The sequence below is a fragment of the Lepidochelys kempii genome, chromosome 8, assembly GCF_965140285.1.
Source record: "Lepidochelys kempii isolate rLepKem1 chromosome 8, rLepKem1.hap1, whole genome shotgun sequence".
NCBI classification, from domain to species: domain Eukaryota; kingdom Metazoa; phylum Chordata; order Testudines; family Cheloniidae; genus Lepidochelys; species Lepidochelys kempii.
This window is the reverse complement of record NC_136387.1, coordinates 102,742,803-102,813,430: the sequence shown is the minus strand read 5'-3', so window position 1 is coordinate 102,813,430 and position 70,628 is coordinate 102,742,803. Positions and strand designations below refer to the sequence as shown.

The window sequence follows — 70,628 nt, the reverse complement described above, 5'->3', positions numbered from 1 at the left end:
CATCTGAGAAACATGCTAGAAATCCTGCAGCAGGCAAAGATGGGATAATCTGTCCCAGGGGAATGTTTCCTCCTGACCCCAAAATCAGAGGCAGATTTATGCCCTGAAGCATGAGGGTTGATATCTCTGCCAGAACTCTTTCCCACTCCCTCAATTCTTACTATAACAATTCTGGATGTTCTCATTCGCCATGTAAATATAGAAGGCGTCCAGGTATCTCTGATGCTTATTTATTTCATTCATTTCTAATCAAAAAAATTGCCAAACTGTGTTGAGTTTTGTTGTTGGGTTTCTTTTAAGGCTTAACAAGAACCCCCACAGCTCTGTCACAAGTGGAGACGGCCTGAGCTGGAAAAGAGGCAGGGAACTCTGAAGAATTCCAGGAAAAGTTGGTCCAAGCTCCGGCCTGCCGCCAAATCTCTTGCTATGCCTCCGCACTCCAGTGAGAGAGGCAACACTTCACAGTTCAGACCTGGAACAGGACATGTGAATCAGTGCCCAGTAAGATAGCAAAGGGATTTGGGAAAGGGAAGTGCCAGCAATCCCAGGAAACCTTCAGATGTTTTTATGGCTGGTCCTTGTGAATAGACTAGTAATCAGGTTCTGTCCTTCAGTAAGAACGGACACCAGGTACCATAGAATATCAGGGTGAAGGGACCTCAGGAGGTATCTAGTCCAACCCCCTGCTCAAAGCAGGACCAATCCCCAGCTAAATCATCCCAGCCAGGGCTTTGTCAAGCCTGACCTTAAAAATATCTAAGGAAGGAGATTCCACCACCTCCCTAGGTAACGCATTCCAGTGTTTCACCACCCTCCTAGTGAAACAGTTTTTCCTAATATCCAACCTAAATCTCCCCCACTGCAACTTGAGACCATTACTCCTTGTTCTGTCATCAGCTACCACTGAGAACAGTCTAGATCCATCCTCTTTGGAACCCCTTTTCAGGTAGTTGAAAGCAGCTATCAAATCCCCCCTCGTTCTTCTCTTCCGCAGTCTAAACAATCCCAGTTCCCTCAGCCTCTCCTCATAACTCATGTGTTCCAGTCCCCTAATCATTTTTGTTGCCCTCCGCTGGACGTTTTCCAATTTTTCCACATCCTTCTTGTAGTGTGGGGCCCAAAACTGGACACAGTACTCCAGATGAGGCCTCACCAATGTTGAATAGAGGGGAATGATCACGTCCCTCAATCTGCTGGCAATGCCCCTACATATACATCCCAAAATACCATTGACCTTCTTGTCAACAAGGGCACACTGTTAACTCATATCCAGCTTCTCATCCACTGTAACCCCTAGGTCCTTTTCTGCAGGCTGTGGCTGAAAACACAGGGTTTTCATATTTGGCCCTTACCAGAACAAGCCATGAAAAAAACCCAGTAGCAAAGCACCCTTTATCCAGAATCATGGGCCAGGTGCTCCCTTCAGCACAGAAGTGCCGAATGCAAAATAGAAGAGTCCAAGCAGAGGTACATCTTCACCAGCCACTTGTCCTGCACGGAAGACTCTCGATCTAGGCACTTATATATTCCCCATAACCACACTTTACCAGGGTCTATAGTTTTCTAGTGTGATCTTCCACACCCCACCTCCCATGCAAGAGCAGCAAACAGGCTACCAAGTTCACATGTCTAGCAAACCCAACCTCTTGACCTGAATACAACCCAGCTCATCTCCAGAGAATATCTCAGGGTGGGGTTCTCTCACTCTGGCTAGGTTCTTCTCTCGAGCCCCTAAGGGACACTACGGCCCTTCGCAGATCCCCAACCATGTGGATCTCATTTAAGAGGAGCAAAAACCAAAGAAAGAAAGATTCCCCAATAATCAAAAGACAAAGTCCTACCTGATTTCTGCCCAGCAATACTGGCGACCACTCCTTTCTTGCTGTGGGGAGAATATAAAGACAGACAACAGAGATTTATTTTAAGATCATGGGCAATATTAAGTAAAGTGGAGAACCAGCCGAGATTCTCAGCCACCTTCCTGTGAATTGCTGTTCCTTGATCTGAGCTGGACCCCAACAGCACTTGAAAACAACTAGGAGTTCCTGAGATAAAAGGAATCAGGTCTATTCCTGAAGGCTCTGCTTTCTTTCTTCCCGCTTTCACTTGGTCATGAATGCTGGAGCCAAGTGTATGGAGGATTCCATTAGCCCACGACCACCGTCACACCCTTCCAAAGCATTCACACTTTGGGCTGAAGTTTCGCGGAGTTAAGTCTCTGCCCAAAGGAGAATTTGCATGTGGACAGACCTGGACACAGAAAACCTGGGTTTTAGTTCCAGCACTGCCACTGGTCTGCTGGGTGACCTGGGGCAAGTCGCTCCCCTCTCTGTGCCTCAGTTTCCCCATCTGTAAAATGGGGATCGAGATCTACTGATGATAGAGAGTTAGGTAGTGTTAATTAGGTAGCCATCTCCCACTGAAATGAGTGTTGAGCACCTAATGCCTTTCACTGTCTTTTTAATCCCAGCCTCTCTCTCTTTACGGGAAGGCTACATGTGGTGGGGAAGGAACGACACTGTAAGAGTGCTTCTCGGGGGTTTTGCTTTTGGGAATGAAAGGAGGAATTTGCTGAGTTGTGATAAACTTGTCTGTCAAATGCCAGCATAGAATCATAGAAAAGTAGGGCTGGAAGGGACCTCGAGAGGCCATCAAGCCCAACCCCCTGCACCAAGGCAGGGCTAAGTAAACCTAGCCCAACCCTGACAGGTGTTTGTCCAATCTGCTCTTAAAAACCGCCACTGATGGAGATTCCACAACCTCCCTTGGTTGCCTGTTCCAGAGCTTAATTGCCCTGGTCATTAGAAAGCTTTTCCTAATACAGCTTCTTTGCTGCAGATGAAGCCTGTTACTTCTTGTCCTGCCTTCAGTGGACATGGAGAACAACTGATCCCCGTCCTTGTTACAACCACCCTGAAAGTATTTGAAGTGTCCCCCGCACAGTCATCTCGTCTCAAGACCCAACATGTCCCCTTTTTTTAACCTTTCCATGTAGGTCAGGTTTCTAAACCTTTTCTCAGATTTGCATGATCATTGTGCATGGTGGAAGAGGTGCCCACTCAGTATGCTGCCATAGTGAAGTTACGCAGTGTCATACTTTAGACACACAGGCAAAATCCTGGTCCCACTGAAGTCAATGGCAAAACACCCCACTGACGTCAGTGGGTCAGGGTTTCCACCCCGGAATGGTTTTCACTGAAGCATGAGTTACTACGAGGCAGCAAGACCCAGCGATACACAGTACCTCAGTCTTCCCCCAGTGGCTTTGAGCGCACAAATCCCACAGAAGGCAGCTGGGAAACGGAGGCTTCCTCCTACATCCGTCCCAATGCCCAGGATGGATCCACCACTGCTAATCAGCGCCCCTTCTCCTCCGGAGGAGCCGCCAGGTGTCCTGGTGTGGTCCAGAGGGTTCACTGTCTGGCCAAAGATTAAATTACTGCAGTCGAAGCTGAAAGGGATGGGAAGAGAAAGAACATCAGGTACACACAAGGCTCACTTAAAACCTGATCCAACGTCCATTGACCTCAATGACAGTCTTTCCGTGGACTTCAATAGGCTTTGCGTCAGGCCATTATAGTGTAATAGAGTCATCACTTACAGTAGATTTCCCTTCCCCCATTTAGCTAATTACACTGTAATTAACATGATCTTTTCCAGTTAAGTTTTTTAGATAAGTGTGGGGGGACGGGAAGAGGGGAAATAATATTAAATTTTTAAAAAGTCCACTTATTTGTAGAAATTTAAATTAATTCTATTTTGAACAGCTCTAAAACTGGCTGAAAATGTAGGGGGAAATTGGGGGAGGGAATCATTTTGCCCCCCCCCCTCCATTTTTCATTCAAATTAGAAATACCATCAACATTTTTTTCACTGAAATTTCAACCAACTCTAGTTACGTATAAACACGCTAAAGAAACAAAAATGGGTCAGATCCAATCCAAGGATTCCAGTTACTTTAACAGGGACTGGGGAACGTTGGTCTTCACAAACGGAAGCGCCCCCCGTCTCTTTAACACTTGCACCAACACGCAGTCCTCAGCAGCAGGCTGATTGAGACGCTTCGCAAACCCCAGGGTGGAATCGTGGCCCTGAAAAAAATCAAAGGAAAAGAGACGGTCGATTCAAACTTCCAAATGGAGGATTGCAATTTTCTCACGATTAAGCAGCAGTGTTTAGCACAGTCTACTTTATGAAGCGACGTACGCGTGCGTGTGTATGTCTGCATGCACAACAGTGTGCGTATTCATGTGTACACACACACACTTTAGAAGAACATTTCAAACTGGCTTGGGGAGACCCATTGCCATGCAGAATGATGCCTGACTGAAGCCCCCGGACAAAAATAAAGAGGGGGAGAAGTGGTCAACAGGAGAGTATCAGGTCACAAGGTCACATTGTAAGGAGAGTGATCACTTTAGATAAACTATTACCAACAGGAGAGTGGGTTTGTTTGGGGAGGGGGGCGTGGGGGGGGGAAGAAAACCTGGATTTGTGCTGGAAATGGCCCACCTTGATTATCATACACATTGTAAGGAGAGATTTCAGAGTAACAGCCGTGTTAGTCTGTATTCGCAAAAAGAAAAGGAGTACTTGTGGCACCTTAGAGACTAACCAATTTATTAGAGCATAAGCTTTCGTGAGCTACAGCTCACTTCCTCAGATGCATATCGTGGAAACTGCAGCAGGCTTTATATATACACAGAGAATATGAAACAATACCTACTCCCACCCCACTGTCCTGCTGGTAATAGCTTATCTAAAGTGATCATCAGGTGGGCCATTTCCAGCACAAATCCAGGTTTTCTCACCCTCCACCCCCCCCACACAAATTCACTCTCCTGCTGGTGATAGCCCATCCAAAGTGACAACTCTTTACACAATGTGCATGACAATCAAGCTGGGCTATTTCCTGCACAAATCCAGGTTCTCTCACATCCCCCCACCCCCATACACACACAAATTCACTCTCCTGCTGGTAATAGCTCATCCAAACTGACCACTCTTCAAGTTTAAATCCAAGTTAAACCAGAACATCTGGGGGGGGGGGGGGTAGGAAAAAACAAGAGGAAACAGGCTACCTTGCATAATGACTTAGCCACTCCCAGTCTCTATTTAAGCCTAAATTAATAGTATCCAATTCGCAAATGAATTGGATACTATTAATTTAGGCTTAAATAGAGACTGGGAGTGGCTAAGTCATTATGCAAGGTAGCCTGTTTCCTCTTGTTTTTTCCTACCCCCCCCCCCCCAGATGTTCTGGTTTAACTTGGATTTAAACTTGAAGAGTGGTCAGTTTGGATGAGCTATTACCAGCAGGAGAGTGAATTTGTGTGTGTATGGGGGTGGGGGGATGTGAGAAAACCTGGATTTGTGCAGGAAATAGCCCAGCTTGATTGTCATGCACATTGTGTAAAGAGTTGTCACTTTGGATGGGCTATCACCAGCAGGAGAGTGAATTTGTGTGGGGGGGGTGGAGGGTGAGAAAACCTGGATTTGTGCTGGAAATGGCCCACCTGATGATCACTTTAGATAAGCTATTACCAGCAGGACAGTGGGGTGGGAGTAGGTATTGTTTCATATTCTCTGTGTATATATAAAGCCTGCTGCAGTTTCCACGATATGCATCTGAGGAAGTGAGCTGTAGCTCACGAAAGCTTATGCTCTAATAAATTGGTTAATCTCTAAGGTGCCACAAGTCCTCCTTTTCTTATTGTAAGGAGAGTGATCACTTTACATAAGCTATTACCAGCAGGAGAGTGGGGTGGGGGGAGAGAAAACCTTTTGTAGTGATAAACACCCATTTTTTCATGATTTGTGTGTATAAAAACAAACATCTTCTGTATTTTCCACAGTATGCATCCGATGAAGTGAGCTGTAGCTCACGAAAGCTTATGCTCAAATAAATTGGTTAGTCTCTAAGGTGCCACAAGTCCTCCTTTTCTTTTTAGGTCACAAGGAACGATTCTAGCATCTGCTCATAGCTAAACTTGGAAGGATTCGATTTTTAAACTGGTAGATTTCAGTCATGTTGCTTGCACTGTACAAGCACAAAACTAGGAAAAAATATTTCCAAAAAAATTGAAATGTACAGATAGGCAAAGTAAAAAACAAACAAACAAAAGCAACGCTGCTTGAGAACCTAGAGTTTGATTTAAGGCTATTTGCTTTGTATATTTTGACACACAATGTTGACAATTTGTGTTTTAAGGGTTATAAAAGCTTTAACTTTTTGAATCTCAACAGCTGCTATCATTAATGACTGTCTGACCCCTGCATTGTCTGATCCCCCCATAATTTTCTGCAACCGTGAAAACTGTATTTGATAAAAATAAAAAAAATGCTTAAAAAAAATCAAACACGGATATTATCCATCAAAATGATAAAAAAAAAACCCACGGCATTCTGCCAACCCTACTCGCAGCTAAATACTTTCCTAATATTGCTTTCCCATGCAAGCAATTCACAGGGTGGGTTGCAATTGTTACTGAGAGGGAGGTGTCCTGTGAGATGATTTCTCTATGAAGAGGTTGCATACATTATGGAAATGTTTGTGAACACCTGTCTTAACCCATCCAGACATTAACTGACAGAATATGCCTGACCCAGAGGCTGCTACCAACATTACAAATCATGAAGATATAGACAGCTGAAGATAAGTGAATAAGAAAGCGTTTTGCTCACAACATTCCATTGGGCTTATGATCCTGCAGCTCTCAGGCAACTAGCTGATGTGTGCTGTACCTTGCAGTTAATGGAATCCTTTATACTGACTGGGATCCCATACAGCAAGTCCTTCTTCTCCTGCCTTTTCACTTGCTGAAGCTGGGATTCAGACTCCTGGAGGTAATCAGTCACACAGTTGACTTCCTTGGTCACTTGAAGGGCCTTCGGAAAGCACACAAAGCCAGTGAGGGAGACAGTCATTCCAGAGATAATCCCACAACCAGGCCATGTTCTGAAGCTGCCTACATCAGAGCAGAAAGTAGCTCTGTCAATTCTTTGCCCCACTCAGGCAGCTTTATCTGAGGACAATTATTTCTGGATGTGTGCGAAATGATCATTAGGGAAAGACACCGAGACACAATCTCAGATGGTATGTCTACAATGTTTACAATTAGATGGGATTCTCCCACCAGTTCAGATGGACAAAATTCTTCTGTCGACCTACTGCTGTCTACATGGGGACTCAGGTCGGCTTAACTAAATTGCTCCAGGGTGTTGATTTTTCACACCTCTGAGCCATGTAGATGGGTCACTCTGATTTTCTAGTGCAGACCAGCCTTTACACTGATGTATTCCAGAAGGGTTATCCTCATTGACACCAGCTGAGGATCTGGTACAGAGAGTGCTTCAATTTATTTGGAGAAGTGTCTGTGATTATATTTTTAAAATAATGGGTTGGACATTAACTATTTGGTTGTTTTTTTTTTTAAATAAAGTCAATTCTAAGTACATGTCAAAGTTTACTAGCCATGATTAAGGATATGATTTTGTCACAGAGGTCACGGATTCCATGATTTTAGCAGACCTCAGTGACTTCTGGCTCCGGCTGCCAGCCTCCCACCGGGGCTTGGCTTCCATGGTTCATTATTTATTGTCCACATCCTGCCCACAAATTTTAATAAAAAATCCCCATGCCAAAATCTTAACCTTAGACATGGTGATGGAGGACAATGAAAAGTTTGATGTTTTATTTGCCCATAAAAATAAGTTGGTCAAATGGATGTATTGATTTTTGGAAGGCAGAAACCACCATGCCCGAATCCACGTAGGCAGATGGCGTGACAGCGTGGGGCCTCGTTGATTTCACTGCCTCACAAGCATCAACCCATACAAGTCCCTTTGCACAACTGGGGCTTTACTGTTCTTTATTTACCTTAGCATGAGTTGTAGAATACTCCACAGCAGTTCCCCTAGCTTGGGGCAGTGCAGGACTTTGTTAGCAAATCTGGCTTTTTCACGAGTCAGGTCGTGACGTGGTGAAGGATACAAACTTTCAGAATGTTAGCTTGCTTCATAAGCTCTTTTGGGACACAGATTGAGCCTAGACACTGCCCCATTAATAGCTTTTCTTTGCAGTCATCTCGAATTCTGAGTAATTCGGAACATCCCCTTTGTTTTAACTGAATTGTTTGGAAAGGCTTAAGCCTTCAGCCCCAACCACATATTCTGTTTGCACTGAGCCATGCTCTCTTTTCAGATCTCCAAGCACAAAATCACACCGTCTGATTAGCAACAAGCCTTGGAAATAGGTGCATTCCTCACCTTGTCCACGTAGGTATAGAAGACCCAGTCTGGAGAAAGAGAACCATCCCGGAGTTTCTCAGAGAGTTCCACCAAGGTGAGAGAGAGGATTGGGTCTGCATCTACATCAGGATTCTGAGGGAGGAATTAAACACGGAATCCACACGTCTATACTTGTGAAGCGCTGGGGAACGCTGCTGGGCTCTCAAACAGCTGCTGCAATCTGCCCCAGAGATGGATCTATTTTGGCAGCACTTGCTGCCATCTCTGTGTATAATCTATGTTAAATAAAACACCCCTTAAAGGTGCACAGTTAAGGCTGCAGAACAGCCATGATGCTCTGGTTGTCATACGTTCTGAATTTTTCAAAACCAGCTGCCTCTGGGCTGACTTTCCCCATGCTTGCTGTCTGCCTAAAAGTCTTTTTAGAAGTTCTAACAAAGTCGTTTCTTCTGGTTTTGGATGATGGAAGGGTCAAAGCCAGCACAATTTCCTGCCCTGAATTAAAAAAAACCAAAAACTAAAACCACTTTTTAAAAAAATCTTGCTACAGCAAAAATAGAACAAACAGTGAATATTAACACAGAGAGACCCCAGTTCTGCCATTTGGTGTCGGGGGATGCCGTGTGGTGTAAGGGTCAAATGGCAGAACTGGGGCCCTCCTCCTTGGATTGAGCAGAACAAGTGTAAAAACAGACAAGTAACAGCAGGCTCAAAGGTCACTTCTGGGGTAGCTCTGGGCAGGTCAGAGAGCTAAACAGCCCCCAGGCCTCTCTCAAAGATCATGAGAGACTCTCAGGCACTATGGAAAAAAGCAAATAAAAACAGAAGTACCTTAGGCCCTTTCATCTCTCAGGCTTGTATTTTAGTCCAGACCTTCCCGCTTTCCCAAGCCCCTCCTTTAACTTTCCAGCCTCCTGGACACAAACTCAGGGCTCAGTCCTGCAGGCAGCTGAGTGCCTCGGACCCTGACCCAGCAAAGCACTTCAACCATGTACTCGCAGCCTCAAAGTTCCGAAGTCTCAGCCGAAGCCACTAGGTTTAATCACACGCCTAAGTTGCGAGGCTGGATCAGGGACAGAGGTCAGTCCTCAGCAGCCTGCAGGACTGAGCATTTGGCTCAAACACTGACGCCTGTAGGTTAATTTACAAACATACCTAAGAATGATTATGGAAGCAGAGCACTAGTTATCTCTGGAACTCATCCACGCTTACCTTCTCTAGGTTCAGATTCCCCAGTGGCAAAAGTTACACAGTAGAACCTTGTTCATCTCAAAATGAAAACTGGCTTTGAAGCAAACCTCCCTTCCCCGGCGAGCTGAACACACCAGAACTGCATTTGGGCCCAATGAAAACCTCTATTTTCCCTTGCCATATATCACGAGCACTGAAATCTGAATCGATCCAAATCTCATTTCTCTAAAGAAATTCTGCATCCTGAATATTATTCAGGTAATAAAAAGACGGAACTCTTCCACAGCATCAGTAGATCTCAGAAAGCTTTACAAAGGAGGTTAGAATCTTTATCCCCATTTTACAGATGGGGAAACTGAGGCACACAGGCAAAGCAACTAGGCCCAAAGTCCTCCAGCAGGCTAGGTCTTCTGACTCCTAGGCCATAGCTCTATCTAGCAGACCACACTGCCTTCCTAAACAGCAGGGGCCTACTACACCTGATCAACTACATGCCTTTATTTCTGAATCTATTCATCCTGGTGAAATACACTAATGATTGCAGCCCAGTGAGACTCTGGCACTGGTGCTTTCCCATCACAGAGTTAAAGTGGGCAGAGGTGACGCAAGATGTGGCTGCAATTAGGATGCAACCTTTGAGGCATCAGGTGTTTAAAAAAACCTGTACAAATCTGCTCTCTCCAGTTTTATAACCCTGTCACATGCGATGCACATGGGCTGTTCACCAGCCAAACTTGCTAATCAGCCTTGCGATTAAACTGCACCAAGCGTGGGAAAACAAACGGGGACTGGACGGAGGAGCCAAATTCACTGACATTAAGCCTGCAAGGTGATCCGGCCTCTCTTTTCTTGCTTCTGGTCTTGCTGGTGCACGGGGAATTGAAGTGCACATTGGCCACAGCTCCCCTCCCCCAGGCCAGTTGTACTTCGTCCCTAGCAAAAGCACTGTTAGGAACAAAGACACAATGCTGGAAAGCCAGGGAGCTGGCAGTTAATGTTCAATTCACTCTTAATGCGTTGCCCCCCCTGCGTCTGGAAAAGTCCCACAGAACTCAGCAGAGAATTAACTCCCCCGCTGTAGAGTTCTCTACTGAACAAGTTCCATAGGGGTTTGGGATCGTTTCCACTAAACCCTATTCCAGGGGCGGCCAAACCGCAGCTCGCAAGCCACATGCGGCTCTTTCCCATTTCCAGGGCAGCTCACAGAGGCCCCCCGCAATTCTCCACCCACCACACCAGGGCAGGGGGGAGCTCGGAACTTCAGCCCTGTAGGAGACACCTGCCCGGGCTTGGGGCTTGAGCAGGAAGGGGGCTGAAGCCCCGAGCCCCAGAGGGCGACTCCCACAGGGCTGAAGCCCCAGCAGGAGCCCTCCCCGCAGGGCCGAAGCCCCCCCGGCATGCCCAGCTCTGGAACTTCTGAAGATGATCGTGGGCGGCTCAGAGGGTCCCTACATTTGCCCCCCCCCACCCCACTGCCTTGCGACAGGGCCCTGGGGGTTTCTCTTTCGGACAGCAGCTCCCACCCACCCCTGCCCTGCCGCCCGGTGGCAGCTGAGCACCTGGGCGTCTCGCTGCCCGCCGGCCACGGACAGCACGCACCAGGCACCGGGGCATCCCCGGCCCGGCTGCGGGCAGGTGCCGGGAGCCCGCGGGTCCGGGCCCGGCGGAGTCTGGCTTGGAACTCAGCCCGGAGCAGGAGCATCGGGGCGCCCACCTGCTCCCGAAACCGCGCGGCGGCCTTCTCCATCCGCCCCAGCGCCGGCCCCCGCCGCCGCCGGCCAGCCTCGGCCGCCGCCCGGCGGAGCCCGCTCCTCCCGCGCCAGCGGAGCAGCAGGGCGGCGGCGGCCGCGCCGCCGAGCAGGGCCGAGACCGCCGAGGCGCCCGCTCCCATCGCGGCTCCGCGTGTGAACGCCCGGGCCGCGGCGTTCCCAGGGCAGGATGCAGCTGCTCCGCCGGCGAGGCAGACGCATGCGCGTGTCACCTCCGCCGTGTGCAGGAAAGCAGTGTGTGTCCTTGTGCAAGGCAGCCCCCGAGGGTGGCGGGGGGGGGGGGGGAGGGAGGGAGTTTCCTCTGACAGCCCCCCCCCCCCCCCCCCCGGCCTCTCTGAAGCGGAGCAAAACGCTGCTGACGAGCACAGCTTGCACCAAGCGGCCGGAATTTCCAGGGGATCCCCCCCCCAGCTCCCCAGCAATGATCTTAAATTGGGGAAAGGCCTGCATTACCCCTCTGCGCTGTACTATGCGGGGAGGGGGCTTAAAAGCTCCCCTGCATTGCCTGAAAGATTCTGCAGGCCTCTGTCTTTCAAACTTTCAACACCCTGGGGGAGAGAGAGCTCAGGGGTTTGAGCAGGGTTGTGAGTTCAATCCTTGAGGGGGCCATTTAGGGATCTGGGGCAAAAATTGGGGATTGGTCCTGCTTTGAGCAGGGGGTTGGACTAGATGATCTCCTGAGGTCCCTTCCGACCCTGATATTCTGTGAAACTGGGGAGGGATTGCGTTAGCCACGTCAAGCTGATGGACCTGTTAACAAGCCTGGCCCGCCCCTCCCGGGATACACCTTCATTTCCCAGATCGGCTTGACTTTTGCTGTAAGACAATAATGTGAATAGTGTGTCCGTTTCCCCCCTAGGATCCCGGACAGGTGTGGCAGAGTGGAAACTGAATTTGAGCCCATCTGTAACTTCTCAAAATGGCAAGAATAGGTTCTTAGTTTTAATGAGTTAGTTAATTAATTAATGGTTTTAGTTAATGTATTGGTTTGATCCCTTTAGTCAAGTTTTAATTTATGGTTGAAGCACAGAATACCTACACAGATATTCACCCTTGATTTAAAGCCTAGGTAATCTGTTCCAGTGGCTTCTCAGCTAAAGAATTTGCATCTTATTTCCAGTTTGAATTTCAAACTTTTGGTCTAAATTCCACACTCCACTCTAAAGTAATAATGTCTTACTACACTAATCCCTTTATAAGGAATATGGCACCGTTCTTATAGTATATGGGAGAGGACAACTATCCTTTGGATGTGGCTGTACTTTAGAGAGAAGATAAGGTGTATTCCAAACCTATCTGTGTGATCACAGTTTCGTGGAAAAGGGAGAGAAGTCATTGCTTACAGATAATTTACCACGAAGACACTAAACCTGATTTGTAGCAAACCTGAGGTCAGATTACAAAGGCCCAGATCTATGTTTAGTGAAATACACTCAACAATCTGGTCTATCATTTCCCTTTCATTAACAATGCTGCCATGGGATGAGCAGGAAGGTTCTCTCATGGATTGGCAACTGGTTAAAAGGGGGTGGGGGGGATGTGAGAAAACCTTGATCTATGCAGGAAATAGCCCGACTTGATTATGTAAAGAGTTGTCACTTTGGATGGGCTAGCACCAGCAGGAGAGTGAATTTGTGTGGGGGGGTGGAGGGTGAGAAAACCTGGATTTGTGCTGGAAATGGCCCACCTGTTGATCACTTTAGATAAGCTATTACCAGCAGGACAGTGGGGTGGGAGGAGGTATTGTTTCATGATTTCTGTGTGTATATAAAGTCTGCTGCAGTTTCCACGGTAAACATCTGATGAAGTGAGCTGTAGCTCACGAAAGCTCATGCTCAAATAAATTGGTTAGTCTCTAAGGTGCCACAAGTACTCCTTTTCTTTTTGCGAATACAGACTAACACGGCTGTTCCTCTGAAACCGGTTAAAAGACAGGAAACAAAGGATAGGAACAAATGGTCAGTTTTCACAGTGGAGAGAGGTAAATAGCAGGGTCCCCCAAGCATCTGTACTGGGACCTGTGCTGTTCAATGTATTCATAAATGATCTGGAAAAGAGGTAAGCAAGTGAGGTGGCAAAGTTTGCAGATGATACAAAATTACTCAGGATAGTTAAGTCCAAAACAGACTGTGAAGAGTTACAAAGGGATCTCACAAAACTGGGTGACTGGGCAACAAAGTGGCAGCTCACGAAAGCTTATGCTCAAATAAATGTGTTAGTCTCTAAGGTGCCACAAGTCCTCCTGTTCTTTTTGCGGATACAGACTAACACGGCTGCTACTCTGAAAAGTGGCAGATGAAATTCAGTGATGGGAAATGCAAAGTCATGCACTTTGGAAAACATCCCAACTATACCTAGAACATGTTGGGGTCTAAATTAGCTGTTACCACTCAAGAAAGAGATCTTGGAGTCATCGTGGATCGTTCTCTGAAAACATCCGCTCAGTGTGCAGTGGCTGTCAAAAAGCGAACAGAATGTTAGGAACCATTAGGAAAGGGATAGATAAGAAGACAGAAAGTATCATAATGTTACTATGTAAATCCATGGCACGCCCACATCTTGAATACTGTGTGCAGTGCTAGACACCCCATCTCAAAAGAAGATCTATTAGCACTTGAAAAGATACAGAGAAGGGCAACAAACATGATTAGGGACCCACTTCCATATGAGGAGAGATTAAAAAGACTGGGACTGTCCAGTTTGGAAAAGAGACAAGGGGCGGGGAGGGGGATAAGATAGAGCTCTATAAAATCACGACTGGTGTGGAGAACGTAAATAGAGAAGTGTTATTTAGCTCTTCATATAACACAAGAACCAAGGGTCACCCAATGAAATTAACAGGCACCAGGTTTAAAACTAACATAAGGAAGTATTTCTTCACACAATGCACAATCAACCTGTGGAACTCAGTGCCAGAGGATGTTGTGAAGGCAAAAAATGTAACTGGTTTAAAAGAGAATTAGATAGGTTCCTGGAGAATGGATGCATCAATGGCTATTAGCTAAGATGGTCAGGGATGCAACCCCATGCTCTGGGTGTCCCAAGCCTCTGACTGACAGAAGGTAGGACTGGACGACATGGAAGGGATGACTGCGGAATTGCCCTGTTCTGTTCATTCTCTCTGAGGCATCTGGCATCAGCCATTGACAGGGTACTGGGCTAGATGGACCATTGGTCTGATCCAGTGTGGCTGTTCTTACATTAGGTTCTGATGCGTGTACACAATTATCCAAGTTTTCATCATTTCTGTGTTTTCTTCACTACAAGTCTCCTCTGCAGAAAAATGAGGTTAAAATAGTTCCCTAAGAATAGGGCTGGGCACAAATTTTCCACGTAACCCTTTTTTTTTAGAGATGGAAAATTTTTCTTTTTTTGGACAAAATGCAAAGTGTCTGCTTTCTGCAAAAAAAAATAATCAATTTTCGTTCATGAGGAAACTATTTTGTGTGTGTGGTTTTTAGCCATTTTCAGCTGACCTTTGTTTTTGTTTGGTTGGTTTTTAATAAAAAGTCAAAATGTTCTGTGGAAAACCATTTTCTATCTAGCGCTTTTCCTTAATCATTTGTAAATGTTGGGTTATTGGATCATGGGAATGCTGACATGCTGGTATTGGTGTTATTTTTTCCTCTTCAGAAATGATCAAAATAGTGTTCCACCTTTCTGACTTGAGCAGTTCGTCAATTGTTGGTGTACTGTGGTTTGTTTCCATTAGGAGGAGGGCTTGATGATGGATCTTTGATGCGTCAAGGAAACTTAACTCAACCCATAAAAATACCAGCAAAGAATTACACAGACTTTGTACAGATAAAGGGAAAAGATCAAGTGCTGGCTACACAAAGTGCATTATTTGCAGTGGTGTGGTTTTTAAAAATATAGCTATAAAAATAATTTTCTGGCTTTCTTCCCACTTAACTATATTGTAGTACATGAAAACAAGGAAACTTACAATTAGGAGTCATCACTTTTAAGGCCAGAAGGGACCATCCTGATCTCTGTATAACACAGGCCAAAGAAACTCACACGATGATTTCTGCTTCAAGCCACTCACTTCTGGTGAGTGTGTCCGTTAGAAAGACATCCAGGCTGGATTCACAGACTTCAAGTGATGGAGAATCCACCACAGTACTAGGTAAATTGATTGAAAAAGACCCTGAACGCTCATCTGAAATGACACCCATCAGACTTGTTTTGGTTTGAAGTTGTGTCTCTCTTCCCTTCTGAATTGTCTGCTGGATACCTCTTGTGACCCAACAAAGTAATGAAACCTACAGCAATCCTGTGCCTAAATGCAGAATTCTTGTAAGTTTCGATACATTTTCAGCATTAAAAATAGCAGTGTGGATGTTGTGGCTTGGGGTCTCAAGCCCACAATTGTCCCTGGATCGAAGCTCAGACGGTTAGCCCGAGTGTCTGCAGGAACTGCTAACTGAATCTGTCTACAGGGATGGACAGTTCATTCCCAGCTGTAGCCATATCCTGTGAAACCAACCAAACCCTACTAAGTTGCTGGTAATTTATGTAGCTGTGAATACAGAAGCTATGGTTTTATTTGTAGTGCAGCCCTCTGGCCATATTAGAAATCAGAACAAAACAAATGCAAGGTAAGGTGAAGGTTTTGTGCTTGACAACTTTGATAGTAACTATTTTAATTTTCAAATACTTGTTCACAATGGGTGTTACTAGGCTAATAAGATAAAGACTACCTGTGACTGTTAGAGGTTTAAAAGTAGGGCTAGTTGAAATTTTTCTGATGAAATGAAATTTATCATGCAAATTGTCTGCTTTTGACTGAAAATTCTAATATTTTATCATAAAAAGTATTTATTCTGGCTGAAATTTCACCAAAACATCAATTTTGTAGTGATTTTTTTTTGACAAAAATTAAAAATAATTAACTGGGGGGGAGGGGACTATTTCCCAACCAGCTCAGTTTAAAATCCCTAGTTTTTTAAAGGCTGTCAAATTTTAAAGGGGGGACACACCCAAACTGTAAATTGAAGTTGTTGAAAGAGAGACAATAACATGAATTTTTTGAGTAATGAGTTCCTACAATTCTGGCTAAGTCTGAACTTCCATTTTTTCCCCCCATTCCATTGGCTTTCTCTGTAATGGTTTAACACTGGATTCAGCCAAATAAATAAGAACAAAGTAGTGTTTTAAGCAGGACGTTGCCCGGTATATTGGCCTTGTCCATGGTGGATTTAGATCTATGCTGGAATAAACTTGCTCCTGACAACAGACTGATGGCTTATTCTTAGCAACTTAAAGTTTTAAAACCATCAGCCTTTCCTCATTAACACACCCCGCTCCTTTCACCCTGGCCCTGATGCACCGATCTCACGCGTCTACACTGCAAAACCAAACCACAGCAGCGAGTCAGACCTCGGACTTGTGCTACACGGCTGAAAATAGCAGTGTAGGTGTTCCTGCTTGTGTAACCCACACACCTCTTGGGTGTGGTGTTCTCTGTCCCGTCTAGTGGCCCTGAGACCACTTAGAGCGAGATTAATGAGTCTGCTCTAGAGCCTCAGCTAACAGCCAGTTGGGTTTGAGCTCATGGGTAGAGGCTCATGCACTAAGCTCCAGAGGTCCCCGGTTCGATCCCGCCTGCCGACGACCGGGCTCTGCCGGCGTTACACTTGGACTGGAGCCTGGGCTGTGACAACACCCTGCGAGGCGGCTGGGTCTGGGAGCCCGGGCTCCCGCCTTTGTGGGAATGCCCACACGGCTGTTTTCAGCCCGGTGGCGCGAGCTGGATGTAAGCGGATAGCTGTGGTGCGATCGGGGGGCCCCCCCCCGCCTTTCAGGGAGCGCCGAGCCCCTGGCCGAGGGGGCAGGGGGCTGGCCCCGGGAGGTTCCGCGGCCCCGGGGAATGGCAGTTGGAAGTGGGCAGTTGGCGGGAGGCTGAAGGCAACGCCCAGGGCGGCGGGGTCCCCCTGCGCTGCGCACGAGGGGCCAGGCAGCGATGAGGGGGCAGAGCGATGAGCTTGGGAGGGACGGGGCCTGGGGCGCAGGGGCGGGAAGGTGAGCTGAAGAGAGAGAGAAGCAAGGCGTAGCCTGAGGGGAAAGAGGGAGAGAGCCTGGAACGCCCCCCAACAGAGAGGTCAATGTGCTGCTCCTGGCTCTGAGATGGGGGGTACAGGGAGGGGGGATGGAGGGTGCAGGGTAGGAAGGAGGAAGGGGTTGGGTGTGGGGGGGTGCGGGGACGGAGGGGGATGGGGTGGGGCGTGGGGGCTGAGGGGAAGGAGATGGGGTGGGGGAATGGGGTGCAGGGAAGGATGGGAGTGGGGGAGGGAAGGGGGATGGGGTGTGAGGGAGTTTGGGGTGGAGGTGGGGGGTGCTGTGGAGAAGGAGGAGGAACTGGGTGGGGTGTGGGGGGGTGCGGGGACGGAGGGGGATGGGGTGGGGCGTGGGGGGCTATGGGGAAGGAGATGGGGTGGGGGAATGGGGTGCAGGGAAGGATGGGAGTGGGGGAGGGAAGGGGGATGGGATGTGAGGGAGTCTGGGGAAGGAGTGAAGATGGGGTGGAGGTGGGGGGGGCTGTGGGGAAGGAGGGGACATGAGATGGGTTGTGGGGAGATGGGGTGTAGGGAAGGATGAGGGTGGGGGAAGGAAGGGGGATGGGGTGTGAGGGAGTTTGGGGTGGAGGTGGGGGGTGCTGTGGAGAAGGAGGAGGAACTGGGTGGGGTGTGGGGGGGTGCGGGGACGGAGGGGGGATGGGGTGGGCTGTGGGGGCTGAGGGGAAGGAGATGGGGTGGGGGAATGGGGTGCAGGGAAGGATGGGAGTGGGGGAGGGAAGGGGGATGGGATGTGAGGGAGTTTGGGGAAGGAGTGAAGATGGGGTGGAGGTGGGGGGGGCTGTGGGGAAGGAGGGGACATGAGATGGGTTGTGGGGAGATGGGGTGTAGGGAAGGATGGGGGTGGGGGAAGGAAGGGGGATGGGGTGTGAGGGAGTTTGGGGTGGAGGTGGGGGGTGCTGTGGAGAAGGAGGAGGAATTGGGTGGGGTGTGGGAGCTGCGGGGAAGGAGGGGGGATGGGGTGGGCTGTGGGGGCTGAGGGGAAGGAGATGGGGTGGGAGAATGGGGTGCAGGGAAGAATGGGAGTGGGGGAGGGAAGGGGGATGGGATGTGAGGGAGTCTGGGGAAGGAGTGAAGATGGGGTGGAGGTGGGGGGGCTGTGGGGAAGGAGGGGACATGAGATGGGTTGTGGGGAGATGGGGTGTAGGGAAGGATGGGGGTGGGGGAAGGAAGGGGGATGGGGTGTGAGGGAGTTTGGGGTGGAGGTGGGGGGTGCTGTGGAGAAGGAGGAGGAACTGGGTGGGGTGTGGGGGGTGCGGGGACGGAGGGGGATGGGGTGGGGCGTGGGGGGCTATGGGGAAGGAGATGGGGTGGGAGAATGGGGTGCAGGGAAGAATGGGAGTGGGGGAGGGAAGGGGGATGGGATGTGAGGGAGTCTGGGGAAGGAGTGAAGATGGGGTGGAGGTGGGGGGGGTTGTTGGGGGATAGGGTAGGGGATGGGGTGCAGAGAAGGAGCGAGGAAGGGGGTGGGAATGGATGGGGGAGTGCAGCGAAGGAGCAAGGATGGGAAGGTGCAGGGTTTGAATCCCCGCCTGCTTCGTCTTTGTCTGATGTTGCTGGGAGTTAACCCCCCCAGGGGATTGGGCCCCTAGCGTCCGCCCCAGCAGGCCACCTAAGCCAGTCTGGTGCAATGGGCTGACCTTTGCTTTGCTGCTCAGCCTGGGGCCCACTTCTCCCACCAGTATCCCCTGCTCCTGTCAATGGAGGCCGATCAGATCCTGCAGCGACAGGACACCAGGGCGTGGGGTGAGGGGAACGGATCTTACCGGCCGCCTGGCTGCACCTTGCAGAGCTCCTCCTGGCAGGAAGGCCCTGCAAAATGTCCCCACTCCCACAGCCCCACTGTAGCAGGGACCTAGGCCCTTTGGGAAAGCAGGGCCTTAAAGCGAGACCCCTTGAGAAGCACCAACATCCAGCGCTTCCATTTTCTGACCCTCCTTTCGCTCCAGCGGTCGTGGTCTGTGCTGCTGGTGGCTGATCATGGGTGGTATTCGAATGGCTCCGAAGCGGCCCCTCCTTACTCGCCCTGTCAATTTCAGGGCGCCCTGGTAGCTGGTGAGGCCCGTCTCGCTATGATCCCCGAGAAGATGCAGCAGCTGCTGCCGGAGGTGGAGCTGGATCCCAGCGTTATCTCCGTCCTGCTCTGCAGCTCCACCGTGGCCTTCCTGGGGCTCAAGTGGATGGTGAAGAAGCTGGTGCAGCAGAAGATGCAGGAGGCGAGGAGGAACCGAGTGCGCGCCCTGGGACAGATGGAAGAAGCTGTCCAGCAGTTCAAACAAGAGGTGACACACCTGGGTATTCCTCCCATCCTCAGAAAGGATCATGCACGCTCATCTCATTAACAATCTCACATACATGTGTCCTGGGTCCAGCTGCAAAAAAACTCCCCTCAGAGCCGGGAGAATGAATGATCCCTGAAGTCTTGTGACTTCTGCCCAAAAGTTTCCTTTATAATCTCCTGCACAGAGGGGGCTTAGCTATCAACCTCACCCCATGGCACACAGACCTGTCTCCCAGCGTGAGATTTGCTTTGTCCCCTGATCATCCAGGACCCCAGGATGGCTCCAAGCTTGCTAGCCTCACTCACGGAATAAGGAACCACTCATGTTAAGGGCAACAGGATCAGACCCTAAATTATTTGCAAGTCTCCTACATAACCCCAGACTGTTTAGCTGAGTTGCAACCTGGTATGTCAGAATCAGTGAACTCATTTGAATGCTGTCAGAGCTACAGCCCCATCTCCTGTCAACGCAGTGACCTACCACCTGGGGAGACCCTGAGCTCATTCTTTTTTATGGGTTACATGAAATTCGACTTTACCGTGCACCCTGCCGGTAGCAGTTGGCGCTGGTGGAGCAAGCTGAATTTGATGTAATGCATTGCGTCATAGACCAGACCGCATCTGAAGTTAACAGTTCTGAGCTACGCAGAGGACTGCTATAAATAATGTAGCAGCAAGAGATCCTTAGCAATGAGTCCAGACCACATTCGGCACGGAAACTTGCAAATGAGCGTCTATGTGTCATGTACCCTATACTGCACTGATGTAAAAACTGATTTTGTTTGTGTTTTCAGCCAAATTTCCTGGGACAGCACTGGGGGGAAAAGCAGCTGTTTGCTCAGAAATTAGAACCGTTTGGGAGTGAAAACAGGAAATCTTGCAGATTTTGTTCTTTTTGGGGGCCGGGGTGGAATTTGACCATCTTTGCAATGAAATGCAACTGTCTTGAATTCACAGGTCTTCAGATGTCGATGGGAATCGCAAACCCAGAGACAAGATAGAGAGAGAAGCTGACCCCGGAACTGGGGGCAATTCTTTGTGAGGGCTGGTCAGAAAACAGGGGGAAATATTTAGGGGGGAAAACAACTGATTGAAAGTTTTCACCCGTTCTGTGCTCTACACAATAATTGCCATGTATCTACTACACCTTGCAGAACCCAGAGGTACAGGCCAGTCGCATCCTCTCTCTGCCGCTTATTGAGCTGGTCAAGAAACTGAAGGAAGGTTCCCTGTCGCCAGAGAGTGTCCTCTACACGTACATGGACAAGGTGAGGAACTCATTCCTTCTTCAGGAGAGCAAGGATGTGGTTAAAGCACTGGATTGGGACTCAGGTGATCTGGCTTAAACTGTAGACTCTGACACACATCTCCCTGTGTGATCTTGGGCAAATGAATTAACCTGCCTTGAGCTCCGCTAACCAACTGTAAAATGAGGATTATAACGCTCCCTTTAACATGCTATTTCGTCTGTAAGATCTTCCAGGCAGGGACTGATGCATTAGGTGTCTGAACAGTGCCTAGCACAATGGGTGGCCCTGATTTTGGTTGGGTCCTCCAGGCCTACTCTAACAGATACAATAACAATAACTGGTGCTTGTTAGGGGGCTTATTCCTTCACCCACTTACTTCCCTGGTCCTTCTCGCATGAACAGAGAGCAACAATACCCGAAGTCCAAAGGTGCAAACAATTCGATGTTTATTGGGGTGAACTTCCAGCAAGCATGATTCCAGTTTCCTTTCTTAGTATCCTCCTTCCCAGCTCTGACACCACAGAGCCTTACACCTGTGTCCCTGTTCCCATTCCTGCCCTTAGCCAAACATGATTCCAACTTCCTTACCCCCATTCCCTGTTCCCATTTCCCCCTTTAGCAAAACATGATTCCAATTTTCTTACCCCCATTCCCTGTTCCCATCTCACACACCCACATGCCCACCCCCACCCACACCCCAGTCACTTCCTCATTGACTACAGATTGTATAGTAAAACTTGAGTTCTGCTTAGCTATACCTTAACCAATCATTTTCCTGAAATTTAACTAACCAATCCTAACATATTGTAACATGATTATGTAACCAATTATATCCCACCACCTCAATTAGTTTACACCCAGCAAAATTAATTATACAGCAGACAGGAACAATCACAGAACCAGACAGAGATTATACAAACAAACAACAGCAAAGTGGGAACTATAATGACAAAACAATACAGAAGTGAGGATTTCACATCCCAGCTATTGATAAGTGAGTTCTTGCCAGACAGGATGCTATCAAACTAAGTTTCCTTTTACATTTTCTAGGCACTTCCCTTTCTCTGGAGGTGATAGGAATACAATCCTGTCCTGATAGTGCCTAACAGCCCAATAGCACCTTATTTCAATGTGACTAGTTTGGAATGTGAGGATGTGACCGTTCGCTTCCCAGCTTATGGCTGCCTCTGCTGCTTAGCCAAAGGCCTGAGCCTAAGCACAGGGCCTCAGACTGTCACAGTAAGAGAAGGCCCTTACACCAGCAGACAGTGATTTTGATTCTTTCTTTTATACCTCTAGAACTAGCCAAGTGATAAGAATACACCTAAATTCTTAGAGTATAGGCCTTTACAGACAGGCCTGAATATCTATATCCTAACACTCCATCCCTTTTTTTTTTCTTTTGGGATCCTCCTGCCCAGGTATCCCTGGAAAAGCATAGGACATATGGCGACACATTTCGTGATAGGGCCAGGCATCAAGGTGGAAGGTGTCGATATTCCATTTGTCCCACTGCCCCTTGTGTAGTATTGTGCCCTGCACCTTCTCTCGTACGGGCATACCACACCTATTCCAATTGGTGTTCCAGACTTCCCATTATAGCAGGCCCGAGAAGGTTGGGTCCGGGTTGTCTAGTACACTGCAGGGTTTGGAGGGCTTATTACTTATAGGTTATCTTCCTATGCAACATAACACAAGTACAGTTAACAATACAAAATCCACAGCAACACCGAGTCCTGACCACTGCAGTATGGTCCAACATCCAAGACACCCCCAGAACACTTCCTCTCCTCCTTCGACGGGGTCACGATCTTGTGTCCAGTTGCTGGCACTTGTAACAAGCTGCTCCTTCAAGTTTTGTATGCTTTTGTCTATATCACAAGTCCATTGAATGTTCACAGAGAAATGGGATATTGTCCAAACCAGCTTGACCACTTGGTATGGAATCAGGCAGTAAGCCCTGGCTTATTCACAGCAATAAGATTCACAGATCCATTTGTGCACCAAAGTCCATATAGCAGCATGTAGATGGGTGTAGTTTGGTTATGGGCTGGTGTAATTGTGCCCCCAGTAATATGTACATTCCCAGCAAAACACCTTATACACAGTACATCCAATTGTCCACCCCTTGCATAGGCCATTGATCCTACTCCTCTATAGTCATAGGAGAGGGGCACATCCAAACATCTTCTATTGATTTACACTATTTTACACACACCTCCATTAATTCCCAGTGAGCTCCTCCCCTTTTCATTATTTCCATAGGGCTTGTGGGGGCCACCTTAGTTGCCATTCCATTTCCAGGTACCACGGTAGCTATTACACAGGTGCTGGCCTCCTAGTTGAGAATTTGCATTCCCATACACATCTTCCCCCCCAAGGCCAGCCTTTGGAAGCCATCCGCCACCCACATCATGAGGTTTTCTGTTCATTAAAACACAACAATGCTAGCAACAAGACAAACACCACAGACAAACACCACAAAACGTAGATCCATGGTATTCTGGGTTATTTTTCCCGCTGGCGCCAGCTTGCTTGTAGAGTGTCTGAAAAACAAAAGAAACAATTTCCTTCCCCATGGTGGGGACAGATTATTGCTTAATAATAATACCACTTTCTTTTACAAATGTCCTTGCTACTTGCAGGAAAAACAGAAGAATTACCTCCAGACTGTCCTTATTTTGTTCTATAGTCAGGCTAGTGAATTACCTCACTCACTGGTCATTTATGACAGGTTTCAGAGTAACAGCCGTGTTAGTCTGTATTCGCAAAAAGAAAAGGAGGACTTGTGGCACCTTAGAGACTAACCAATTTATTAGAGCATAAGCTTTCGTGAGCTACAGCTCACTTCTTCAGATGCATATCGTGGAAACTGCAGCAGGCTTTATATATACACAGAGAATATGAAACAATACCTATTCCCACCCCACTGTCCTGCTGGTAATAGCTTATCTAAAGTGATTTCCAGCACAAATCCAGGTTTTCTCACCCTCCACCCCACCACACAAATTCACTCTCCTGCTGGTGATAGCCCATCCAAAGTGATAACTCTTTACACAATGTGCATGACAATTAAGCTGGGCTATTTCCTGCATAAATCCAGGTTCTCACATCCCCCCCACCCCCATACACACACAAACTCACTCTCCTGCTGGTAATAGCTCATCCAAACTGACCACTCTTCAAGTTAAAATCCAAGTTAAACCAGAACATCTGGGGGGGGGGGGGGGTAGGAAAAAACAAGAGGAAACAGGCTACCTTGCATAATGACTTAGCCACTCCAAGTCTCTATTTAAGCCTAAATTAATAGTATCCAATTTGCAAATGAATTCCAATTCAGCAGTTTCTCGCTGGAGTCTGGATTTGAAGTTTTTTTGTTTTAAGATAGCGACCTTCATGTCTGTGATCGCGTGACCAGAGAGATTGAAGTGTTCTCCGACTGGTTTATGAATGTTATAATTCTTGACATCTGATTTGTGTCCATTTATTCTTTTACGTAGAGACTGTCCAGTTTGACCAATGTACATGGCAGAGGGGCATTGCTGGCACATGATGGCATATATCACATTGGTGGATGTGCAGGTGAACGAGCCTCTGATAGTGTGGCTGATGTTATTAGGCCCTGTGATGGTGTCCCCTGAATAGATATGTGGGCACAGTTGGCAACGGGCTTTGTTGCAAGGATAAGTTCCTGGGTTAGTGGTTCTGTTGTGTGGTATGCAGGAAATAGCCCAGCTTAATTGTCATGCACATTGTGTAAAGAGTTATCACTTTGGATGGGCTATCACCAGCAGGAGAGTGAATTTGTGTGGGGGGGTGGAGGGTGAGAAAACCTGGATTTGTGCTGGAAATCACTTTAGATAAGCTATTACCAGCAGGACAGTGGGGTGGGAATAGGTATTGTTTCATATTCTCTGTGTATATATAAAGCCTGCTGCAGTTTCCACGATATGCATCTGAAGAAGTGAGCTGTAGCTCACGAAAGCTTATGCTCTAATAATTTGCAACTGGTCATTTATGAAATTCATGAGATGGTGTACCTCAGTTTCCCCTCTTGTACAACAGACCAAGTTTGCAATAGTTTCTCTGCTGTACCAAGCTTTAAGTTTATTCTCAGGTAATAGCTGAGACACAGCTTCAGATTTTAGCACTGTACACACACACACACACACACACACCCCTTAAGGTTAACCTGTCCCCCTTATTTTCAGGCTTGACTTGTTTTTTTCACCTCCCTTTCCTGAAGGGCCATAATCTGAGTCTTCTAGTAGCTTGTTTGCTGACCAGATGTATTCAGTTATTTGCAGCTCCTTTGTGCCCATCAGCTAGGTAATTTGCATTTACACACAGAAGCTTACTAGCTTGCTTTTGGATCCAAAGCTGTTAGCAGCTCAGACACTGTCTTAAAAGGGAAGCATTTTACTTCCACCAGAGTTCTGATCACTTTCCACTTTCATCTCCTGCTCCAAAACACAGCGATCTGAAAAAGAAAGCACAACCTATTGTGGCTCCTTTTGGAGCCCTATTAGGATTTTAATGAAGTACCATGTTTTATTTGCATTTCTTTTACTCCTTTTCCAATATACACTGCACATGTCCTGGGAAAATGCAAATTCCTTCCATATAGTTTAACCTCCATAACATCATATTAGCCAAATTAATTTTACACAAGGTATAACTGCCTCCCCCATGCCTACAGAGTTTTCATGCAGAAAGTTTTCAAAGCAACAATCTGATCCCCCAGAGCCATCCCAAGGCTCAGTGTTCCCATCATTCCTCCCCTTTTCCTTTTCTTTTACCTGTGTGCACACAAACAAAATTCTGTTTTGCCTAACATCCCTTGCACTGTGATTACTCTTTTTTACACAACTGTACCCCGATTACACTTCCATCTTGTACAACTAGACACAACTAGGGGCAGCCAAATTAAGTTCCAAAAGAAACCTCTTCCATCCTTTAGTGATTTTGATTACATTACCCAATAGTCAAATAATTTTGCTCGGATTCTCTCTCTGCCTGCTGCCTGCAGCAGTCCCTTATAGACCATTTCTGTGGGAAAAGGGCCCATTTTCCCTCAGAATAGCTATAAAGGCTTCTGGGGACAGAAGTGTAGTGGTGGTAGTAGCCACTCTACCTGACCCCCTTGGATAATTTAATTACCAAGCTTCCATCCAATGTGACTGCACAGAGTTGCACATACAGTTACATTTATATAACTGGGTTTTATCATTAAACAAAAACTTCCTTCTTGACATCTCACATAAGTATCCAAAGTACCCTCCATTAAAACTTCAGAAAAACAAGAGTGTGGAAAGGCAGGTTGCACTTTGAAACTTTTGTTTTTTTTTTTCTCACTCCCCCAGGACCAAGTCTCAGATCCAGTCTCTAAAGGTGGTCTGTTAACTCTGCTTTTGACCTTAAACCCTTTTGTGCCAAATCATCTTTCACTATCCCTAACTAATTTACAACCCTTCAGCAGCCCTTGCTGAAGCAGCACCAAACTTGAAAGATTACTGGCAGCTTCCCATAATGCTGCCCTTACTTCAAACCTCTCAAGCAGACTGAAGTGCCTCTTTTCCCTGGGAGGCATTCAGTCCCCATGGGCAGGGACCTTCTTCCCCTACCCATATACCAAGGAGGGTGGGCTCCTCAGCCACCCCCCATACCTCTGGGTCCCCTAACACTTCCTCCATTTCCTTTTTAATCTTATCCCAGGTTGACCCCTGTACCTGGTATGGGCCCTGGTCCTCCCTTATCCATTTATCCAAAAAATCCTTTACCCTGGCTTGCCAGAACCCGCAACTACCATCACGAGAGTTCGCGATACCCCCTCCAAGCAGCTGCGCGGACTGTTGGGGAGGGGGACTTACAGGCTGCCACTCACCTATCCAATGCGATGCATCCGAGTCACGGCACCAAGATGTTAGGGGGCTTATTCCTTCACCCACTTACTTCCCTGGTCCTTCTCGCATGAACAGAGAGCAACAATACCCAAAGTCCAAAGGTGCAAACAATTCAATGTTTATTGGGGTGAACTTCCAGCAAGCATGATTCCAGTTTCCTTCCTTAGTATCCTCCTTCCCAGCTCTGACACCACAAAGCCTTACACCTGTGTCCCTGTTCCCATTCCTGCCCTTAGCCAAACATGATTCCAACTTCCTTACCCCCATTCCCTGTTCCCATTTCCCCCTTTAGCAAAACATGATTCCAACTTCCTTACCCCCATTCCCTGTTCCCATTTCCCCCTTTAGCAAAACATGATTCCAATTTTCTTACCCCCATTCCCATCTCACACACCCACATGCCCACCCCCGCCCACACCCCAGTCACTTCCTCATTGACTACAGATTATATAGTAAAACTTGAGTTCTGCTTAGCTATACCTTAACCAATCATTTTCCTGAAATTTAACTAACCAATCCTAACATATTGTAACATGATTATGTAACCAATTATATCCCACCACCTCAATTAGTTTACACCCAGCAAAATTAATTATACAGCAGACAGGAACAATCACAGAACCAGACAGAGATTATACAGACAAACAACAGCAAAGTGGGAACTATAATGACAAAACAATACAGAAGTGAGGATTTCACATCCCAGCTATTGATAAGTGAGTTCTTGCCAGACAGGATGCTATCAAACTAAGTTTCCTTTTACATTTTCTAGGCACTTCCCTTTCTCTGGAGGTGATAGGAATACAATCCTGTCCTGATAGTGCCTAACAGCCCAATAGCACCTTATTTCAATGTGACTAGTTTGGAATGTGAGGATGTGACCGTTCGCTTCCCAGCTTATGGCTGCCTCTGCTGCTTAGCCAAAGGCCTGAGCCTAAGCACAGGGCCTCAGACTGTCACAGTAAGAGAAGGCCCTTACACCAGCAGACAGTGATTTTGATTCTTTCTTTTATACCTCTAGAACTAGCCAAGTGATAAGAATACACCTAAATTCTTAGAGTATAGGCCTTTACAGACAGGCCTGAATATCTATATCCTAACAGTGCTAGATTTAGGATAAGCTGGGATGGTTTGCTTAAAATTTCTCTTTGAAGTAAGTTATCAGAGTTGGTTAGATCTAGGGCTGGCCCTCTGCACTAGGGCAAATTTCCCCTGTAGATTTCTTAGGAGTTTTGCCTGGACCAATGCCACTTAGGGCTTGTCTGTCTACACACAAAATTGTTCCTGATTAGGTCCCTGGGTGGAAATGCTTATTCCAGAGACAGAATGTCTTGTTCTGTGCGGTATTGAAAACTGAAAATTGTGATCTATCACTTTAAGTTCTCAGGTTTTGCATCCAATGACGTGAGCTGTAGCTCATAAAAGCTGATGCTCAAATAAATTTGTTTGTCTCTAAGGTGCCAGGTTTTCCTTGTCCTTCTTGCACACTAGGGGGCTCTATAGGGAAGCATAAGACCTGCCTAGCACGCAGCAGCAGTCAGTCTGCAGGTAGCCAGCTAGAGTAAGGTGGAGTGAGTTGTGCCTTTTTGTTTTAAGTAGCAGCCTGTTTTGTCTCTCTCTGTTGTTGAGTTTTTTTTTTTTTTGCATTCTTGTGTGTGTGTGTTATGGGTCTGAATTCTGAGAAGTAAAGTTGTGTTACATTGTAACCTTGCAGCAAAGGTATTTTGTGTTTTTTTTTAAATCTAACTTCTCTATTTCTATGCCATGAAACACAATAAGGCATTCTTGTTTCAGAATAAGAGTGTCCACACCTGGAGTTAATCAGGAATAGCTATTGCACTTTAACTTCACACCCTGCCTTAATCAGAAACAACTTTCCAGCGTAGATCTTGGTACAAGGTTTTGCTTTTCTTCCTTAGTTATAAAGCATAAACTCAGATGCAGGGTGAATTAAAGGTCTAAAGAGGTGAATGACCCTTTCTTTCCCTCCTGTGGTTCCTCGGCAAGGCCTTAGAAGTGAACCAGGACGTGAACTGTGTGACAGATTTTATTCAGGAGTGTGTGCACCTGCTCCAGGAAATGAGGACGCAAAAGAAGAAAGGATCGTTGTATGGCGTTCCTGTCAGTATCAAGGATCCCATTGGATACGAGGTGCTTCTGTATTTCCTTTTTTTAAAGACGCATGTCATGTTGAGATAAGGGAGTGCAATACATTGGGGTTGGTTATAAAATACATGGACCACTGTATTGAGAGGTATAAAGAGCAATAGTTCATGTGGCTGTGCACTACTGCCCTCTGCTGGATAGAAGTGAAACTGTTCATATGTGTCAAAAGCTCTGTGCTGCTGCCAGTGACCAGAGATTCTCCTTTAGTTCAATGGGTAGGGGGCTGTGCTTTTGGAGTAGGGGGTCTGAGTTCTATCCCTGCTGATGCTGTGAAGTTCCATGTGGCTGTGGATTCATTACAGTGTCATTAAACTTCATTAAAAGTATTGGCTCAGCCCTGAAATATCGGTGAGCTTGATTACGGCTCTGCCATCAGAGTGTGAGTGCAATGAGACTGCACTGAAACAGCGTCAGGGCCAGGTTGGCAGAAAGATCCCTGTGATCGATTGAGTCAGCTGCCTTGAGGGGTGTGGAGATATCAGAGGGGGGTGACTTGCAGAGGGCTGCGGGGATAAAAGGGGGTGTCAGACTGTAAGAAGGCATCTCATGGCTGGGACTGGAGAGCAGTCAGGACATGTGGGGGAAATCGCTCAGAAATATGACCCCCAGGAGAGAGAGGAGGACCTTCAATGGAGCTGCCAGCCCTTGTATCATCATTAGTGGCCACGTACCAGAGGACACGGGGAGGCAGCTGCCTCTCCGTTTCTACCCCTCATATCAGGGCTCAGAGGTTTCATTCGTGGTGACCATGGTGTCAGTCCCGTGTATCTAACATGCTCTGTGTCTGCCCCCGTTCCAAGGGTCATGTGTCCACCTGTGGCTTGGGACAGTACCTCGGCTACCCGGAGCAAGAGGACAGCGTCTTAGTGAAGGTGCTGAAGAACCAGGGGGCCATTCCGTTTGTGAAAACCAACATCTCCCAGTGCTTGATCAAGTAATTGGCTAGTTCTCCTCGTGACAAGGATTGCTACTTTTCCATATCCCCCTGCCGTGGCGATAGGTGTGGGAGGGTGGAAAGACAGCTATTGACTCCAGTAGCCTTCAAATCTGGCTCTCAGTGCTTAGTGAGAGAGAGAAACTCCAAAGGCCAGACTGTCATTGCCTTGCCCGTGTGACTAATCATGTTGGCTCAGATCCAAAGGTATTTAGGCACCTAACATCAGTTGAAATCAATGGGAGTTAGGAGCCTAATAACCTCTGAGGAACTGGGCCGTTGTCTTCTCTGGGACTACTCTCAGCAGCAAGGTGGTCCCAACTGGACCGTGAACATTCAAGATCCAGTGGAAGTTAATGTATCCCTTCTTTCTGTGCTCAGTGTAGGGTGCCTCCCACCCCACCAGAGAGCCTTCCCAGCGCTGCTGGGGATTTTGCTTCAGGAAGGTGCTGATGGAAAGGGCTGAGCGAGAGCCACGCGGCTCTTAGTAACTCTGTGCACTTGGGGTGGCTCAGGCCCTGCTCCCCCTTCCTGTGTTTACCTCAGAAATGCTCACACAGGGCAGCAGCAAGGGCTCCGGCAGCTCCCGCTGGGAGGAAATTTCCATGCAGTTCTCCTGCTGTGCCATCAGCCGCAATAGTCCAGGCACCTATGCAGGAGAAATATGCTGAGGTTACTGCTCTCCAACAGATAGGACCCTACCAATTTCACAGCCATGATAAACGGGTCATGGACTGTGAAATAAGTCCTTCCCTGTGAAATCTGATCTCCCCCATACTGCTGGGAGTGCCCCGGCTTGGGGCTCCTAGCTGCTAGTCCAGGCGGGATGGGGGGGACATGACTTGTCCTTCCCCTACACTACTGCTCTCGGTGGGGAGATCAGACCCACCTCCAGAAGGAGTGCAGAAGTGAGGGTGGTACCACCCTCACTTCTGTGCTGCAGCAGTCCCAGAGCTGGGCTCGGGGTGCCCCCAAATGGTCCGGAGCTCCTGGGCATGGTTAATCCACCACTTGCCAAGACTAGCAGCTGGGAGACCCTGGCTGGGGCGCTCCCAGCAGAAATGGGGAGATCAGACCCACCTCCACCTCCGGGAACCTCCTCCAGCTGCAGGAAGCTCCGGGGCTGCAAGAAATGAGGGTGGCAATCCTGTGACCCCCTACAACAGCTTTGCAATCCCCTGTGATCCCCTTTTGGGTTGGTTACAACTCTGTGAAATTTCAGATGTAAACCTCTGAAAACGTGAAATTGACTAATTTTCAAATCCTATGGCCGTGAAATTGACCAGAATGGAGTGTGAATTTGGTAGGGCCCTACTAATAAAGGACTATATTGTAGGTGGATCAGGGGCATAATGGAAACCCAAACTTCTACCCCCCCGCCCCCCGCCGTTGTTCTCCAGTTGTGAGCTGCGTTTTACCTTATTCACCAGCAGCAAGTGACCTGTGGTTGTCCCCCTTTATTGAGATCACTGTTGAAGTAGGAGTCAGGACATTTGGTCTCGGATGATCTGCTGGGCTCTTTTGCCCGTCGGCCTCAATGGTCTTTTGAGCTGAGATTTGGGTGCTGTAGTCACTTCAGTCATGTCCCGGGAAGGTGAGAGGTTAAGCAGGCCTCCGTGTCCTTCAGCACTAGAGAAGGGAATGTGATGCAGGGAACTGAGCTCACTTCTATTAACTGACTGATGCTTTCCATCTCGCTCAGCTACGACTGCAGCAACTTGATCTTCGGCCAGACGGTGAATCCGCTGAACCACAAAAAAAGCCCCGGCGGCTCCTCTGGAGGGGAGGGGGCGCTGATTGCTGGAGGAGGGTCCATCCTGGGCTTTGGGACAGATATAGGTGGGAGCATCCGCCTGCCGTCCAGCTTCTGTGGGCTGTGCGGGCTCAAGCCGACGGGCAACAGGCTGAGGTAAGTGCTGAGACCTGTTCCCAGCTGGCCCAAGGGCTGCGTTGGTTTCTGCGGCACTGACAAGGGACTGATGGTTGATTTCTGCAGAGCCCCTCACAGGTAACAAGGAGCTTCCATGGCACAGCATGTGCTGAGACCAAGTACCCCCCACCCTAAATTGCTGCCACTGGGGGTGAAAACCCATAGCCCAAAGCCAGCCTGGTCCTCGGCATTGTGAATCAAATCCAAGCCTATTGAAAACCCAGCCCCCTCTCTCTGAGTATCATCACAGACCTTGAAAGGCTGTGTCCAAATGCCATTGAAATCATTGGGAAGACTCCAAGTGGTCTCAGTGATCTTTGGATTGGGGCCTGCATGGGCAGGTCTTGTTTTAAACTCCTTGGGACTTAATTCTGCCTTGCAGGGTATGAGTAACTGCCAGCGGCTTCATTTGGGACCCAGATCTGTATCCTGTGGTGGAGAATAGGACCCTAGTGGATTAGGTGGAGGGGCTAGTGCTGAGCTGCTCCCCTTCCATTCTCAGTGGTTACCCCACTGAGAGGGGCACCGTATATTTCCAGATTATCTGTGCAGAAAAAGGATTGGCCTTTCCTCATTAAAGGTGATCCAGTGGGCAGTGAAATCCATAGGAGCCTTTCCCTTGATTTCACTAGGTGCTGGGTCAGCTGTAAGCTGATTCATCCCACAACTGGGTGGGTTTCTCCCTTATCACTAAACTTGGCAGTTGATCTGCTGACAGATATTAAATCTATTTCTCTTGCCTGTCCCCCCTTCCCTCTTCAAATGCCTCCTATTGTTATCCACAGTATTTATGTGTTTGTTTATTTCTATCTCCCATGATCCCTCCGGAGCTAGCGGCCCTGTCAGTTACGTCCAAACAGGTGAGCCATTTTTTCAACTACCTTTTCAGTCTGAACCTCTGGCAACAGATATTAACCACGGTGAGGGTCTGCGAGAGGAACTAGACTGGGACACAGGCATTTAGGGTTCCATCCCTGGGTGACTTTGGGCAGGACACTTCACCTCTCGGTGTCCCAGTTCCCCATCTGTAAAGTGGAGGTAATAACCCTTCCTTTGTCTCTTGCCTACTTAGTCCCTTGTCCCAAAGAGATTACGGTCTGTCTTGTACAAAGCCGAGCTCCGCTTGAGGCCCCTGGGTTCTACTGTAATGCAAAGAAATACTAATTATAATGGAAACTGTCCTACCTCGATGGTGAGCCACTCAGTTGGATATGAAATCTGGGAAATGCTCATTTAAGTGTAAGTTTCAGCCAAAGGTGGGATATAGTGACTGGGACTCAGATCCACCAAAACTTCCGCTGTCCCTAGAATCATAGAATCATAGAATATCAGGGTTGGAAGGGACCTCAGGAGGTCATCTAGTCCAACCCCCTGCTCAAAGCAGGACCAATCCCCAATTAAATCATCCCAGCCAGGGCTTTGTCAAGCCTGACCTTAAAAACTTCTAAGGAAGGAGATTCTACCACCTCTCTAGGTAACACATTCCAGTGTTTCACCACCCTCCTAGTGAAAAAGTTTTTCCTAATATCCAACCTAAACCTCCCCCACTGCAACTTGAGACCATTACTCCTTGTTCTGTCCTCTTCTACCACTGAGAATAGTCTAGAACCATCTTCTTTGGAACCACCTCTCAGGTAGTTGAAAGCAGCTATCAAATCCCCCCTCATTCTTGTCTTCTGCAGACTAAACAATCCCAGTTCCCTCAGCCTCTCCTCATAAGTCATGTGTTCCAGACCCCTAATCATTTTTGTTGCCCTTCGCTGGACTCTCTCCAATTTATCCACATCCTTCTTGTAGTGTGGGGCCCAAAACTGGACACAGTACTCCTAGGAATAGCCTCTCTTCCCATCCATGCTCCCTAGCCCTTCAAGAAGGGCGCTCTCTTCCCATACACTCTCTTTTCTGCCCTCCTGACCCACGGACTTCTTGCTGTGTCCCTCCCTGGCTCAGCTCTGGGACAGGCTCAGGGGGTCAATTTCTCCAGTCCTCACTCAGGTAGACCTGTTTTGTGACAGCCCCTTATTAGACCATAGAAAGCCCTTTATTCATGCCAGGCTAACTATTCACAGCTCTGCCCCCGGGACCTTGAACTTGGACCTTATCCACATTTTGGGGGGGAGGAAATGCTTTTCTGTGTGTGTGTTTGTGTGTGAGTGCGCGCACGTGCAGGGGGGTGGGTGGGTTCCTTCTTTCTCCAAGATTTGGTACCGTAGGAGCAGTTCCGTCAGAGATGCTATATGGGCAGAGTGCACCTGAGGAGGTCAAACTTAGACATAAATGGAGTTTTTTATTCCATGAGCTACACAGTTCATTCTAGATCTTCAAAATATTAATTTACCTCTATTATCACAACTGTAGACAGACATGGAGACTGGTGTGTATGCTACAGGCATACCTGGCCTTGATACACCTGGCTACTTTGGGTGAAGCTCAAACATTTGGCTTAGTGGTTAGCTGCATGTGTGTTCTTTTACTCCAGTTACAGGAATGGTCGGGCCAATGGCGAGGGACGTGGACAGCCTGGCTCTGTGCATGAGAGCGCTCCTGTGTGACGACATGTTCCGCCTGGACCCCACAGTGCCACCCCTGCCCTTCAACGAGAAGGTAGGTCATTGAATGGTGACCAATTAACATTAGACAGTCACACTGATTAGGCTCCTTCTTTTGCTGAAATTTACGTTGTGGTCTAAAAAGCCGTGATGATGTTGGCTTAGTTGGCCAACGTCTTCACATCCTACGACCTGGTATCCTTGGGGTCAGGGTGTGGGAGGACATCCTCTGGGGACCCTCTGACATGGGGAGGCCCTGGAATGTGTGGGGCTTGAAGGAGGCTGTTGGCTAGAGCCTTGGAGACAGAGAGAATAACAGATCTGAGCACCCATGATGGAATCACAACCACAGGGCTTGTTGGGAGAGAGAACTCACTGGGGACAGGATCTTTGAGTTGGGAGAAGGGAGGGATCAGAATCAAGACCTCCTAGGATTGGGCTGAGGATGGAGGTTTGCCCATCATTAGCCCCAGCTGGGAAGAGTCTGGTCGATAGTGGTTTAATCCCATTTTCCCCACAGTTCTGGAGACGTTAAGGACAGGTATGTCTCCTTTCAGGTGTACTCCAGTTCCACCCCCCTTCGGATCGGGTACTATGACACGGATGGCTATTTCCTGCTACCTCCTTGCATGAGACGGGCTGTGCATGAAACCAGGATGCTGCTGCAGGAGGCTGGACACATGGTACGTTCAGTGGCACCAGCCTGTTTGTTCATAGCCAGATTCATTCATAGGGTCCATGTAACTACATGAATCAAAGTGATAAGGAGAAGCAACCTGACTGACTGCAAGGTGTAGGTTAATTAACCCTCTGAAGCCTACCAGGTCTCATGCCAGATGGCAACAGAGAACCATATATTTGTACCTAGTTATCACACTACCTTGATTGTGACTGGGATGAAACATAGAATGATTAAAATGCCTTTCACAAACACAGGAGGATCAGCTAACGAGAAGATCTTGCAACTAGAGATAGTTAGGAACTGGAATTTTTGTTCCATGGGAAATTCCAACATTTCAGAAAAATATTTTTTCCTGAACCAGAATGAAAAACCGAAATTTCAACACTTCCTATGAAACAAAACTCTTGAAAACTTCGCTTCAGCTCAATTGGTGTTTTGTTTAATTTTCAATTTCAGTGTCGTTTCCGTTTTGACTTTTGGCATGTGGTTTTTAAATTTTAAAATACACTTCAACATTCTTGAAATGCTTCATTTTGATACTTTTAAAAGCAAAATTTGGTTGAAATCAGCATGCTCCTGTGGAATTTCAGTTTCGATAAAATGGCATTTTCCGATGGAAAAAGACATCTTCAGCCAGCTCTAATTTCTCTCCTTTCCATTCAAAGGTAGCACTCAGACTTCCTCCTGCATATTAGCGTTTAAGACTCTGTCTAGGTATTTCTACTGTACTCATATCTGTGCCGTGTAGTCTCTCCATTGGATGTAAATTATTCATCCGATTTCAGGCTACTAGGTAAGTTGTTCTGGGGAACAGACGGACGCTCTCAGTAATTCTTCTGTGTTACCTGGCCCCACTAAAGTCTGGAGTATCTTTTGCTCTTAATTTTAAAAACAAAAACAAACACAGTATTTATGTAAAGACTTGTGGGCCAGCTGGAGTAAACTGGTGACCTCAGTGGAGCTATGCTGGTTTTATTTTTGCCAGCAAAGGACCTGATCCTATGTGTTTTGGTGTTGCTTTTACACTTTGGCAAAATGGTTTTAGTGACTAAGAAACTGGGAGTTGCACCTGACTCTCTGTGGACTTCCCATGTGACTTTGGGCCTCGGCTGTAAAAGGAGGCTAATCAGACCTTTAGAGGGTGCTTTTGGTTCTTTGGCTAGAAGATGCTGTACAGTATGACTGTATGGTATTACTTTTAGTAAGACAAAATGTCAAAGAAAAAGGATAAATTGAATAAAATAGGAAAAGCTTTCTCTCCTCTCCTCTCCTCTCTTCTCCTCTCCTCTCCAATTTCTTTTAAAATCTAAGTATTTACACCCATATTATGCAGGAACTCTTAAAAAAAACCCACAACCATTGATGAGCATTATTACACTCCTAGGTGTGTTCATGTCATCTAGCAAATGAGCCTAGGCAGGAGTTAAAGGATGATAATATTATGGGCTACTCTGCAGCTTGCACCCTTAGAAGTGTCCCGGGTGCAGATGGGTGCTGAGCGAGAGTCCTGTTTGTACTGCAGATCTTGGCTACGTGGAGGTAGGATGGTCTTGTGAAGAAAGCACTGCAGTGACACTCCGGAGATCTGGGTTTAATTCCTGGCTCTGCCAGGCAATCCCCTTTTCTCTTCCTTCGCCCAGTTATTTGTCCAATATAGTTTGATTGTAAGGGCAAGGGCTGCATTGCAACAGAATTGGGTTGCCTACATCCCTTAGGACCTTTCAGATTGCACTGCAAGTCCTTTGGGGCAGGGACTGGCTCTTACCATGTGTACGTACAGCGCCCAACGCAGCGGGGGCGCCAATTTCAATTGGGGCCTCTGGATTCTACCAGAATATAAGTAATCGCAAGGAAGTATTGTCCCCTGGTTTATGAACCACCTCGTCTTTCACCCAGCTGATCCCGTTCATCCCCCCCCGGATCGACTACGTCATGAACGAGCTCTTCATGAAGGGCCTGTTTGCCGATGGCGGCGCGGCTTTACTTGAGAAACTGTAAGTGTGACCTAGCCCGCCCAGGCGCAGCGGGGTGGGTGGAACTAGCGACAGCAGGCTGGGTCTCCACAACGAAGCCCTGGAGTGAGGGAAAGAGCAGCAGGCACCCGGGACCATTGCCTAGCCGTGCTGCGGGCCTGTCTGCTCTGCCTTCCATGGAGTCCTGCCTGCTTCCAGCCGGGGCGAATGTGGTCCGGATCTGCTATAGGAGGGGCCGGTCCTGACAGGCCGGTGGAGCTAAGCCCCACCAATGAGGCAGTGCTTAATTTGTAATGAAAGAGGTGCCGGGGCTCAAGCAATGTTTTTACACTCATACCTGGTGCAGCAAGCCCAGAGGTGCTGGGGCGCTGAGCTGCCCGGCCCAGAGGTGCAGCGGTTTGGGTGTGTGGGAGGGGGCTCAGGGCTAGGGGCACAGGGTTGGGCGTGCAGGGGGGTGCTTACCTTGTGGAGGGGGGGCTCCCACTGGCACAGCCCTGCAGCTCCTAGGTGGTGGAGGGGCTGGGGGCGCTCCGCGCTGCCCACACCCACAGGCCCTGCCCCCGCAGCTCCCTTTGGCTGCAGTTCCCGGCCAATGGGAGCTGCTGTAGCAGGTGCTCGTGCCCCTCCACCACCTAGGAGCTGCAGGGACGTGGAGCCAGGGAGGGAGCTCCTGTCAGCCCCGCCAACCCGCCTGCCCAGCACCAGCAGGGGTCCCAGGCCACCTCCCCCAGCACCCGTGGCATCCCGGACAACCCCCCCCCCCCAGAGCACCTACAGTCCCCTGCCCAAGTTTTAGTCACGGGTATTTTTAGTAAAAGTCATGGACAGGCCACGGGGGGTGACTTTTTGTTTACTGACCGTGACCTGTCCATGACTTTTACTAAAAATACCCGTGACTAAAATGTAGCCTTAGATATGTCTGACTACACACACAGCGTGTCCAAGCCTGTGCTTGAGCATCCACACCGCTTTGTAATCCTGGGTTCATAGTTGCTGGACCTGGGTCTCCCAGCTATGCTCACACGTCCATCCTGCACCACACAGACCTTCTGACTCAGCTCTGTGGCTTGAGCTGTGTCCACACTGCAGAATGACAGGGCTTGGACCTGAGTCTCAGTGGGACTTGGGCTTTGACCGCCCCCCAAGCAGGGTCTTATGACCTGGATCTGGAGCACTTGCAGACCTGAGTCACGTGGATGTGGGTGTCGATGGAAGTGGGGCTTGTGCGCAAACCTGAGTCAGAGCCTGGGCTTAGTGTGCTGTGTAGTCGCACTCTGAGATTGCAAGGGGCAGAGGAAGGAAGCGTTGAACTGGGAATACGGCCTTCAGCTGGGCTATTGGGGTTCGGCCACAGAGCATGGGGCCAAATGTCATTTTGCCTGCTGCTCGAGCCCCGCCACTTGTTCTGGGCACCAGCTGCCACTGGCCTAGAACCTCTGGGCCAATTCCTGTTGGGCCTACCCTGGCGTTTATCCAGGCAAGGGGTCAGCCAATAAGCCAGCTGGTGCCACTGAGTGATGCCATGAAGAAGAGTAACATGATAACCTAGGCTACTGCTGTAGGGAGGCTAGGAGGCAGGCTTTTCCAGCCTCTTGCTTAATAACAGGGGAGAGTTTATTTCTTGCACCTTATGCAGTGGCTAGCGCACAGGTCTGCAAGTCAACTGATCTGGTGACTGCCTCTTTGCAGGAGCCTGGCCTGGTCTCCAGGGGATCTCTCAGTCTTAGGTGTACTCGTTTGCAAAGAACGTTGATCTCCTTGGCTGAAAGGGGCTAGCTGAGGTCCGTATTATATAATGAAAAAAGGAAAGGAGGACTTGTGGCACCTTAGAGACTAACCAATTTATTTGAGCATAAGCTTTCGTGAGCTACAGCTCACTTCATCGGATGCTTATGAAAGCTTATGCTCAAATAAATTGGTTAGTCTCTAAGGTGCCACAAGTCCTCCTTTTCTTTTTGCGGATACAGACTAACGTGGCTGCTACTCTGAAACCTGTCATATAATGAATGTCAGACATCTTCTGGCTAGGAATCAGCACTGGATAGGCCCATGGCTCATCCTGACTGCCTCCTTTCTGTCTCCCTTCCCAGTGAACTGGAGACTGTGGATCCCAACTCCTGCTCCCAGATCAATTGCTACAAACTCCCCTTTCTCCTGAAGAAGATTCTGGCTTTCCTCACCAAACCCCTGGTAAGTTACCTCTTCTTCCCTTCAGTGCCGGAGAGAGGGCACGTTTCACACTCACAGCTGGCTCAGGGGGGACTTAGGCCCCGATCCTCAAAAGGGCGAGGCACCTAATTCCCATGGACATCAATGGGAGACAGGTACCTAAATTCCTTTGAGGTCTGGTTCTGCTCTCACTCAGAGTGGCTTCAGTGTACTTACTCCTGATTTACACAGGGCGAGTGAAAAGCAAGCAGGCCCCCAGAGCATAACCATCTCCTTCTGGGTAACACGTAGTGTATTGACACAGTTTGGGATAGTTGCTCGGGGAAAGGGTCAACATGGTAACCCGGCTTAAAGCCCAGCTTGTAACCTTACATCCTGAGTTAGCTCACTACAGCGTTACTCCTGACTATCAGTGTGAACCACGAACCATCACACCAGACATTGAGTGCAGGAGATGCCTAGGAACAAACTTATAACTCAGAAATGTTGGTGAGCAAGCCAGGACATGGACACTAGGGAGAGACACAGGGGTGGATCCAGGGGGCTTTAGAGTCCAGTGAAACACTCCTTGGAAAATCTAAACAATGGGAGTGGTCCTCTCTCCATATAGGAATGTGCACAGCCTCCATAACCTTCAGTTCTGAATTCCTCCCAGCCCCCTGGGAGGCAGAGCAGGGATCCCCATTGCAGCTGAGACAAGTGACTTGCCCAAGGACACATTAGAAGTCAGTGACAGAGCTGAGAATTGAACTTAGCTCTTCCAACATCCCAAGTCCCTGGGCTAGCCTTCCTCTCTTTGTGAGGCTCTTTAAACATTAATGTTGTTTTTCTGGTTGGTTTAAATACTCAGCCGGTCAAATTTGCCCTTGGGCAGAAGCCTAGCACTAAGCTATCCCGGGGCTAAAGTGCGACTTATGTGAGTAATAGGCTTTGTGCTGACCTTCTGCATGGGGTGAATTTCACCCATCAGGCAGGATGTAAACGGTTTTCCATTCTCTTCCAAGCCACAGCCTTAAGGGAAGAGAGTCTCTCTAGTGGCTAGAGCAGGCACATAGGAGTCAGGATTCCTGAGTATTATTCCCAGTTCTACAGCTGATCACTGTGCCTCAGTTTCCTCATCAGCAAAGTGGGGATAATGATTCATGCTTACGTTGAGACCCTCAGCTGTAACACACTGTGCAAGCACAGCAGAGTCTCATTGTTAGTATTTTGATTTTGCAGAATTAAATGTTTGGGAAAGATACATGAAGTTAGATCATTCATAATTAGGGGCCTACTAAATTCACGGCCATGAAAAATGCATCACGGACCGTAAAATTTGGTCTTCCACTGTGAAATCTGGTCTTTTGTGTGCTTTTACCCTATGTGATACAGATTTCCCGGGGGAGACCAGCATTTCTCAAATTGGGGGTCCTGACCCAAAAGGGAGTTGCAGGGGAGTCACAAAGTTATTTTAGGGGAGTCACGGCACTGCTACCCTCACTTCTTGCTGATTTCAGAGCTGGGCGGCCGGAGAGCGGCAGCTGCTGGCCGGGCGCCCAGCTCTGAAGGCAGCGCCCCGCCAGGAGCAGCGCAGAAGGAAGGGTGGCAACACCATACCAGGCCACCCTTTACTTCTGTATTGCTGCTGACGCCGTCAGCATCAGCGCAGCCGTACTGCAACCCTCCCCCCCCTACAATAACCTTGCGACCCCCCCAGAACTCCTTTTTGGGTTAGGACCTCTCCAATTACAACACCATGAAATTTTAGATTCAAATAGCTGAAATAATTAAATTTATGATTTTTAAAATCCGATGGCCAGGAAATTGACCAAAATGGACTGTGAATTTGGTAGGGCCCTATTCATAATCTTCAGTTTTGTCACTTAAAGATTGTGCCCATGGTAAGTTTGTTAGTGGATCACTTGCAGTGTCTGTGCTTGCTTGGCAAAATGTGCATCCCGGCGTGTGCCACATCAGTGCCTTTGGAGCTGTTTGAGCAGAACCCCTTCCACTGAAAACCTTTCTCAACGATCTGCCCTGATTCTGGCTTCCCGATGATGATGATGATGCTCATTGACGGTTTTATGTCTCTTTTCAGTTCCCTCGATTCTCCAGTTATTTGAATGCACTGTGTGGAGTGTGGTAAGAGGCGGTTTTTTCAACTTTAATTCTGTTCAAGTAACTGTAGAAAATGATGATTTCACAGTACAGTTTATAGCCGTGTAGAAGCAGAAAGATCTTTCCAGCACAAGTTCCTTGCTTCAGAATGACTTTGCTGGGCTGACATCTGATGGCATTGTTCCTGGGACATCACCGTGAATTGTGACGTATGTTCCTTGTAGAATCAACAGGGGTGGGTGAATGGATTGTAAATACTTTTGAACCAATTGTGAAATTGTTACTGCCACCTATCGATACAATTGAAAGGTTGCAAGCGATCCTTAGAGCAAGCATGGAAACTGCTATTACCAGCTGCTGGGGAGAATAGTCCTGTGAACAGTGACTGATCATTTGCATATCGTCACAGAAGGGCATGATGTGGGGGAGGGTATAATCCATGAATAGTTATTGTTCTAGGATCTGTGTTAATTATGTCACGTCCAAGTTCCTATTCTGGCTTCATTTTGAATCCCTGTGTCAATGTTAAAAGCTGCTGCCATAACACACAACGCAGTCTAGAAAGGATGGGGGTTGAATGGAAGAGAAACTGAGGCAAGGTTGGGTTGCAGGGGAATTCAACTGGGAGGAAAAAAATTAAATTCTCAAAGCAAAATATAGGGACATTTCCGATTTGAGGCTTGTTTTCTAATTAAAAACCAAGGAATCCATGGGGTAGAAGAGTGTAAAGAAAATGGACCAAATCTTATTCCCCTGTGTAGCTCTCCCATTGGTGAATAAGGCCACATCAGTTCCTTGTACAGTGTGTGTGTTACAAAGTGCATGGCAAACAGAAGGACAGATCTTTTGTGTAAATAAGCACGGCTCTCTTGACTTCAGTGGAGCTAGGCAGGCAATAGCTCAGGATCTGGCCCAGAATGTCCACTCCAGTGAGGGGAAAAACATGACATCTGGGTGAAAGAGTCTGAGAAGGGTTGCAGCTTCCTGTGGACTAGAAAGACCCTGGCTGAGAATCGGTGAGCAGCGGCTGTGTTCACCTGATCAGTCTCAATGACGCTTTCAGCTCAACAAAGCATTTGCGCACAGGCTTATGTCAACGAGACCGAGGCCTGGTCTACGCTACCGAGTTAGGTTGACCTAAAATGCAGCTCCCACCGATGTAACTTGCCCACTGCACCGACTTCATAGCCCCACCTCCGTGAGAAGCATAGCGCTTAGGTCGATGCAGTTAGGTCGACCTAGCGTCTGTGTCGACGCTTCGTCACTTACATTGACAGGTGCTGCCTTTCAGAAGCCGTCCCACAGTGCCCCACCCTGACAGTGGACACGTAGACCCCTGCTCCTGTGTGGATCCCTTCTGCTTTCACTGCCGCTCTGGGCAGGCGCTGAGCTCCTTGCAGGATTGGGGCCCTGGTGATGATGATGAGTGATCACTTTAAGAATTTAGACCTACTATGTCGAGGTGCTACTGAGTTTCCTGGAAATTAAAGGACCCAATAGATTTCTGCAGGAGCTACACAGTTCATAGAATATCAGGGTTGGAAGCGACCTCAGGAGGTCGTCCAGTCCAACCCCCTGCTCAAAGCAGGACCAATCCCCAATTTTTGCCCCAGATCCTTAAATGGCCCCCTCAAGGATTGAACTCACAACCCTGGGTTTAGCAGGCCAATGCTCAAACCACTGAGCTATCCCTTTCCCCTAGAGCCAAATTTTTTTATCCCCTTCAAATTTCAGGGCTATCTGAATCAAGGCTCTTGGTTCAGGCCTTTGCAGAAACGGGCCAGCTATGAAATTTGGACCCCAGTTATTCTCCTGGGCCCATTCCAAATTCCCACATATTTGAAGCGTGTTTTGTGTTAAAAGAGAGTTATGTTGCCTGGCATATCTAGAGGGGGGTGTCAGTGTGTTAAGAAACCGGATGGCGACTGCATTGTGCTTTATCGATATTTCATCCATTCACACACCACCCATATGGAGACACTGTGTCCAAATTTGGTAGTGAACCAGTCACCTGCCCGCTCAATAATCTCTGTCACTTTTTTCTGTCCGGCTAATTTTAGGTCGCCGAAAGAATTCTCAAAGCTGCATGCTGCATTGATGGTAATGTGACTTTTTCAATAGAAAAGATAAAAAGCACTGTTTTTAGACAGGAAATGAGGAAATGAACTATTGCCCCAGTCTCATAGTGGCCATTGCACTGTCAGTTGCATTGTCATCAACTGATACAACCTTTAAACCAAAATCCTGTAAGCTCTTCACCCTACAACAGCACCCATTGGGACACATGCAAACTCAGCTCTTCTGGATTGGACATCTAGGCTTCTGCTAGCATCTTCCATGCCACCAAAGAGTTTGTATGCAGTCCCAGCAGCATGGAACATTAGCAGGAAATTACCAGCCATATATATTGGAGAGGGAATTTTCTGTGAATATTTTAACTGTTCTAACTAGGCTCTTTTACCAGGCCTAGCCTAGTGGTATCTGAATATTTGTGCTGTGTTCATGCTATGTGTTTACTTTCCATAAATATTCTAGTAAACAAGCTTTACTAGTGCATGTGCAGGTCAAAAGGAAATTTTATGCACAAATAGTCAGTGACAGTGAATCTCGAATTGCAGAACTAAAACCAACCACAATGCAAACTTTGAAGCTCAGAGAACTATCCCTTCAAATATGCAATTTGAAATTTGCGCGGCTGTTAGTTAGGCCCTGCACACAAATCATCTAATCCAGGAACAGAAATCATCTCACGGGACCGATCAACCTATCAGGTCTTTGATCAACTGATCAAAGGAGGGAGTTCAAATATTCCCACTAAGCTATTTGCAAACAATCTGCAGATCAAGACTTAGGCATTGGAGAAATTGGTAAATCGTGTGGAATAAGGAATATATAAGAGAATTTTCCAAACTGTTTGCAGAGGGTGAAACTCATACCATGCCATGCAGAGGAGCAAGCACAAGAGCTGTGTGCTACTTAAATCTTACCTAAACCCTCATTGACATAGGGTCCATAAGAGTTGTTCTGACCCTCTATAGGGGTCAATTCCACCTGTCATTTTCTCCAAATTACTCACCCAGATCACCTCGTGAGGACTTAATATTTATAAAGCACAATCAGATCCTCAGAGCAAAAGCCAAGTGTTATAATTACATCCTACAAATTGGGGCAATCCTGGTGCTGCCTTGTTCTAGATATACCGAAGGGAATTCCTCTCCAGATGGAGAGACCTGGATCTGGATGTCGTCCTGTGTCCTGTGTTAGGCCCTGCCTTCACCCTGGGGTATCCTGGGAGACTCATTGGTAAGTTGCAGTGCAAGAAAGAACTGGCCTAAGGCATCCTGCAAAATTTGAACCAAACCAAACCTCTTTGGTGGGTCAGGAACCTTTGATTAACTCTTTCTCCCCTCTCCCCAGTTTTTGCCAGCATCTGAAAACTGTGCAAGCCATTAAATCTCAGTCTGGCTGGGTGTCTTCAGAGCCAGGCCATTGTATAAAGAGAGAGGCCGTTTACCAGATCCCCAAAGTGCGGAGAAATGGATTCTGTGTTTGAAGCTGATCAATTCTGATTTCTCTCACGGATTTTGCAGTGTCAGGATACTAGACCCCTGGTTAGGTTCTTCCTCCCAGGGAACTCCAGATTTTATATTGTAACAGGATGGGTGGTAGCTATAGACACTCCTGCTCTCAGGAAGTTCCCGGGGCTATGCTGCACAGCAAGCTGACAGCCAGGCAGTCCCTGTTGGCTACAGATTTTATACACTGATATCCGAAGTAAGATTTGAACTCCCGAGAATGCTAGAGGCTCAAGGTGCCGGCGTTCAATCAGCTAGTTTAGGTGTGTGTCACTGCCTTGTCCTGGAGACAGTGAGAATTGGGTACTTATGTAACAGCCCCCTGCACTGCTAAAAGCTGAGTGCAATTCTCCTTTAGCTCAAGTGGCAGGTGTCTCTGCTTTTGGAGCGGGAGGGTCTGAGTTCGAGCCCTGTTGCTGCCAGGATAATCCTAGTGTGCAGTAACAGAGTCCTATATGGCCCCAGATTTATTACCATATTCTGTGCATCCCATTTCCAGCTGCTGTTTCCTCTACCATGTTGTACAACGTCTTAAACTTCCCTGCCGGGGTTGTGCCGGTCACCACCGTTACGGAGGCTGATGAGGAAAATCTGAAGCATTACACAGGGCACTACGATGACCCCTGGGATAGGAGACTGAGACAGGTCAGTTTCACAGTGATGAATCTCCATTGTTTTATGGCATAGACAGGTTAGGATTTGGGGGCAGCAGGGCCTTCTTGCTATATCTCATGATAGCAAACTGTCCAGGCCAGATGCAGATTTCACAGGTGAATGATTCCCTAGATCCATAGAGTCTACATGTTTCAGAGCAAGGGTGACTGTCCACCATGGCGTGTAGATAACAATCCATTATAATGACCAGGCTAGTGTGTATTTGTGCACCACTGCCCTCTACTGAATGGAATCAGAACTGCTCCACTGTGTGCCATTGGCTCTATATTGTTCATGATGATTTTCCTTTAGCTCAAGCCGCAGGGAGCTATGTTTCTGGAGTGGGCGGGTTGGAGTCCTGGCCTTGAGGTTGCGATGGCATTCTGAGGGGCCATGGCAGCCGGGGGATGTCTTAGGTGGCCATAGACCGTTCTAATATCCACAGACATGGATGCTGTCATACCGATCCCAATGAAGGGGTTACTGAAAGATCACAGGGTGGTTGCTTTCTAGTTTATTGTCCCCTTGCGGATTGTGAGTGTTGTACAGTAGACCTTGTCTCTCTCTTTGGTAGATAGGGCCTGTAGCGAAGTCGATGACTCACTGGTGCGGCGCCTCCTGCTGGTCGTCTTGGGAATTAGCTCTCCAGCAGACGGCGCGCCTCCTCCTGACCAGTGTCTCACCTGCCACTGGCCCCGTGTCCCTCCTAGACCCCAGTGCCCCTTATCCTGGGTTCTGCCCTTGCAGTACCCCCACATTCTGGGTCCCCCCTCCCAGGGGAACCCCCAGCCCTCTAAATCCACCTTGCCTCAGTGGCTACTGCCAGTCATCATCTAGCCCCCGCTCACTGGGGCAGACTGCAGTCCGTAATGGCCACTCATCATTGGCAAGGGGTTAGGACCCGCTGCCTTTGCCTATTCCCGGGCTGCCCCTCTGCAGCCCCAGTACCTTTTTGGGCCTTTAACAAGGCCTGCAGCCTGGGGAGTTACCAGGCTGGAGCTCCCCAGCTCCCCTGCCCTAATCCCCAGCACTGCTCTGCCTCAGGTACCCTTCTCTCCCAGACAGCCAGGTCCTTTTCTCTCCAGAACTAGAGAGACTCCTCCAGCTTCTGGCCCACAGCCCTCTTATCGGGGCCAGCTGGGTCCTAGCTGAGCTGGCCACAGCTGGCTGCTTCCCCAATCAGCCTAGCTTTCCCAGCCGCAGCCCTCTCCAGGGCTGCTTTTAACCCCTGTTCTGCGGGAGTGGGGCAGCCGCCCCACTACCGAGACCAAATCTGCTCTGCAGAGCAGAGAGGCTACTGCCTCCTCGATCCACTGCGACAGGGTCCCTGCTGGGCCAGGGAAAATTTCCCTGGGGTGGGCCAGGCCGCTGTGTCCTGGAGAGCACTCTAGCGGGTGGCCACCTGTGCACAGCCAGGCCCACTAGCTCATGGCTAGCTTTGCTGCTGATGGCAAAATAACCTGCAACCCAACTCCCCTGGGGAACGTGGGTCATGGCCTAACGTATTACCAGCCGCACTCTTGGCCCCAGTGCAATCACAGGGTGTGATGACAGTGCATGTAGATATGCCCAAGGGAGCTTTCATTGAGCTGGCCATGAATGCTCCAGCGTGGGATGTACAAGCCAGCCCAGAACCCTGGATAATTACTTGCGTCCACTGCTGCGGCTTCACTGCTCCTGAGCTGGCCAGATTAAAGCTGGAGGGGGTATGTCTGCAGGGGGGTACCCGTAGTCCAACCTTGGGTCCTGTGGATGGATCCTTCCGTTCTTCTTTCACAAAGAGAAGGAGGCTCTAGACCAGGGGTGGCCCACCTGAGCCTGAGAAGGAGCCAGAATTTACCAATGTACATTGCCGAAGAGCCCCAGTAATACGTCAGCAGCCCCCCAGCAGCCCCCCCCAGCCCTGCTCCCAGCACCTCCCATCCACCGGCAGCCCTGCTAATCAGCGCCTCCCCCTCCCTCCCCGCACCTCCCAGTCAGCTGGTTCGTGGCATGCAGGAGGCTCTGGGGGGAGGGGGGAGGAGGGAGGGCACTGCAGACTCAGGGGAAGGCCCAGGAAGGGGTGCAGTGGGGGCAGAGCCAGGGGTTGAGCAGTGAGCACCCCCCAGCCCATTGGAAAGTTGGGGCCTGTAACTCCAGCCCTGGTGCCTAGACAAGGAGCCGCACATTAACTTCTGTGGCTCCGGAGCACAGGTTGGCCACCCCTGGTCTACAGGCTCGGCTCCGCATGGCAGCACAGGTCCTTTGAGTGTCCCTAATAATCTTCCACCGCTTTTCTCTCCTCCGCAGGCCGTGGAAGGAGCCGTGGGGCTGCCCGTGGCGGTGCAGTGCGTGGCTCTGCCCTGGCAGGAGGAGCTGTGCCTTCGGTTCATGAAGGAGGTGGAGAGACTGGCCCAGAGGCAGAAAAAGCAAACTGAGGATAACTTACAGCATGGAGGGTCCCAGGCTGATGCGGGAAGAGATTTGCAGAATGATGTGCAAAGAGCGCTATCTCATACAGCGGGGCAAAGTGACATGCAAGCGCAAGCATCCCGCACGACCGTGCAAACGAACATGCTAATGGATGTGCAAAGAACACTAGCTCAAACTGATCTGGCCGCTGACGTGCAAAGTGATGTGCAAACAGAAGCCTCCCTCATGACTCTGCAAACGGATGTGCAAAAAACAGGACCTCAAACTGATTTGTTAGCTGACTTGCAACCGCACGTGTCCCCACAGTCCTCCGGCCTTGATGTGCAACCAGACGTGCAAACACAACTAACCCACCCTGACAGTGAAACAATGCCATGCCAACCTGATGTGCAAACACAACTAATCCAACCTGATGTGCAACCCGACGTGCAAACAAAACTAACCCAATGTGACATGCAACCTGATGTGCAAACACAGCCTTCCCAACCTGACGTGCAAACACAACTAACCCAATGTGACATGCAACCTGACGTGCAAACACAGCCTTCCCAACCTGACGTGCAACCTGACGTTCAAACACAACCAACCCACCCTGACATTGAAACACAACCATGCCAACCTGACGTGCAAACACAACCAACCCCACCGGACATTGAAACACAACCATCCCACCATGACGTGCAAACTGATGTGCCAACTGCCTAATGAACGAGGCGTGCTCTGCCTTATTGGGGACCAGAAGTGAAGAACACCACGTGCAGCTGAAAGGAGAATTTGGATCAGCTGATGTAATTACCCACATCTCCGTTTGATTAGGACACCAGAACCAACCCCTCAGCTCTTGTGAAAAGTGCCAAGGTTTGGTCACGAGAACTACATTTGAACTCCCAAAGTTGGCACCTCCCCCCATAGCACAGCGCCCCCTAGCACAGAACTGGGGCATTTGTTCAACATGGAATCCACAAAGAGAGAAACCAAATAAATCCCTGTTTGCAATTCCGAGAGCCCGTGGGGTTTGTGAACCTCGGGAGGTGGAGAAATTGAATGGCTTCTCTTAATGGCCAATGGCTAAACCTCTCACAACGATCCTCTCCTCTTCAGGGAAGCTTGCAATGCTCAGTGCTTTCAGTGCTCTCAGGAATGTGGCAAGTGAGTCTCTTAAAGTCATCAAAAAAAGCCAGGCCCTAATTACATTTCTTCAGCCGGGGTGTGTGTGTGTGTGTGTGTGGGGGGGGGGGGGGGTTAGTGCTTGCGAGGTGCTCAGGTGCTAGAGTCCAAGAGCCTCTATGCAAACAGATGGGGGGCAAAAAAAAGGGACTTCCCGCCCAAGCCCAGCTTTCACTTGTGTGACCCATGGCAGCCTTTGAATTCAGGGCTCCAGAGGTGAACGGCTGATGGCCAAGCCAATTTTCTAACCATTCTGGAGGAAACAAATAGGATAGAAATTGACTCGAAACACTTTGGCTAGCTAAGCTCCCAAAAGCGTTTCAGACATTGAAAGCCTAATATGCAGTGCTTCGTTTGTGTCGGAGTTTGCCAGGACTGAGCCCAAGCACCTCCAGGCCTGGCAGTTCCTAGCCCCGGCACCTCCAAGCCTGGCAGCTCAGAGCCCTGGCACCTCTGGGCCTAACAGTTCCTAGCCCCAGCACCTCCGGGCCCGGCAGTTCCTAGCCCCGGCACCTCTGGGCCTGGCAGCTCAGAGCCCCGGCACCTCTGGGCCTGGCAGTTCCTAGCCCCGGCACCTCCGGGCCTGGCAGCTCAGAGCCCTGGCACCTCCAGGCCTGGCAGCTCAGAGCCCTGGCACCTCTGGGCCTGACAGTTCCTAGCCCCGGCACCTGCGGGCCTGGCAGCTCAGAGCCCCGGCACCTCCAGGCCTGGCAGCTCAGAGCCCTGGCACCTCCGGGCCTGACAGTTCCTAGCCCCAGCACCTCTGGGCCTGGCAGTTCCTAGCCCCAGCACCTCTGGGCCTGGCAGCTCAGAGCCCCGGCACCTCCAAGCCTGGCAGCTCAGAGCCCTGGCACCTCTGGGCCTGGCAGTTCCTAGCCCCAGCACCTCTGGGCCTCACAGTTCATAGCCCCGGCATCTCTGGGCCTGGCAGTTCCTAGCCCCAGCACCTCTGGGTCTGGCAGCTCAGCACCCCGGCACCTCTGGGCCTGACAGTTCATAGCCCCGGCACCTCTGGGCCGGGCAGCTCAGAGCCCCAGCACCTCTGGGCCGGGCAGCTCAGAGCCCCGGCAGCTCTGGGCCGGGCAGCTCAGAGCCCCGGCACCTTTGGGCTTGCTGCATCAGGGACGAAAGTCAAAAAAATTGCTTGAGCTTTCATTACAAATTCAGCACTGCAAATGAGCATAACTCTGGAATCTGCTTCGCTCTCCCAAACCAGCCAACAAACAAACCCCACCTGGTCCTCCCCTCTTGCCTCCGCTGAGGTGGCCTGGGACCTGGCATCTTGAGCTCCTGCCTTCTGAGTGACACTGGCGCAGAAGCACATTTGAGCTGGAGGCCCCTTCTGGAACGATGGAGCCCCCACCTTGGGATTCGTCTCCCTTGGTCCTGAATCTGTTGATGTTCGGGATACGCTACAAACCCACCTCTTTCCCCAGGCTTGTGGGGCGGGAAGGAGGGAGGGCTGAGCATGAGTGGGTGGCATGCAAGGTTCCTCCAGGGCTGTGAGCAGGGGGCTGGCTCCTGAAAAAGAGTCACAGTGGTTTCATGGTTAAGCCACTGGGCTAGGCCTCGGGAGATTTGGGTTCTGTTCTCAACTCATCTGCAGCCTTTCGGCCTAATTGTCAGAGATGCCGAGTATCCAGAGTTTTCATTGGCTTCAGTTAGAGCTCAGAGTGCTTGAAAAGTCTGAAAATCAGTGATCGTAGGTATGGCACACTGATCACTCTGTGCCTCAGTTTCCCCTCTGGAACAGAGGGCTGATCAGAATTTCCCACCTCATGGTGGGTGGGGGTGAGGATCAATTTCTTAGTGCTTGGGAGGGGCTCAGGTGCGACAGTACAAAAACGTCTGTGCAAAGAGATGGGGAGCAAAGAAAAGGGACCCTCAAGCCCAATTTAAACTTGTATGACCCATGGCAGCTTTTGAAGTCAGGTCTCCAGAGGTGAAAGACTGACGACCAAACCCTGCCTCCCCGGTGCGCTCCATCTCTCAATAGCCAAAGCTCAGTGTGTTAGTCACACTCAGGAACCTATAAAAGCTTGCAAAGGTGCAGTAGTTTGGCATGCAGCAGGCCCCAACACCCAGGGAATTAAAAGCATGGGAATGTCATCGGAGCAAATCCAGCTGGACTTCCCAGGTCAGTAGAGACCAGCTGTCCTCGGCAGTGACCATATTGCGTTGCTGGGAGGTAGCTTCCATCCTCTTGTTTCTGCCAGTGCGGCAGGCCCGCGTCGCCTCTCTGAAAAGGATCGGATGGGTTCTAGCAAGGGGAACTGTGTAGAAGCAGGTACGAAATGCTCAGCAATAACAGCAGCAGGGCCTGGGAGTGGGAGGGGGCCATAACTATCTGGAATAGACGATCTCCTGCCAGAGGACAACGCCCTAGTCCATGCTAGTTCCCAAACTGTTATCCGTGGGTCACTTGCTCATGACTCGGAGAACTGGCTGGTCACATGCGGGTAGCGCCGCCTCCCGCTTTCCACCACAGGAATGCAGGGAAGAAGCAACCTTGCCCCCAGTGTGGCCTGTTGGTCTCAGTGCCGAGTTCTGCTGTGTGTAGGGGGGCTGCTCTGATAGAGGAGATTCTACCTGTGGAGTTTCCGGTGAGTTCTCCCAATGGGAGGGAGTGTGGCCAGAGCTGGAAGAAGCGGGAGGGCTAGGTCCCCAAAACACACAGATCCTCCAAGATCGACGCTGATTTGCCCCCAGATCTGTGGCATGCCAGTGCTTCTGGATTGGGTCCCTGTGTTTCCCTGCCAGCCTGGCTCTGGGAGGCATCATTCCTCTGCTCTGCCAGTTGCTGCTGGAGGCGCAATGTGGGTGACTTCTTGATCTCTATGTTACCCAGGTGAGGAGCCACACTCCCAATAGCGCCGGCTCCTCCCACCCCAGCCGGCACCTAGCTGAGCCCCCCTCTTCCAAGCCACCCACTCCCAGACCCCCTGGATCTTCCCCTTCACCACCCATGTCGCTTTCAATGTAGATCTGGATCCTCCCCTGCACTGCAGTCAATGCCGAGTCACACCAGCTCAGGATCTGGCCCTGGGCCTGTAATTGGTTTCCCTGTGCAGCATGATGAAAGAAAATTAGGGACTCACTGTGATCGATGTCCCATTCCTCTTACCTCCTTGCAGATTAACTTGGGGCCTAATTTCTAGCCGGGACTGCCGGCATTGCAGCAACCCGCGTCAAAACAGCTTTGCATTTAATGTGAACATTAAAAAAGAAAGAGCGAGAGAGAAAGGAAAAGAAAATGTAAGTTGCTAAAAATATTCCCGCAGTTGTTTTACACAGCTGAATGAAGATAATTTTATTGGCAATTGTGAGTGATTACTGTATTATCTGCAGTCAGAGAAAGTTATTTTTTCAACGCTAAGGGAATTAATGATACATAAAACTATGTTCATAGTGACTGCATTCATCAGCAGAAACGCTTTGCAGAACACTGCCACACTGTGATTACTCCAACCGGCTTGGAAAGAGAGTGGGGGAAAGAGAGGTGGATTCTGGATATTGCCAAAGATTTACATACATTTACATTCGGAAAGGCTGATCGCCGCCCGAGCTGATTACGTGGGAGCAGAGTCTAACTGATCTCCTGGCTCGAAAGCCTTTAAGTGGGGACAGTTTGGTCACTTCCCTGTTAGTGGTGGCACCTGCATATATATTAAAGCAAGGTGTGTGTGTGTGTGTGAAATTCAGTTTAAATGATCTTGGGTAATAAAACCTTTCAAGATGCAGCCAATAGTTTTGTACAGCCTGAAATGCTCTTCATAATCACAGGCAAACAGTCAAATCTTTAAGGGAGACGAGGTGCGGGAGGTAATATCTTTTACTGGACCAAATTCTGTCGGTGAAAGAGACGAATTTTTGAGCTACATGGGGCTCTCCTTCAGGTCTGGGAAAGGTCTCTCCTCCTGGGACAAACACGGCTACAACAACATGGCAAACCACACATCTTTAAGGGGCGCTCTGCATTTGCCAACTCTCTGTACATTGAAGTTACTGATTCTGAAATAACTGAATATCGTGTGAGTTGATTCGTAGGGGCCCAATCAAGAATGGTCTTGGATCCACCCATGGACTTTATAGCTACCCTGGTTCTTTGTAGTATTCTGCTGGCCCTTCGCAGAAGGACAGGGGCTAGTCAATAAAGGGAGTGTTGAGATGGCTGCCAGACGGAGCAGCCCTCAGCAGAAAGTCTGAGATTGCCTGACTCTTTTAGGATATGTCTACACTACGAAATTAGGTCGATTTTATAGAAGTCGATCTTTAGAATTTGATTTTATACAGTCGATTGCATATATCCACACTAAGCGCATTAAGTCGGCGGACTGTGTCCTCACTACCGTGGCTAGCATCAACTTATAGAGCGGTGCACTGTGGGTAGCTATCCCACAGTTCCTGCAGTCTCTGCCGCCCATTGGAACTCTGGGTTAAGCTCCCAATGCCTGATGGGGCAAAAACTTTGTTGCGGGTGGTTTTGGGTACATGTTGTCGGGCCCCCCTCCCTCCCTCTGTGAAAGCAACAGCATACAATCGTTTCGCATCTTTTTTCCGGGGTCCTGTCCGCCTGCCCTGCTCAGCCCGCTGCTTGCCTGGATGATCGGAACCCGCTGCCGGTCTGGGGCTCTGTCCGCCAGCTCCTGCCAGCCAGGGTCCCGTCCGCCGCCCCTGCTCATTGCCATACCATGGCAAGCCTGGAGCCCGCTCAGCTCACCATCACTGTACGTCTCCTGGGTTCTGCTGGCAAATGCGGTACTGCATTGCAGCAATTCCTTGCCTTTGCGGGAGACGATGCAGTAGGACTGATAGCCGTCGTACGTCTCCTGGGTGCTCCTGGTAGACCTCGGTGAGGTTGATCAGGGGCGCCTGGACAGACATGGTTATCCTCCTCTTAGAGCACCGAATGGGAGTGACTCCAGGTCATTCTCTTCTTTAAGTTTCGTCTCATGGAGATGCAGTTCTGCCTGGACTATCATGCGAGCTGGAGGCTTCTGCCTCAGGCTGCTCTCCCAGCCGGCAGCACAGCCTGGTTGAACCTAATCCAGCCTGCCCCTTGCTCCCATGACTCATGAAGTCTGGACAGTAGTAAGGAGCAGTTCAACTTGTGGAATGACAAATCCAGAACGAAGGATTGAACTCTATGGGCCACGGTAAGATTATTTCACAGTCCTAGATAGCATTTAGTCCCTATAAAAGGCTTCATGAAAATTTTCCCCCACCCCCAACAAAAATGTTAATTTATCAGAGCAGCTGAAAGGGTAAGGAACCCGGGACTATAACTTAGAGAGAGCTTCCATATTATTTAACTCATAATTGATATAATTCAAAGTAAAATTTCACAGCGCGGTCTGTTCTAAGTCTAAAAATGCAGGAGGGGAGTCAGAAAAAGGAACAGGGACCTGTTTCTGCCTGGTTTCAAACCAGGGACTTTTCTCGTGTCAGGTGAATGTGATAACCACTACACTACAGAAACCCAGCTTGCATGTGTCCCTCATGTGGTCCCTAGTATACTTTATGTAACGTGGTTGTATATTACTAATAGTTTGGTGTGTCACGGGGCTTCTCTTTTTTTGCCACAGCCTTTGCTGAATGGACAGGAATGTTTTCTCTCGCTACAGAAGCTACCTAATGCAATGTCTATATCTATGGCCTTGCTGCTCACAAAGCGGTCATGCTCCCATGCAAGGCTGACACAGCCGTGGCGTGCATGTCACACAGCGACCTGGCTCGGGCGGGATCGCTAGCGAGGCATGAGACTTTTGCTGTTAAGCAAACACAGCAATTCTTTCCTGGCCTCTGCCGCTGAATGCCTCCATGCAGTAAGCTGTGCCCTATCAGTGCGGGAGGACTGCATGAGCTTGGAAACCATAGCATCGCGAGCGCCTTTTTTTCGCCTTCTAATCTGCGATAACCGCAGGGACAGAGATGATAGGGGGAGTGTAGAAACGTTCTGGGGGGACTGCGTGGTCACCTGTGCTGCCGAGTGTGCCACGTTGGCCAAACAGGACATGAAATTCAAAAGTTCCCGGGGGCTTTTCTTGTGTACCTGGCTAGTGCATCTGAGTTCAAAGTGCTGTCCAGAGCGGTCACAGTGGAGCACTCTGGGATAGCTCCTGGAGGCCAGTACCGTCGAATTGCGTCCACACTACCCCAAATTCGACCCAGCGATGTCGATTTCAGCGCTAATCCCCTCATCGGGGAGGAGTACAGAAATCGATTTTAAGAGCCCTTTAAGTCGACCAAAATGGCTTCGTCGTGTGGACGAGTGCAGGGTTAAATCGATTTAATGCTGCTAAATTCGTCCTAAACTCATAGTGTAGACCAGGGCTTAGACACAGTGGAGGTGTCCGGGAACCCTTGCCATCGGCCAGTATTTAAGGAGACTGTAAGTCAACTGTGGACAAATGACTAGATAAATGGTCAGTTCAGCGACAGTGAACCCTGCCTAAAACAGCCACTCACGGGACTGACACCAGCTGGATCATCGCTGTCAGGGCATGGGGGACCCTTTGAGGCGGTCTTGTAACACGGGAGCTTGATTAATACAGGCTGCTGCCTTGCTCCTGCCCCAATAAGGGGAGTTAATACGCAAAGAGATGAGCTGCTGCTGTAAGTGATTTTCCGTGGGAGAGACTGGGTCCAATTTTCTGCTGTGCTTCCTCTGGATTCTGGGCTGCTCCAGGCTCCCACGCTGCCCCCATTGTAAATGAGAGCTGTCAATGAGACATGTCTCATTGTAAATGAGAGCTGGCAATCCTACATTGCCAATGGGCTGCAATGCAGCCCAGAAGCCCAGTAACACCATAGGTTACAGGCCCACCCCCTCCTGCCCCCAACCCACCAGGGGTTGGCTGAAGGCACGTGGGCCTGAGCCCTGGCAAGTTGCAGAGTGCGCAGAATGGAAGGATTGTCCAGTGGTTAGCACACAGGCCCTCGGGGAGCTGGGGTCAGATCTCTGCTCTGACTCGGACGGCCTGTGTGCCCTTTGACAAGTCACTTAGGCTATGTCTACACTGCAGCTATGGGTGTGGCTTGCAGCTTGCGTGAATGTACCCATGCGAGCTAGTTTGCTCCACATAGAAGCTCACAAGCAAGTCGATACCCAGGGGGGATTGGGTGGGCATGTACAGCTTGTGCCATCCTCACTTCTATTTTCAGCATGCTAGCTAGAGTACCGCTGGGATGGGCACATCTGGTGAGCTGCAAATCTCACCTGCAGCTGCAATGTAGAAGTCCCCTTAGTTTTTCTGTGCCTCAGTTTCCCATCTGTACAATAGGGACAACCACACATCCCTACCTCACAGGGATGTTGTGAAGATGAAGACTGTGAGATGCTTGGGGGCCAGGGACATTATTTGCTATGGGAGGTGGCTGCCCCACACAGGTAGATGGAGGGTTAAAGCAGTCTTCAGGGAGCCTGCGCAAAACCCAACCAATAGGAAGAGGGCTTGTAGAGAGCCAATGAAGGGAAAGCTTGTTGGAGCAGCCTATCAGGGCCAAGGAGGGCCATATAAGAAGGGCTGCTCAATAGAGTAAGGGTAGTCACTCTCTGGCGGGTGAGGGAGGAGGACCCTAGGTAGAGCAATGCTGGGCAGGGTCTGCAGAGTAGGAGAAAGCTCCAGGCTGCCAGACCGAGGCCCTGATACAAGGGTGGAGAAGGTGCTAGGGCTGTGGGGAAGTGGCCCAGGGAAGGAGATGCCAGAGTTAGAGGAGGGGCGGTACGTGGCTGCTGACTATAGGGTCCCTGGGTTGGGACCTGGAGTAGTGGGTGGGTGGCCAGGGTACCCCCCACCTCCCTTTGCCACCACTGAGGGGAGTGGCTAGTGCATGGACTGCAGTCTGCCACTGAGACGAGTGGCTAGAACCTGGACTGCAAATTGCCACTGTGGCAAGTGGTTGGACTTCAGCTACCTGAAGGGGGGATCCAAAGAGGATGGAGCTCGGCTGTTCTCAGTGGTGGCAGATGACAGAACAAGGAGCAAGGGTCTCAAGTTGCAGTGGGGAGGTCTACGTTGGATATTAGGAAACACTATTTCACTAGGAGGGAGGTAAAGCACTGGAATGGGTTACCTAGGGAGGTGGTGGAATCCCCTTCCTTAGAGGTTTTTAAGGCCTGGGTGATTTAGTTGGGGCTGGTCCTGGTTTGAGCAGGGGGTTGGACTAGATGATCTCCTGAGGGCTCTTCCAACCCTAATCTTCTATGATTCTATGAGTGGGGACTGTCTGTCCCACAGAAGTGGGGGGGGGGGGAACTGAGTGAGGCACAGCCGGAGGGCTGTGTCCAGAAGAGGATTACACGGTCCGTGGAGCAATGTGGTCCTGGAGGTGGAGACAGAAGTGATGACGGGCGAGACACCCCTTGAGGAGGGTGGGCTGGTGACCTTGAGCTAATTCCCAGAACGGCCAGCAGGAGGCGCCATGGTGGCAAGTGATGTGCCCTGTTACACCCCCACAGACCTTGGTTTGCCCCCCCCCCAACTTTACGCTCCATTCCTTCCCCCAAGGCATTGCAGGGTATTATATAATCACATAATGTTCTATTGGCTGACACAAATTTGCTCCCCCTCCCTGAGTTTTTCTGAAATGACACCCCCCTAATGGGAGCCATATAAGTCCCCTAGATATATTTAATACTAGAACAAGGGACAGAGTCTGTCCTACTGTTGGATGGTTTATGCCCAGAATTTAGGTATTTTTAGTAATAATAATTAATCCTCTTAATTTAATAGCTATTTTAAAATACCAGTGAGCCCCAGGTTTGCTTGGCTTAACCACGCCGCCGCTGCCCTGCAAACGTTGCACCTTGTGCTAGGCCTGAGAACCAGCCAGTGAAGCCGACGCGAGCCAAAAGAGAATTGCGTGCTTCTCTTTTAAATATCCAGGAGGAAGGACTTAACAAAAACGAAATGCAGGTAATTAGATCTTAAAAGCATGTCCAGCCTCAATCACCTAAGGGGTTGCAATCAGATAAGAAAATTTGCTTTTTAAAAAAATATATATATATATACTCCGATTCTTAACTTGGCTCATCGCTTCATTTTGTGTCCCGTCCAGTTAAAGGGACAGATGCTGCAGGGCAATGCAGCCTTTCAAATTTAAACCACTAGAGGGCGAGATTGAACTTCCATCCTGCCATTTGATGTGGGTCACCCAAACAAACTGGGATTTTGGGTAAGAGCCTGGTGCTGAAAGTGGACGCTCTCCCCCCAACCCCGTTTCACTCCTGAGCAGCTGAGGGCTGTAGTTATGCTCCCAGAGTATGTTTGATAATGGAAGGAGACTTAAATCTAGTCACTAGAATTAAAGGGACATTGTCAAGCTAACTTAGAATCAAAACATAGGTGTGGGGTGCTATGCTGGCCCCACTGAACTCAGTGGGACCATTGCCAGTGATTCAGTGAGGGCAGGATTTCTCACCCCTAGTCTTTAAAAAAGAAAGGGAGCAGGCAGGTGATAGGTGGACAAAAATTCAGGCATGAATATTTTGAATTTTTTTTTTAGTGCTGCAAGCAATTTAAATAGCAAACTTAGATTTAAGCATCCCCCTGCACAAACAACACAGCATGGTGCTTATGCAGGAGAGCCAGCCAGGATGTGACATTGACTCTACAGGGCCTGGCTTCACTGCAGAGTTAACCTGGTCCGGGTTAGCCCAGCCCGGGTGTGGGCAGCCAAGCTGCAGAGCCCAATCCTGAACGACTGTGTCCTCACTGGTGCTGCATTTCCCCTTGTGGCGTCGGGGGGACATCTGGGGCACGTCCCGGGGTTCTTTGCGCCGCACTAAGCTGAGCCGCTCTGTGATTCCATCCCAGTGAACTGTGGGGGTGTGACTCTGTCTGGTTGGGCACGCAGGGGGAAGAGTGGGAAGGTGCTGCCGGACTGGCAGCCCTGGAGTGGTTTAGCCTGTGTCCTCATTGCAAAGAGGGCATGGGTTTCAGCCTGAGTGACCGTGACATCTGAGTTGTAGGCTATCCCCTAGGATGGGCCAGCTAGCCTGAGTTGAAAGCACCATCACACTCAAGTTAGAGGTTTTTGTGTGTGGATGGGAGGGGAGTTAGGGGTAACACTCAGGTAAAAGCCCAAATTAACTCTGCAGTGAAAACATACCTATAGAGAGGGACCCGTCCTATAAACCTTCAGTGCCTAGAGCTTCTTTTGGCCCCCAATCCTGTAACTGGATTAGCATGAGCAGACCCTTGCACCTGGCACAGAGTTTGCCTGTGTGGGGCCAATTGCAGGATCAGGGCTTTGGCTTATGACTTGACCCCTATAAGCAGCTAACCCAGGATCACATTCTAAACCTAGCTTTGTGCAGAACATGCCCAGGGAGTTTGGCCCTTGGCAGTAGTCTGAGTGGGGTTGGACCCAGGGTGAGCAAATATTTTAAATGGGGAAACTGTTAAAATTCTTTGGATACTAACTTTTTTTACCCCAGCATTGACGGCCAGATCCCAAGCACCTGCCGCTTCGGTGTTCGGCGCCCCTCAAGATTTGGCCCTTTTTCTTGATCGCATTCTTTGCTGCTCATAACCCATTGGATTGCCTCCCTCCTCCTCAAAGCCGGGTTACTGTATTCCAGTATTTAGCTTTAACACTGAGGTCCTGATCCTTATATGTACCCCCAGGCAGGGATGAAACCCATGACCTCTGGATCTAAAAGCACAAGTCACAACAGTCTCGGAGGAAGAAGCCAGCTGCAGATCCACCAGCTGTTGCTCACATAAGCCACTACTCAGGGGTTGGCCAGAGACCTACACAGTGCATGCATATATATGTGTCCGTCATGTGAGTATATGGAGGGAAAGGGTAGCACATGCAGGGCCGTACGTAGGTGCTTGACTCCTCTGTGCGGGCCTACAGGATGGGCTACGAGCTGGTTCTAAATAGGCAAGCCAGACAAAGGGTGGGAAGGGAAACTGAGGCACAATGGGGTAAAGCCTTGCCCAAGGTCATGCAGCAGGTCAGTAGCAGAGCTGTAACCACAAGCCTGTCCTGCCTCTTGGTGCCTCGAGCGCTTTCACCCAGACTTTGAATGTCAGGATGGTGAGGTGTTTTCGAACAAAGGGTGGTGCTCCCTCCAGCCAGTGTAATTACCATCAGCGCGACTGTCTTAATTCCCTTATTTATTGGCATGCCTTCAGCACTCAGGACTGTAGTGCCTGGCAGGTACTGTAGAAAGTGCTGAGTATCCCCAAAGCCATTGGCTTCAATACCTCCCAGCATGGGGACCTTGCTAATTAACTACAGGGATGTTTAAAAGTATCTAACTTGCTCTGACATAAGGTGAGCGGCATGTACTGAGGCTCAGAGAAAGTAATTGATTTTCCTATCCTTGTTTTGCAGATGGGGAAACTGAGGTCCAGGAAGGTTAAGTGACTTGCCCAAGGTCATGCAGCTGGTCAGATGTAGAAACTTGGGACTTCTTGAGTTATGCTCATTCTTACAGATCAGGCTGCTTCCCAGTCCTGGTGTGGCAATGGAGCAGGAACTGTCTTTTTGTTCTGTTTGTACAGCGCCTAGCACAATAGGGTCCTGGTCCATACAGATAAATAAATTTAATTTTATTATTTATTATTAAGACAATAGCAGGGTTCAAAAAAGAGCTGGATAAGTTCATGGAGGATAGGTCCATCAATGGCTATTAGCCAGGATGGGCAGGGATGCAAAACCATGGTCTGAAGTGTCCCTAGCCTCTGTTTGCCAGAAGCTGGGAATGGGTGACAGGGGATGGATCACTTGATGATTATTTGTTCTGTTCGTTCCCTCTGAAGCACCTGGCACTGGCCACTGTCGGAAGACAGGATACTGGGCTAGATGGACTGTTGGTCTGACCCAGTATGGCTGTTCTTATGTTAATTAACAGGGTGACTGCTTGAGATACGTGGCTGTTATGACTTTTTGTGTGTGTATCCCTTTCTAGCCAGGAGTCTACACTTCATCGTGTAGACCAGGCCTCCATAAACCAAAACCAACCTGATCCATTGAGTCTGAATGACCTTTTGTTTTAGAGTGAGGGGAAACAAGAAAGAACAAAAATAAAGTCTGTGTGTGTGTGTGTGTGTGAGAGAGAGAGAGAGAGCACAAGGTGCATGTCTCCTTTGTTCCAAAGTGGCATGTAACACAACACACAATGGCAGCTGCCTCCAGTAGACACTGAGAAACTTAAAGGTGCAGCACAGAAAAAAAAAATCATGACAGTTAGATGGCTAAATACAGGTGAGTACAATTCCGGTTGGGAGTTAGAAGTTCCTGGGAAGGGCTCAGCTGTCTGGCGGCGCTGCTCTTTCCTAACTGCTGACATCACACTTCGAATCTGGGGCCGAGGAGTGGGGCATAAGGCAGAGGCAGAACAGCAGGCCACCGTGCACTGCAGCTGGCTAGCTTCATGTTGGGGTCGGGCTTGGCAAGACTCCCAGGCTCAGATCCTCCATGGTATGTAGGCCCCTAACCTCCACTGAAATCAATGAGAGTTAGGCGCCGACATATGCTGGAGGATCTGGGCTCCAGTGGCTGGCTAGACCCTCGTGACTGGATCAGGCTCCGAGTGGAGGGAGAACTAGCATGTCAGAAGTGGCAGAAAGACGAGAGCCCCTGAGGAGTACTTAAATTGTCAGCTGTTTGTACAGCCCCTAGCGTGATGGGGTGCTGGTCCGTAACTGGGCATCCTAGACACAACCGCAATACAAAGAATGAACTATAATAGTAATAACACAAGGACCTTGGCTGGGAGGACTAACTTGTTTTTGCATCTGATGAAGTGGGTTTTAGCCCACGAAAGCTTATGCCCAAATAAATTTATTAGTCTTTAAGGTGCCACAAAGACTCCTCATGTTTTTTTGTTTTTACGAGGCTCTTTCCTGGACGATCAGGACGCCTCCCTGGTATAATGCCACAGGGGAGTTAGGCACCAAGGAGACATTGGGAGATGCATGCGGACGAAAAGTTCTTGGCTGGCCCTCAGCTTCTCGTCCTCTGGCCGGGCGGCAGGAAGATGGGACACCCACCAAGCACAGAGGCCCTGTTTTTAAAAAAGAAATAAATAAAAGCGTCTTTCCACTCGAATGACGTGAGTAGGCCGGGAGTTGTCAATATCCCGGCATAAAAATGCTGACATGGGGGGAGTCAATCAGCTTGGTGCGGCGTTGTAATATCTCATTTTATCCGCGCCACGCTTTATTAAATTCTCATAAACCTGTCAATGGGGAGAGCCATCATTTCACTTTACCCCATTAGCTCCACACAATGACGTCGGGGAAGGGAGGCGAGGTGGGGATGAAAAGGGGGAGGTAGGGGGAAACAAATCAACAGACCCTCCCTCCCTCCCTCCCCGACCGCAGCCAAATGCCGCTCCGCCATGAGAATGTAATAACAGTGGCGCCCAGGGAAAGTAATTGAATTAAGTGGCTTTTGTTAATGGTTTTAAGATTTAGAAGTGTAAATAATAGTTAGGGCTCTTTAATGGGACTTTGGTTTTAGGGAACTGCAGAAAGGCTTTGCTTATGTCAGGCTGGTTTGTTACTTCCTCAGCGTCATGCCTGCAAAGCATATTTGGCAGTTTTAAAGCTGACTGTGTTTATCATCCCTCCTTTCTAACTTCAGCCGGAGCTTAATTCGGGAGCATTTGCATGAGCCCTTCTTAGTCAGCCTCCAATCAGTTCTTCTCGCCGCCAGGAATAAAATATTATTTCTCTGGAGCGGCTTGGGCAAACTTCTTCACTGAAGGGGTTATGTGGCTCAAAAGTCCCCAGTCCAATGCAGAGCCTGTGTCCCCAACGGCTGCTCCTTCCCCAGATCCGGAGCAGGGCCTGATTCTGCTCTTTTGAAACCCACGGTGTTATGCCAGGGTTCAGGGAGGATGAGCTGGGGGATTTAAAGTGACTTTCATGGGAGCGCCTTCTGCTTAAAATATTAACGGCTTTTCATTTTGGACCCTATCAAAGGGAAGGAATAGAGGCTGATTTAGAACGGCCTAACCCAGATAGGGCTAAACAAACAGCGTCACATTATGCTGCAGGATAGGACATTTTTAGCACTGTGCTGCTGCAGAGGGCACTTGCAGCATTGCTAATTAATTAAGTTAATAAGCTGTATCTCGGAGACAAGTGTTCATCTGAACAGAATGGGGGACTTGCAATTTATTCAGATTCACTTTTAAAAAAAAAGTCATTAACAGGGAGTTAAGGTTGCCTGATGCTGCCCCATCCCCTTCCAGAGTGTGCAGGGTGACTAAATTTAAACCTCTAAAATCCAAGCGTTACAACAAAACCACCCACTCCACCCCATCACCTTAACTCTGCCCCCTCGGAGCTAGCAGTAGCACTAGGAATAAACAGAGTCTGCAGCTCCATTCTTGCTTGAGAGCATAGCTGCTGATCCTGACGCTGCTGTAGTGTTGTCCCTTCCCCCATGTCCTCTGTACACCACCTGGGATACTTGCTTGGTCTCAGAGGGAGGAAGGGGCTGTTGGAGGCTAAGCAGGGCTGGGCAGGGGGTAGGGAAGGGGCAGAGCTGAGAACCTGGCCTGCAATCCCTGGCTGGAGCAGCAGAAGAATTGGCTTGTAAAGAGTAAGCTAGTCTTAACCTTCAGGATAGTTACTGCCCCACTTTCATAAAGAGGGTGTGGGATAAGGGGGGAGTTTTCAGTGTAACTGTATGTTAAGGGATTCAAGCCCATTTGAAATAATGGGCATTTGTGGGTAGTGGGGACTGGCTCAGAGTGAACAGTGTGAGGTGGGTGTTGGGAGTGAATGACCAGCGGGAGGAGGATGCTCTTCATTAGGAGCCGAGGACTGTAGCTCCTGGCATGGGAAAATGAGTCCCCTGCAGTGTTCCCCTGTGGAAAAGAGTACAGGTCACACCCAGAAACCGCAGATATACCCAGGGCCATCCATACGGAGGCTCCATGTATCCACCGCAGCTGTAGTCTCTTGCCTGACCTGGGCTCTAGTCTCAGGGTTGCTTCTCTGGTGGCTTCCAAGCCATGGTAAAAATCTAGACATTCCTTGGATTCCTGTGTCAAGGGCAAAATTTCAGCTACCCCTCTAATGCTGGGGCAGTATAGTGCCTAGATAGTACAGATCACCAACTCTTTCAGCCATGCCCACCTGGGCTTTGCCACTGTCTCATCTGCTGGCTGGGGTGATTTAGTTGGGTCCTGCTTTGAGCAGGGGGTTGGACTAGATGACCTCCTGAGGTGTCTTCCAACCCTGATATTCTATGATTCTAGCCAGGATATTCTATTATTGGAAACAAGCACGGTGACCGGAGTGCAAATGGCCAGCTGTTTTCTTGGCCCTTAAACACATCTGGGTCACTTGTACACTATTCACTAAATAGCGATGTTGTAAATCTGCTTAGCCAGGCCCCTTGAGACACAGTCTCTTAGAGTCATAGATCCCGAGGCCAGAAGGGACCAGTGTGATCATCTAGTCTGACCCCCTGGATAACACAGGCCAGAGAACTGCCCCAAAATAATTCCTAGAGCAGAGATTTTAGAAAACCATCCAATCTTCACAGAACAATTGTCAGTGACTGAGAACCCACCACAACCCTTGGTCAATTGTTCCAATGGTCAATTATTCGCACTGTTAAAAATGTACACCTGATTTCCAGTCTGAATTTCTCTAGCTTTAACTTCCAGCCGTTGGATCATGTTACACCCTTCTCTGCTAGAAAGAAGAGCCCATTATTAAAGATTTGTTCCTCATGTAGGTACTTGTAGACCAGTGGTTCTCAACCTACTTATCATTGTGGGCCACAATGAGGGCCTGGGCTGCAGGTTGAGAACCACAATGCCTCCCCCCGACCCCCGCAAACTCCCCTCACAGATCCCTATGCCCAGAGCCTCCTGCCCAGAGACCCCTCCACAGGCAGCCCTGGATCCCCTCCATGCAGGGCGGGTTGGTGACCCGGACCCTGTGGGGCCGGTCGGCAGCCCCAGACTGCTGCCAAGCGGGGCCTGGCGGCGACCCTGACCCTAGACTCCCGCTGTGTGGGGCAGGCAGGAACCTGGACCCTGCCGCATGCTAATTGGGCCACTTGCGGCTCACGGGCCAGATGTTGAAAACCGCTATTATAGACTGTAATCAAGTCACATCCGTAACCTTCTCTTTGTTAAGCTAAAAGGCTTGAGCTCTTTGAGTCTATCACTATAAGGCAGGTTTTCTAATCCTCTGATCATTCTCATGGCTCTTCTCTGTACCCTCTCCAATTTATCTCCCTCCTTCTTGAACAATGGGCTCCAGAAGTGGCCAGAGTATTCCAGCAGCAGTTGCATTTACTCAGCAGAGAGATTAAACAAAGGGTTCCGGGTCCATTGTCTGCAGAGTGAATCGCTCTTTATCTCACGGCTATGGACTTGCTTTTCTGCCGTTATTTCCACACCTGGAAATGGTTTTTTCCACCTGGGTAATTTTGATTGAAACTAAATAGCAGAAATCCTATTCCGAAGGCCAAGTCTGCACAAGCTTCGGAGAAAGACCCCAAAGCACAAGTAGTCAACAGTGATGTGTTAGGCTTAAATAACAGGTTATAATTACCGATTATCCCAGACTGAAAATTGAAAAACTAAATACATTTAGGAAAAAAATAGTTCCATGTCTCCCTTCATACCGACTTGTCCAAAATGACTCCTGGGTTTTGTTTATTTCTGGTTCTGCTGTTACCTATAACGGAGCTGGCATGCTGCTGTACCCTTCCTTCCCTGCCTTCTTAAAGAGCAACATAATGTTCACACGTGATTTCATGCTAGCAGGGACAACATCAAAGCAGCCCTTTCCCCAGCAGAATTTTCTAGCTCTCTTACTCACCCCTCATCGCCACAGTATTTACTGTCACACACACCCCTAGGAAGGAAGGAAATGCTAGTTTGCTTGCTTTACAGATAGGGAACTGAGCCATGGAAAGACTAATTAACTTGCAGAGAATATTTAGGCAGAAGCAGGACTTGAACCCACGCCTTCTAGAGCACAGATGAATGGCCTAACCACTGGACCAACCAGCCTTCACTAGTAAAGCCTTGCTTCCTACTAACTTTCCCCAGTCCTGGGTTGCTCTCTTAGTGGCATGCCTGGCTGGAACTTCCCAGCATGCTGTTCTGGAACTGTCCGTTTAAATTGTGCAGAGCTCGGGAGCCACAACCCTAAAGCGGCCATTTTGCACCTAGCAGCCACAAGTGCCATCTTTCTCCCTTGCAGCTGGTAAGTCCCAGTTATGTTTTTCCCTTTCTGGCGATGGGGAGATGTCCTTTCCCCCAACAGTAACATTTAGCATGCATGAGGCTTGGGCATTTCCCCCCCTTGCATTAAAAATGTGGAATTGAATGGGATTGTAGCTATGGAACGGTGTCTCCGGTGTCCTGCGCCTTTCAGTTTCTTAGCACTCTCCCTGTAGGCTAGACAGCTGATCGGCCATTTTGTTTTTGTAGCTTGGGGCAGATTGCCAGAGGAGGTAAATGCACTGCGCTCTGCCTCTCTCATGGAGACTTTACCTGTGTTCGTTCTTGTTCAAAACTTTTTGTGGTGAGACCTGTGAACGCTTTGAGAATGTGCTAGGTTCTGCAGGGAAGCTGCTGTATTCCCAAAATGGTGTGAAAATCTGACATTTTGGGTGAAGAAAAACAGCACAACATTGCTCCAAAAAGTGGTCCAAGGTTCTGCAGACCTCTCCTGTCCCATCCTCTTGCAGGTGACCAGTGACTAGGCTGACCAGACAGCAAGTGTGAAAAATTGGGATGGGGGTGGGGAGTAATAGGAGCCTATATAAGAAAAAACTCCAAATATCGGGACTGTCCCTATAAAATTGGGACATCTGGTCACCCTCCCAGTAACCATCTGGTACAGGAGAACTGCAAAATTCTGGGGAAGGGACATCCTCTTCTTATAAGTTTGGGAAGCACATAACACATTTTGGACACAACCTCAATGCTTAACAGAAAGGGGATGGCTACCCAGGGACAGTTTCACAGCCCTTGCAAAGCCAGGGATCGCGTCTTTCAATGAGTCAGAGGGAAACTTCTAGCTTAATGGCCAAAGCTCCTAGCCCCTCAGTGAATTGGTGAGTGGAGCTCTCAGGGCTTGATTCCCTGCTGCCTTGCACCATGTGTAGTCTTTATAGTAAGGCCCAGATTCTCACAGGTATTTAGGTGCTTAACCCCCATAGGATTTAGGTGCCTAAATATCTTTGAAGATCTGGGTCTCAGCCCCTTCCAGGGTTGGACCCTGTGAAATAAAAGGCTGGACAACTTCCTAGCTTTCTCATCGCCGTATCGGCTACAGAGAGCAGAGAAAGAGGCAGTTCCTTTAGATACCCAGTGTCTCTGCTACTCAAGCCCCTGTTCCCCATGCTGTAGACAACAGATGCCCGGCATGGCAGTTTGTGGGTACCAGGGAAATAGGGGCAGATTCTGGGACTGGAATGAAAAATGCTTGGATTAAGCAGGAAGAAAAATACTCTCCTATGAGACTTTCTGTGTCCTCTGCGGGAGCATCATCTGGGGGTGGGGGTGTGCTGAACAGCACCTCCTAATCCAACTGTATAGCGGCCAGGAAGAGATTTACACAACCATTGAGCTGGGCGAGGATTATTTAATGCTCAGAGATCCATTAAATAATTGACTGGCCGTGATAAGACCTAGGCAAGGCTAGTGCTGCAGATACAGTGCAGGTTGTTTTCCATTAACGTTAGAAGGCGCCTTCGATGGGGGTGACATTTGCCCTGTGTTCTTTGGCGAGGCTTAGCGTGAGTAGATGAGGGACGATACAGCAAACAAAGCAGTTTCAATATAAATGTTGCTTGCACCAGATTAAGTGATTGCATTTAACAGCATCAGGCAGGCCAGGAGGGGATATTAAGGCCCTGATTCAGCAAAGCATTCTTAGTCCAGGGCAGCATTTCAGCACAGGACTTAAATGGAACGTCAGTGTGAGTTTAAGTGTTGTCCGGATCTGGGGCTGTAAGAATTTAGGCCCTGCTCCTGCTCCCATGGCAGTCAATGGCAAAAATTCCCGTGGCAGTAAGACTAATTAGGACCTTTCATATGTGGTGGTTTGTTGGAGCAGCCAGCAAATTAGGAAACGGAGTGTAATGCAATGTGGCAACGCTCAGGTGGGGAGGTTCTGCAATGATCGTGCATTGTGGGGTTCTGTGTTTTATTTCCCCTCAATTCCACACCAATCCAGACCAAACATTTGAGTCTCAAGGCTATTTTCTAGCTTCAGGCATTGCAAACTCTGCCTGGCCTCCTAAAATCGCAGCTGGGCTCTTTCTGTCATTCTCTATTAACAAAATTCTGCAGTGGGATCTTCTTAGTAAAGAGCTCTGTTGATGATGCAGGAGGCAGAGTAGAATCTGGCTCTCCCTCCTGCAGTGTAGACATGAATCATAGAAGATTAGGGTTGGAAGAGACCTCAGGAGGTCATCTAGTCCAAATCGCTGCTCAAAGCAGGACCAACACCAACTAAATCAAACAGGGCCTACATGCAGTTCAGGGTGATGATCATTAACCTATGACAGTGGTATGGGCTTTCCCTCTCTTCACAGTGTAGCCCGGGGAGTCTGTTGTACTTATTTTATCCAGTTCCATTCTCATTTCACTTTGCATCAAGTGATCTGATCTTCAGTCACTCAACAGGAATCAGAGTCCTTTGGTATGAAGAACCCCAAACTTCAGAGTGAGAGGTTTGAAATGCTAGATCTGAATTTTGTAGCGCCAGCCTGTATCTAACCTTGGGCTTTGTGACCATCTTAAATTGTGCACGCTGCCTTTTAGGGCCCCTCTATCCTGTGAGTTTCTTCTACAGCATGTGAGGAAAAGTGGAAAATCAACTCGCTGCCACTCGGCCATTAAGTTTAAAAACAACTTGTCTCACACTCTGTTTAGAAGCATTTCAGAGGGAGGAGCTAACCCTGCCAGGCTGGGGAAGGAGAGCCCAGATGAGGAACAGGAGGTAGAAAATGACATTATATTGTCTCCTAGCTCAGAACATTCGTTGATTACATATTGCCCATATGGGGCCACATTGGGAGGGAGTGCCATCTAGTGGTAAGAGCAGAAGACGTGGCATCTACCCTAGCTCTGCATCACCTGGAAAGTCCCCCATAGCCAAGAAGATCCCCCAGAGATTGATCTGTGTCTGGCCCTCATCACCATGGCTTTTTGGGACAGGATTGTGCTTTTGTTCTGTGTTTGTACAGCGCCTAGCACCAGGGAGTCCTGGCATGTGACTAGGGCTCTGCGAACGCAATACAAATAATAAAAATAACCTTAGCCATCGTATCCACCAGATTCCTGATTATTATTATTAATTTCCTCTTTGTATTATGGTTGTGCCTGGGGTTCCCAACTGAGATCAGGTCTCCACGATGCTAGGCGCTGTACATACATACAGCGAGAGTCACCCCTTTCCTGGTGAGCTTGCAATCGAAATAGACAAGAAAAAACACAGATGGGTTAGTGCTGTAACTCACAAGCAGAGTGAGCAGTGGGATGGCCTGCTGGTGTGTCCTGCTGCCACCGGAGTGGTCTAAAGGTGCTGGAGGTCAATGGGCCTGTTGTCTTTAGTCAGTCCGGCAGCCAGAAAAAGAGTCTGGTAGCCTCAGGACAGAATTCCCTTTATAGTCAGCCACCTCTTGGCTCTTCTATGCCGCCCCAGAACTGTGATCCCGTTGGGAAAAGACTTTCCTAACCCTCCTTCATAAGTGAGACTGTCAGAAATGGGGTGGACCTGGGGATGATTTATAAGCTATGTTTATTTGATCATACTAATTACTCATCCCTTCTCTGCTCTTTTTTGCTCTCTCTGTCTCTCTGGTTTTCGGATTCTGTGAAGTCATAAGTTTTGGGTTCATGAGCCTGGTGTACGCTAGGGAAATGAAACTGGTCTAATAGCCAGTTCGAAAAGATGACTTGGGAGGAGGGTTAATGAAATAGCCAGGTAGAGCTAAACTGGTTCGGTCTGAAGCAGTTGAGAGCCAGTGTGGATGCAGGCAACCTCAAACAGTTCAACTAGTTCTCTGGCGACTGTCCCATAATGCACTGCTGGCCTTTCACAATCTCCTGGGAGCTGAGCCGGGAACGGTGGGATAGGCGCCCAGAAGGCATTGCGACTGAAAGTCGTTTAAGGACTGCGCTCGTGTGGACACGAGGTGAAACTCAAACAGGTTCAGCAGCCCTAGCGTAGATGCACCAAACCGCTTGTGACAACCAGTTCCGTTCTCTAGACGTGGCCGTGCTGTTTGAGTGGGTTCGGCAGAGGCAAAGCAAGTCCATCCCTCAAGTAAATGTGGTAGATTGTTGGCATTTGATTTTTATTCTTTTTGTAGGGTTTCACTTACAAAAACAACAACAGCAAAACCCCGAGCTGTTCACCTCTGGGATGCGCTATAGGATTCCTTAGAGGAGGCAAAGCCTTCTGTTTAATCAGGTCTGGCATGAAAGGGGTTAATGAGAGAATCTCCAGGCCCTCTAACACAAAGAGAAAGTGAGTTTTCTGATCCATAAAGGATCAGTCTGTAGGAAACCCCATCAGACTCCTTAGCGTGAAATTACACAGCAGCAGGGGGCTACAGTCCTTCTACTGTACAACATTAAA

The 70,628-nt window shown here is 49.0% G+C and overlaps 2 protein-coding genes across 3 annotated transcripts in view; one reads left to right on the top strand and one right to left on the bottom strand.

The window, feature by feature from the left end:
- Window positions 1-11,445, bottom strand: part of LOC140916328 (fatty-acid amide hydrolase 1) — a 23,895-nt gene extending 12,450 nt beyond the window's left edge. Inside the window, exons 1-6 of one of the 2 annotated variants that reach the window (XM_073357823.2) lie at window positions 11,156-11,445; window positions 8,269-8,382; window positions 6,745-6,888; window positions 3,958-4,091; window positions 3,245-3,451; window positions 1,842-1,882 (exon numbers count right to left, since the gene is read on the bottom strand). In XM_073357823.2, the coding sequence (XP_073213924.1) occupies window positions 1,842-1,882; window positions 3,245-3,451; window positions 3,958-4,091; window positions 6,745-6,888; window positions 8,269-8,382; window positions 11,156-11,332 (817 nt within the window). In that variant the 5' untranslated portion in view covers window positions 11,333-11,445. Of the gene's footprint in view, window positions 1-1,841; window positions 1,883-3,244; window positions 3,452-3,957; window positions 4,092-6,744; window positions 6,889-8,268; window positions 8,383-9,081; window positions 9,376-11,155 lie in introns of those variants that run through there. The other variant, XM_073357824.2, reaches the window with a different exon arrangement.
- A 7,914-nt stretch (window positions 11,446-19,359) lies between these two features.
- On the top strand, window positions 19,360-48,835 carry LOC140916609 (vitamin D3 hydroxylase-associated protein). The gene is made up of 15 exons (XM_073358277.2): window positions 19,360-19,569; window positions 20,723-20,836; window positions 28,729-28,872; window positions 29,688-29,821; window positions 31,524-31,730; window positions 32,586-32,611; window positions 34,231-34,355; window positions 34,858-34,983; window positions 36,879-36,976; window positions 39,046-39,145; window positions 41,205-41,248; window positions 43,285-43,324; window positions 44,419-44,527; window positions 45,299-45,444; window positions 47,743-48,835. The coding sequence occupies exons 1-15, from the start codon at window positions 19,360-19,362 to the stop codon at window positions 48,568-48,570; spliced, it is 2,451 nt and encodes an 816-aa protein (XP_073214378.1). The 3' UTR covers window positions 48,571-48,835.
- Window positions 48,836-70,628: the final 21,793 nt, after the last annotated feature.

Excerpts from the sequence above, each read along its gene's own strand:
- LOC140916609 (XM_073358277.2), top strand. The coding sequence starts at position 19,360 with ATGATCCCCGAGAAGATGCAGCAGCTGCTGCCGGAGGTGGAGCTGGAT. Across the intron at positions 34,356-34,857 it reads CCCTGCCCTTCAACGAGAAG|GTGTACTCCAGTTCCACCCC; the intron begins GTAGGTCATTGA and ends GTCTCCTTTCAG. Across the intron at positions 45,445-47,742 it reads GGGATAGGAGACTGAGACAG|GCCGTGGAAGGAGCCGTGGG; the intron begins GTCAGTTTCACA and ends TCTCCTCCGCAG.